Here is a 67,957-nt window from a genome sequence, read left to right as displayed (position 1 = left end):
GCACCGGATCCTGCTGCTGCTGCTGCCTACAACTCACTCATCGCCCCACTTCAGCCTGGACCCCACTGGGCAGGGCCAGCTCCATACCCCTTGTCAGCCTGAAGCAGCTCCAGAAGATGAGATCTCCGTCCCTTTGTCCCTAATGAATCTGGGTCTGTAATGCTTGAGATGGGATGTATATATTGGAGTGAAAAATCTTCAAACTGATGAAAAAGAGAGGGGACTGAATGGGACTGATTGGATGAAGTATTTCTCAGTGTTGAGTCACATGGTCCCTGTTCCCAGAACTGGGACCTTGGGCAGATCATTTGATCTCTGGAGGAATGAACTTTGAACCTGGAGATATAGGAAGTTGCCTTCCTTATTTTAGGCAGCCAACATTGATGACCATTGGTCAAGGATGGTTATGTCTTTTTAGTCTATCCAATGAGAAGGTTTGAGTCTTTTGCTTTTAAACCCTGAACAAGCCAGAAGCTGGCTAGCTTCCAGGAACACATGGCTCCCAAGTGTTTCTGACCTCTTCCTGCAGGGATTAAATAATTGCTTCCTCTTTGTACCTGATGATGTCTCTGATTAGTTAATTGGGAAGGGGGTCTTGCACCCCACCTGTCCCACACACTAATATGTCTTTTTTTTTACATTAAATCAGAATTCTGACTTTAGAACTTTGATTCATTCAACAATCATTTTTTCCTTTATTCTAGTTTATTGATTTGTTTTAGCTTTATTTTACATTTACAGATTATCTCAATTCCCTGTAAGATCTCTTATAACAAAGTTTTAAAAATTAAGCAAAATTAGCAATACAATGGCCTCATCTTAAAGTGATTGCAAGTAATTCATATCTATAACATCCTCTATCTTCCTGTTTTTACTTTTTTAATTAACAGAAATCTATTTTCTCTTCTTCCCACTCTCTACCCCATTAAAAAAGAGAAGGAAAGAACAAATTCTTTGTAATAGATATATTTAATCAAGCAAAACAAAATATATGAGGGGCAGCTATGTGGTACAGGAAGACCTGAGTTCAAATCTAGTCTCAGATACTTAACACTTCCTAGCTGTATGACTCTGGGCAAGTCACTTAACCCAATTGCCTCGGGGGTGGGGGGGAGGGGGAGATATATATATATATTTAGTATGTGTGTGTCATTCTGTATCCTCAATCTGTCATCTCTTTTTCAGAATGTAGATAGTATTATTCTTTGTCAGTCCTATGAAATTATGGATGGTCATTGGATTCATTCAACAATCATTTAAAAAGTACCTGCTACAAGCCAGGCGCTTGCCAGGGAGTGGAAATACAAACACAAAAATGAAACAGTCCTGCTCTCAAGGAATTTGGATGGACATTTCGACTTGGATGTCCTAGTGGATTTCAAATTCAACATGTCCCAAACAGGAGTCATCATCTTTCCTTCTACGTTCCTCTGTTCCTGTTAAGGATAACACTACTATTTATCCTTCCAGTAAAATCTATCAGCATTTGTTAAACAAGAAGCATTTTCCTGGTCTCCCTTAATGCTATTTCCTTCACATTAAATTGTGTACTGCTAGAGAGAAGGAACTATTTATGCCTTTCTTTGAATCTTTCCTGCTTATCACAGTGCTTGGCAAATAGTAGGAGGGATTTTAGCTAAGACTTGAAGAATTCCAGGATGTGAAAGTAAGGGAGGGGGAAACATTTCAGGCTTAGGAGAGAATGAAAATGTCAGGAGTCAAGTGATGGAATGGTATATGTGTGAAGAATAGCAAAGAGGCTGGTGGTATTGGATTGTAGAGTCATTGGAGGGGAGTAAGTGGTGAAACTAGAAGGGTAAGAGGGAAACCAGACCCCAGAGAGTGAGGGTAAAGGAAGAGAAAGTGCTGATTGTAAAATACTTCTTCCAGGAGCTTAGCCATGAAGGGAAAGAGATAGCAGGAAAGATAGGATCAAGTGGGAAGGGAATGGGTGGCACTTAGGATAGGGATGTTTATCGACATTAGAGAAGAAAAAGCCAGCATACAAGGAAAGATTGCAGATTCCTGAGAGAGAGAGATGATAGAGGGGGCAATTTACCAGTGAAGGTAGGAATAGAATCATTTGTGCAAATAAAAGGATATGCATTAAGCAACTGGAAATTGAGTGGGTATCCATCAATGGGGAGTGGCTGAATGAGTTATGGTACATGAATGTAATGAAGTATTATTGTTCTGTAAGAAATGATGAGCAGGCTTATTTCAGAAAAGCCTGGAAAGATTTACATGAATTGATGCTAAGTAAAGTGAGCAGAAGCAAACATTGTATATAGTAACAAGATGATTACATGATGATCAATTATGATAAACTTGGCTCTTTTCAACAATGAGGTGATTTCCAGTAGACTTATACTGGAACATGCCATTCCCATTCAAAGGGAATTATGGAGACTGAATGTGGATCAAAGCATAGTATTTTCACCTTTTTTGTTGTTTGTGTGCTAGGGTTTTTTTTTTCCTTTCTCAGGTTTTTTTTTCCCCATCTTGATCTGATTTTGTGTGTATGTGTGTGCAGTATGACAAATATGGAAATATGTTTAGAAGAACTGAACATGTTTAATCTATATCAAATTACTTGCTGTCTTAGGGAGAAAGAAAGGGTAGAAAGGAAGAAAAACTTGGAACACAAGATTTTGCAAAAGTAAATGATAAAAACTACTTATACATATTAAAAAATAAAATTCTATTAATTTTTTTAATTTAAAAAAGGTTTGCATTAGAAAGGAAAAATGTCTGTGTAGGGGAAGTGAAGGGATAGAGAGAAGAGAGGGAGAAAAATTTAGAACATAAGGTTTTGCAAGGGTGAATGTTAAAAACTACCTTTACAAATATTTTGAAAATAAAAAGCTATTATTAAAAAAAGAAATAAAGGAGAAGTATCACCTTTAACTGAAAAACCTGGTAGTAGCAGAAGAAATCTACATTATAGTGAGAGGAAAAGGATGGGAAAAAAAGAAGCTCTCTGTATAAGGCTTCCATTTTTTTCACTGATATATGAGGCAAAGTTCTCAGCTGAAAGAGTTGAAGGAGGAATGTTTGGAGTTTGGAGGAAGGGTGGAAAGATTTTTTTAAAAGCTCTTTTGGTCAGTGGCTGCTAGGGAATCAATTAAAAGGATCATGTAAAAAGATGGACTTGCCACTTGGGAGCCATGTTGAGACTGAGTAATATATTTCTAACCAGTCAATAAGGTTTGGTAATTTTCTCCAGCTTCATTCAGCACTAAGTGAAGAGAAGTTAAGGCAACAGATGGTGTGAATAATACAAAGTTGGGATTTGGCAGACAGAGATCAGTGATAAAAAGGCAAGGTACTCAAGAAAAGAGGATAGTCTACAATTGAACTGGTTCACTGAGGGATTTAGATTAAGGATGGGAGAGAAGTGTAAACTGATGGCCTGGGAAAGAACTGAGGAAAGAGCATTGGAATTCAGACAAGATTGAAGAAAAGAGTTGTCATAAAAGAGAAGGAATATTATGAATTATAAAATATTATGAGCAGATAAAGAAATTTCAAAGTTTAAAAATGTAGAAGTTATCACCAGTGGGAAAGGACAAAATTAAGGTCATGACCATTTCTGTGTAGCTGAAGTGGGATGGAGGACTAAGTTATGAGAAATGTTATGAGAACTTGAGAAGTTAGTGGATTTGTATATATTGTCAATTCAAATGAGGGCAACAGGTAAGGAAGGAAAAAAGATCCTGAATTAGGCATTGAGGAAGAAGGACAAGAGTCTTGGAAATTATTAGATAGCATCTACCAAAATCTTGATTGGGTGATAATTATAGATTGAATGAACTTCAACAAAGAGAGGGTATATTGGAGAGGACCTGAAAGTGGCAATGAAAAGAAATATTCCAACTCTCTCATCCTCACTTTCCCAGCCCTTATAACAAGCAAGGCAAGTAAGAGGGAGAATAGGCATGAATGAAAGTGCAAGCTGTGATGGAAAGGGTAGCTCCAGGTGCCATATCATCAGAAGGGAACTTGGAAAGAGTAAGAAGACAAAAAGAGTAAGAAAGGAAAAGTTTTTGGATGAAAGTTTATTCCTCATGAGCCGTTCATTCCAGAGAACATAATGGAAAGAGTAGGTTAGAACCTGAGTGGGATGTTGTAAGGAGAGGGTGTCAGATTGAGGAGAATGGAAACTAGGGAGTGGTCAGTGAGGGATAGAAAATATGTTCAAGGGTAAATTTTAACAATCTGCTCTATGGGGTAAAATGTATATAGGACATACTTTTAAGTTTAATTTGCATCAACTTTTTCTCTCTCCATTTCTTAAGTCTAGGAATCAACAAAACAAATCAAGCCTTTTTTTGGTAATCCTATTTCCAAGATCTCAAATAATTTCAGAATAAATATTCACAGAAAAAATTTATAAGTGTGTTCTTCCCAGTAAGAAAGAACACCACTGTCATAACTTCAGAGTTATTCATAACTCTTCTCTCTCCTTCATATCCCACATCCACTCTGTTGCTGTGCCTTGGCTATTCTACCGCCACAAAATACCTCTTATACCTAATCTCTTCTTTCACATCCATGGCCACCTCCATAGTTCAGAGTCACATCATTTCTCACTTGGATTCCTATAATCCCCTTCCATGTAGTCTCTTTGACTCTAATCTCTCTTTATCCAAAATCCTTCACCTAGCTCACAAAATAATATTTCTAAGGCTAACGTCCAACCATATCACTCCCCTGCACAAAACACTTCAATGGCTCCTTATTGCCACTCTGATTAAATAAGAATTCCCCGTTTGAAATTTAACTACTTCTATACCCTAAATCCAACTTCTCCTGCTTTTTAAATCCTTCACATTTTATTGGACTGCTAACTAGTCTCTAATGTCCATCCACAAATGTCTGGAAATCGCTTTCTCCTTATCACCAGTTTTTAAGGCTGAGGAAAGATTTCTGACATACTCCACTTCTCCTTCTAAGTTTTTTATTGGTAAGTCATTTTCCAGTCTGATTCTCCATACCCCATTTGAAATTTTCTTAGCAGAGATACTAGAATGGTTTGCCATTTCCTTCACCAGTTCATTTTACAAATGAGGAATTGAGACAAAAAGAATTAAGGGACTTGACAAGGATCATACAGCTAGTAAGTATCTGAGGCCAGATTTAAATTCATAAAAATGAGATTTCCTGACAGCCACTGCACCACCTACCTACCCTTCCTTCTAAGAAGCAATCATGAATTTGTATTAACAATTAAGATACCATTTGCTTTTTTCCACTTCTGCAGAGTTCAATGATTTTTCAAAGCTCACCAAAAGCAGTTCAGTAATGACATCTGCCAGCTTTTGGCACTGTAATATATCTCTAGCTCATTTAATCTTGATAACCACAATATATCCAGGGCACCTATTTTCTATCTTATTATCTATCTTTTCATTTATATTTGGTTTCAGTTCCCTTTTTTTTCCTTTCTATCCTTCCCAGGTCAAAGATCACTCTCCCTAGTAAACAAAACAAAAGCAAAAAAGCATTGAACTCTTCTCCCTTTCTTCTATTACCAATACATCCTCCACTCTAAGCAACCATCTTATTCTTTCTTTGATCTCCTTACTCCCGACATAGTTAAATTTTTTTTTCTGCTATTTAGTGTGTTTATAAAAATGAAAAGATCATATCAATGTAAGGTATGGTTTTTTACTTCAATTTTTAAAATAGTGGATGAGTAATTCTAAGCTACAGCAATGACCTTTGAAAATGAAGCATGAATGTATATAGAAAAGGTCTTAACAAAGAACTATTACCATCTGCTTTGCTCTTATACCCAAAGAACCATGGAACATTTCCATGTGACTTGCAGCTGAAACCTTCCATGTGTATTTTTTTTCTTTCTCCTTCTCCCCCATTAGAATGAGAGCTCCTTGAGAACAGGCACTGTCTTGCTTTTATATTGTATCTATAATGCTTTCACATAGTAAACATTTAAGGAATGCTTCATTCATTGAATAGGCTATAGGTGAACAACCTATGGAACTAATCGATGAGATTTAATTCACATTTCTAGGGCCTTCCATGAAGATCAGTGTATTCCCACCTCTGGTGTTATCCCCACCTCTCAATTCTTCAATCTCCCTTCAATCAACTATCTTTCAGGCTTAGTTATCTATGGGCACCTAGAAGGCAAAGTGAATAAAGTGCCATGCCTGGAGTCAGGAAGACTAATTTCCCTGAATTCAAATCTGGCTTCAGACATTTACCAATTGTGTGATCCTGAACAAGTCATTTAACTCCATTTTTCTCAGTTTCCTCATCTGTAAAATGAGTTAGAGAAGGAAATGACAAATCACTCCAATATATCTGCCAAGAAAACCCCAAATAGAGTCACAAAGAGTGTGATAAGACTGAAAAATAACTCAGCAACAATTATCCCAGGTAATACTTTTTTGACAAAGGTTCTATGTACTTTCTTCATGTTCTCAAATAACAGATGATTAATCCCATCCCCTCCCTCCAAAAGGAATTAACTGATCATTAAAGTATTAGTTGATAGTGGCTTAAAATATAATCTTTCCCAGGATTAGACAAACACTTAGATGGAGCTATGATTTTCACAGTGTAGGAAATCCACCCTTCACCAGATCAGATTACAATCCAACTCTCTTTTCTAGTTCATGCAATTCTACCTTTGTTCTTTTGTAATTCTTCCAGGAACAAAGCTATAAAAGTAAAGTAACAAAGAAAGAAAAGATTCCTAGCTACAAGGCCCACCAAAAGGATGATAGAAAGGAGCAGGAGGGAGGATTCTTCCTCCACTTCCATCACCTATTCCCAATTGCCTGTTTATTCCCATTATTCCCATGATTTTAGGAAACCATTCCCCAGGTAGTGTCCCTGAAAAGGCCTCTGCTAATAAGAGGTTTAACTAGACTATCTCGCATTAGAGTGGCTTGTAAGGAAAAGAGCCCAGAGACCACACACACACACACAACTGGAATCAGAAGGACCTGAGTTGTAATTCTATTTCACTAACTAGCTATGTGACTCTAAGTTCTTCCTTGTTGAGTCACACAACTCTTTCCCTTTCCTTTTCTGTAAAATGGGGTTGTTAAAAAACAGCATCAATATCATAGGATTATTGTGAACATCAATTGAAATAATATTTGTGAAAGAATTTGTAAACCTTAAAGCACTATACAAATATTAATTGTTATTATAATTATTATTATGTAAGAGAGCAAATATTTATCATATGATCACAGATTCCTTAGCTCTAATGTAAAGCATATGTACAGGCAAAGTATGTATATGTAGTCAATAAGTCAGTCAAAAAGCATTTATTAATTATTTATTTATTATGCACTATAGTGCTGGTGTGCAATTAACTATATAACAAGTTATCCTATAACTATAATCCTCCTAGAATGAATTTTTTCCCTAGCATAGCCATTGAGGGTTCATTTGGATGTCAAAAAGCCCAGCTTGCTGAAAATGTAAGGGTTATAATGCACGGGCATGATTTTTTTTTTTTAAACAGAAATGATTCCTGTGTTTAACAGAAACTTTAAGAAAAGTCTAATTTAACATGAAAAATTATTGAATTTTCAATCCCTGCTAACAAAGGAATTTTCTTTGCAAAATCTTAGCTTGAGAAATTAAGAAATAATTGCCTATACTGGACATTTTGGGTACCTATCTGTTGAAATTCTATAGCTAAGCATCCCTCACCTCCCATCCCATCCCCCCAACCCCCTGCCACCCACATACAACAGGCTAGGTTATTTCACTTTATCCCCCTTCACTTTATGAAAGTCTCACAAATTCACTGCGGCAGACATATCATACAATAAAACTGTTCCATCTGAGCTTGGGAGGAGGCTGAAGCTTCCCCTGCTCAAGCAAATGTTTTCAATAATAGAATTCATAAAAAGACAGATGGGAGTAGAAAATGTTGCAATGAAGAATCTGGAATGAGATGAGATCACAGCATCGGCCTGTCTTTTGTGGACCTGGACAATGATCACAGAGGCAGATTGGATTAGGGAAACCTCTTGACTGGAAGTTCAGAGCAGTCGCCAGATAAAGGACACGCTTCAGGGAGAGACGGCTGAAATAAAATGCATCAGATTTACAGCTGCAGCGATGAAAATTTAGAAGTTTTCACCACTGTGATTTCATCCAAAGGTGAGTAAAAAAGCTATGCTCCCCAAGAGACCTTATACATTCTTGTCTTTTCTTAAATACAATGGAAAGAATAGAAAATAAGGTGCTAGACTGTTGTTTTATTCTCAGGTCAGTAATATCTGATTGTTGGTTTTTGTGTGTGTGTGTGTGTTTTTTTTTTTCTGGAGGAAACATTCAGGTGTACGGATTCCTGACTGAGAAACAATTCATTAGAAAACCGTTGAGGATTGTTCAGTGTTCTTTGCTCCATTTCATTCAGCCCCTGCAACCCCAAGGTTTTCATTGTTTTAGGAAATAAGAAATAAGTTGAAAATTCCAGGATAACCCTATTGAATCTTCTATTTTTCCCTCCACGAGCTAAGGAGTTAATGAAACAAGAACCAGCTGATTTAGAAATACAATTTCACAACAATATCCAGGGGAAACACAGGGGGAAGTGCCCCAGTCAATGGGCTATATTTCAAAAGAAAAGGTCAAGTAATCTACTGACCTAAATTCTGCCTATACTTAAGAACCCCAAAGTTGCCCATATCAAAAACCGCCAGGGAGGGTGGATAGGGATGGTCAAATTGCCAAATGTCTGGATCTTTGGGCTAAATCAGAGGGCTTTGCTTGTGTTCAGTGTCTAGAGGAAGAATTTGTGAGACCTCTCAGCTGACACAGAGAAATCATCTTATTACTGGACAATTCCTTTACCTCCTTTAAGGAATAGTCCCCCTTTCCCCTCACCCCCTTCATCCTCTATTCTCTTCCTAATCCTATCTGTATTGGAGTGCAAGCCAGTTACTCAAGCGTAGCTCCGGGTTTCATTGTTAGTTCCAAGGCACTGTGGTTTTAAATGAAGTGAGCTTTCTGCTTGCTGGTGTGACTTCCCATCCAGACAATTCTTTCTTCCATCCTTGTAAACAGTTGACTTTACCATTGCTTGTGGGAGAGAAAGTCGCCTGAAAATGCTGGGACTCCTAGAGAACGTTAACTTTATTTTACAATTAAGTTTTAATGTCTTAAAACTGCACTAAATCTTTTGGGACACCCAGTATATTGCTAAGTAAAGGAAAGGGGAATTATAAGATTCCATTCTCATAAGGGTGAGGTCACTCCAGAGAAGGATGGCCAGTCATGCCAATGGAAGTCGACTGCCATTTCCAGTTATGACTTGAAGACCTATTCTGCAATTCTTACTTTAGACTGAATTCTACTTGAATAAAATCTCTTCATCTAAAAAGATCCTTTTATATTAAAAAGAAATAAACATTATTAACTAAGAATGAGTACTCCTGATAGATTTACACATCATTTTCTTCCTATTTTCCTAAACATATGACTCTGAATCAGGAGTTCTTAGTCAAATTTTCAATCAGGGACCCCTTCTCAGAGTCATGTTTTTAAATGCAAAAAATGCAACAAAGGCAACCAATTATATTGAAATGCAGTTGTCAAAAAATTTTTTTAATTCACCTTAACCCAGGTTAAGAATATCTATTCAATGTGTTATAATGCAAAGAACTCAAAAGTTCTCTTTGTTCTGACACTTACTAGCTTTAAGACTATCACTTGATCTGTCTGAGTCCCAATATACACTTATCTACAAGAGTGTAATGTGCAGAATGACTTACAGACTTGCAGTGGAAAGAGTTCTGATGCTGGGAGCAGAGTTTGTGGGTCTGAATTCAGTTTTATTCCTTCTTAGCCAAGTGACCTTGTGAAGGTCACAACCTTCCTGGACTTCATTTTCCTCCTCAGTACGATGAGGGAGTCATATTATATGACCTCTGGAGTTTCTCCCAGCTCTAATCCTAAAAATATGCCTCATAAGACTGTGGTGGAGACTATATGAAATAAAGCATATAAGGTGCTTTGTCAATCTTAACACACAACACAGATGTCAGCCTTTCAGGTTTCTATGGAGGAAATGCTTTGTAAATGGATAAGATCTATGTAAATGTGAGTCATTTTTATTCTGAGGCAATTCAACTGCAGGGAAAGGACATTCTCCAGAAAAGAAAAATTGGACACTTAAACCCAATAGCAAGTTGAATTTAAAGTGGTCCTATGCCCACTTGTTTGATTTAATCTGTTAATTCTACCTTACCTTGCCTTCATCTGAATTAGAGATATCTTATTTTTTCAGCAAGAGGAAGTTTTCTGTATTATCTCTGCAGAAGGGGACTTAAAATTGTAATTTTAATTACTATAGATCCTAGGAAGGAATTCCAGCTTTGTTTTTTAGCAAAAGTTTTTGCCTCCTTAGTAAAGCCTCTTCTCAATTAGTCCATTTGAAATTGTGGGGGCATACCGACAAAAAATTCTTCCTGCACTTAAGGAGTTAACCACCTAGTTGGACCAATACAACCAACACCTATGAAATATGTACTAAACAATAGCTAGCATTTATATAGTGCTTGGGTGGCACAGTGCTTCAGGCTCTGGGCCTGAAATCAAGAAGACTCATCTTCCTGAGTGGCCTCAGCCACTTACTGTGGGACCCTAGGCAAATCACTTAACTCTGTTTGCCTCAGTTTCCTCATCTGTAAAATGAGTTGGAGAAGGAAATGGTAAAACACTCCAGTATCTTTGCCAAGAAAATAAAAGATGGAGTCATAAAGAGTTGGACCCAACCGAAAGGACTGAATAGTGTTTTCAGATCTTTTTAAGTATTTCACACATGCTATTTCATGTTATACCCACAATAACTCTACAAAGTAGGTGCTATTATTATCCTCATTTCACAGATGAGGAGACTAAGGTCCAAAGAGGTTTAATGTCAACAAATGTAAGATCAGTAGTTATCAGAAACAAAATTTGAACTTAGGTCTTCCTGATTCTGAATCCCAACACTCTGCCCATTTCACCAAAATCTAAAACTTATAGGTAAAGGACAAGAGAAGATAGAACTTGCTTAATCTTTCAGTTTCCAAATGTATAAGGTGAAGTAGTTAGACTTCTGGAGAATTCTGAGCTGCAGTTGGATAGACTACCCACAAGGATCCCTTACAGTTCTAAATTTGTGGTCCTATTGACCCCAGGAGGCTATCTGGAAAGGGTGAGGGCTAAACTAATCCTTGAAAGACAAATAGGATTTAGATAAACAGAGAAGATAGAATTAGGAAATGTCTTTCTAATTTGGAAGAGAAGAACCAGAAGCAAGAGTGAAAATGTCCCATTTCTGAAACTATGGAGGCTAGTCTAAACAGAGTGAAAGATTATTGTTCATCCTTGGTTCTGAAAGCAGACCATAGATGTCAAGAAGGGGATGCCTTGACTTGCAAGTGAATTGGATTTTAAGGGAGGCGGAGTTGTGCAAAATCATCAGCCTCACTCTCCCTTCCAGAGTCATCTGGCTCCACTGGCAAGATCTAAGTCAGGATGACTGACTATGGTCCTAGATGCAGTGGGGCATTTTGGCCTTTTTAAGCTAAGATCTTTAACAGGACTCAGTTTGTCTGAGGCAATGCCCATTCAGTCAGAACTTACAATGCCCATTTAGTCAGAACTTACTTCATGAGAATTGAGGCAAAATTTGACCTAATTTACTACCTTCATTAAAAAAAAAAAAAAAAATCAATCTGGGAGGATAAAACTCTCCTTTCTGGCCAGAACAGAAACAATTGCTATTTACATTCACTCTGTGACATCAAAACCCAAACAATGAGTAAGTAGGGCCTGTGCTGGATCTTATTATTGCTTAATTGGTTATTGGTTATTATTGGTTAATCAGTGAAAGTCAGAGTGGTTTGGGTTTAAAGGCTTAGCCAAGTACCTTCATTTGAATTCCAACGGGCTTTATCAAAGCCAGAGTCCAGGAAGCCTATTTACCAAGTAGGAAGAATTTAGATTTCTCTCTTTTGAGGGAAGAAATGCTACCCTTAGAGTCCACTACATAGGTAACACAGATGTTCTGCGTCAGAAATAGAAATTAATATGTTGGTAGCTGCTGGAAGCTACTACATGACTGTTTGTATAAGGTGTAAAACATTCCTTTTGCCTTAGAGTTATAGAAGCTATGTGCCCTGGATTCTCCTGAACAATCCCCGTTTAAAAAAACACAAAAATTCTATTTCATTGTCCCAACAAACTATTGATGAAATGACCCCAAAAGTTTTAATATTTCAGTGAACAGTAACTGATAGCTATTCTCAGCAACACAATGATCCAAGATAATCCCAAAGGGCTCCTGATGAAAAATGCTATCTGCTTCCAGATATTGTTTGAATACAGACTGAAATATGCTATTTTTCATTCTTTTTATTTTGAGTTTTCTTGCACAAAATGACTAATATGGAAATATTTTACATGACTGTATAACCTATCTCAGATTACTTATGGTCTCAGGAAGGGATCCAATTTAGAACTCTAAGTTTCACCAAAAAAAAAAAAAAAAATTGGTTTTAATATGTAATTGGGGAAATATAAAATATTATTAAAAATAAAATAAATAGTAACTGAATTCATTATTTCATCAGAATTTTTAAAAACTCATAAAATATGAAAAATCACAGGCTGAAAAAACATTTCAATACCTTCACAAAAAACATATTCATATTAGCCCTTATTAAATATGCCTATAGTAAAATGTGTTGAAAAGAGTATTGGATTTGAGTCTGAAGACCTAAATTTAAATCTGGGTTCTGTCCTGCCTCTATGACCTTGAGCAATTAACTTCACTGGAGCATAAGGTCATGGATTTAGCATGAGAGAGGACCTTAGAATATTGAATCCAACCCCCTCATTTTACAGGTCACAAAACTAAGGTCTAAAAAAAGTAAATGACTTCTTCAGGCTTATCCAGCTAGTTAAGTGACTATTGAAGGAGTATTTGAATTCAGGTCTTCCTAATTCTCACTGGGTGGCAAAGTGAATAGAATGACAAGAGTCAGACATTTCTAAGTTCAAATTTGGCCTCAGATACTAGCTGTGTGATCCTGGGCAAGTCACTTACCTTTTTGCCTCCGTTTCCTCATCTGTAAAATGAGCTGGAGAAGGAAATAGTAAACCGCTCCAGTATTTTTGCCAAGAGCTTCAAATGGGATCACAAAGAATTGTGCACAACGGAAATGACTCAATAACAAAACTTCCTAATTCTCAAGTCAAATATATGATTCACTATGATGTCTCTGAGACTCAGCTCCTTCCCTTTATTATAACGTGTAGATGAGGAAGGAATTTGGAATTAGCTGCTTTTTAAGGTCTCTTATGTTTACATAAGAGCATAGCTTTGATGGCCAGGTTGGATGGCACTGGTGATGAGGGACCTCATTGTCTTTAACAGTAAAGACCTGGAGCCTGACATGCTCTGACTGTACCTGTAGGAAAATCAACTTTGGAAATAAGGCAAAATTGACTATGTGTCCCAATTTGGAATTCAGAAAATATGGTTATGGTTCCCTTTGCAAATATAAAGCTGCTTATCAGCTGGGTGATTAAGTTAGGGCTGAACAAGGCAATCATTCAATATTGTACTTTTAAGTACGACCTATCCATAGAGGCTCAATTGGGGCCCAGAAGGCCTTGATACCCCTAGCAAGTCACTTAATCTCTCTCTTCTTCAGAAACCTGCCTTAAACCCCTTTCTTTCACCCAGTAGAGGTGGCTAGAAAAACCAATGTCATGTTGCTTTTAAGGGCTTTGAATTCCTGCCTAGGTCAGTATAGTTTGCTAAAGATAACGAAACTGTGGATAATTCCTGATTCCCAACTTTCTGGGGTCATCAGTTACTCTTGTTAAATCCAGAGTAATAGACTGATGAAAGAAATTTTCATAAAGTTTGACACTGTGCAAAAGGCTCCCATAAGGAATCTTGAAAAGGAAAAAAAAAAAAAAAAAAAAACCCTGTATATTCAAAGCAAACAAAAAGAAACAGAGACAGATAAACAGAGAGACAGAGAGAAGGGGGAGGGAGAGAGAGAAAGGAGGGAGAAAAAGAGAGGGAAGGAGGAAAGATTTCTGGATCTAGCTCAGATGATTTAGGTTTGCATTCAAATTTTGTTACAGATAAACTGCTCAATTTGCTTAAACTTTCTGGGTTTCCTCTTCTATCAAATGAAGGATCCCACCCACTTATCAATATAATTTAGGGCCTTCATAAAGGGACCCTTAATGTATAAATTCCTTCCTCTCTCTCTTAGCCTATTTATTGAATTATCGGGCAAAGTGCAGGTAACATAACCAGGAAAATGTTAAAAGACATCTCACAGCAGGGTGATTTCATCAAATGGAATAAAAGAGTCCAGCTGATCAATAAATCATCAATAGCCCCATTGCACCAATCTATGACTCCTTTGATCCCCAAAATGAACAATTATGTTAGTTTTCCTAAGATATTTGTGTTTTTGTCAAAACTATGCCTGGATGGCCTGGCAGATACAACAAAATTTATACAGAAGGGGAACAGTTCTATTCACCATAATGAAATATTTTGATAAAAAAAGTTCAAGAGATTCCCAGAATCAGCAAAATTGAATTTTTCCTCAGAGCATTTAATTGTCATTACTCCAAAGTGCCAGGTCAAGACTGTGATTGTTTTTGTTGATTTTTATTCTATTGCAATTTCTCTCCATTTACATTTTCCAAAAACCAGTCCTGTATTCTGTCCTAACCTAACTATACTATATTATGTAGTCATGACACCAATTAAATGTGTTTTTTCCAACCAATGCAGTGTTTGTTGTATGCTTGCCAAAAGATTATTTTATGGTGAACTCACACAGTTCTCACCTTTCTTTGTCTCTCTGTCTCTCTCTGTCTCTATCTATCTCTGTCTCACCTGAGCAAGTGCTCAACTGTTGTTCAAAAAAAGAGATACAAAGACACTCTCGAGGTTTCACTTAAGAACTTTAAAAATGATTGTATAACATGGGAGACACAGACACAGGATCACCCAATGTGGTGTAGCCTCCTCAGAAAAGATGCTGTGCTCTATAAACAAAGCAGAATTGAATTGGCTCAGAAGAAATGCCAGAGGTGAAAAGTTAGACAATCCACCCCAAATGTTCAGAGGGACTATTTGTATCCGACCTGTGACAGAACATTCTGAGCTCATATTGGTCTGATAAGCCACAGTCAGACACACTAATTCAATTCTAACCTAGTGATATCATTTTGGTCCTTTTCAAAAACAAAGGACAACAACTATTGTTCTACACTCATGGTCTACATCATTGCCAACAAAATGAAAACCTTTTTTTTTCATCTTCAACCTTTCCTCAATGTACCAACATATCACAATGCTTTTCCTTTTCTTCACTTTTCTATTACACAGTTTCTTTCCCTACCTCCAGTTCCAACACCAGGAATTCAAAAAAAGAGAATCCAAGGGGGTAGGGAGGCAAAGTGTTCAAAATCAGTAGATTCTATAATTCTGAGTTCTCTCTAATGAGTTTTCTTTAATTCACTTTTCAGTGTCCAGTCCAGCCAGAAGAAAAGTCAAAATCTCACAACATCTTTTGACCAAAAGCGTAAGACATTTTTTTTCTATTCTCTTGTACTTGATTTTTCTCCATTAAAAAAAAAAAAAATTTCTTGTGTATCTTGGAGATGCGATTGGGTTTTAATTTACTGAAGGATTCTTAGTTGCACAACAAAAGATCAAATTTTCTTGACATTTCTTGAAAAACTAAAGGCCACACGTTAGAAGAATTATATTCCTGGCATTCAGGAATCCACAAGGGAAGTAAGTGATAAAAATCACAAATGATGAGGGGGAAAGGTTGAATTGTGGGTGATATGCTATCTGAGGAAATGTTACAAAAGACCTTTCCCTTTCATTAAAGTGTCAAACTTTATGAAAGACCCTTTCATCAGTCTATTACTCTGGATTTAACAAGAGTAACTGATGACCACAGAAAGTTGGGAATCAGGAATTATCCACAGCATCGTAATCTTTATCAAACTATTCCTTTCTCTATTTCTGTGTCTTTCTCTGCAAAGTCATGCCTATTTGCTTTACAAAGACAATAAGGATGATTGTAAATAGCTTTTTAGTAAAGCACTAGCAAAACTAAGAAAGAATGACTGAAAAGTTATGATATTTTGTGCATCAATATTAGCTTAAATAAATATAATTTAACAAAGCAAATTTAATTAGGTATATTGATATTTATTGTTGTTTTTAATAAATCATTTTTTAAAAATATAAAGCATCAAATCAAAACTTCTAAACTAACTAAAAATTTAACTAAAATAACTAAAAAAGTTTAGAATAGACAATCACTGAATGTGAATAAGATTTATAAACTTTTACTTCCTTAAAATATTTGCTTTTAAAAAAATAATATAAAGGATGTCCCATAAGTCTTAGTGTAGTTTTAAGCTCTTAAAACTGCACTAAAAATTTGGGATAGCTGTATAATTAAAATTCACTATTTCCTATACATATTGCTGTTATCATGTTGTCTACTCTGTTAGACTGTGAGCTCTTTGAAATAAAGAACTGTCTTGAGTCTCATTTTTATCTCTAGTTTTTAGCATAGTGCCTGACATGTGGTAAATAGCTAATAAATACTTAGTATTTTTTTCTTCCAGAGGCAATTAGGGCTAAATGACTTGCCCAGAGTCACACAATTAGGAAGTGTTAAGTGTCTGAGGCCAAATTTGAATTCAGGTCTTCCTGACTTCAGGGCTGTTGCTCTATCCATTGTACCACCTAGCTGCCCCATAAATATTTAGTATTAACAAAGAAAAGTATATCCTGATATTTAATCATTCCTGGCCTTGCAGGTAGTTTTCTCCATCTCTAACTTCATTTCCTAAATTCAGATTCTTAGAGCCAAAAGAAAAATGGCTTAGGAGTCAAATCCAAAGATTTGGTTTCAGCCTGATCTCTATCTACACACACACACACACACACACACACACACACACACACACACACACACATTCAGTTTCTTCATTTATGAGATGGAGGATATTAATACTTCTTGAGTACCTATCCTACTATATTAGTGAATAGGAAGTGCTTTATAATTAAAAGCTATTATCAGAATTGTTAGCAGTCACATAAGTTAGAGGTAATTTCTATGTTTAAAAAAGATGTTGTTGATCTTGCTCCAATATAAGATCTAATCCTTAAATTTTCATTTTGATCTCTGAATCAGATATTTGAAAAGAACTTAGGTGTTTCAATTGAGTAAAATCTAATATTATTAAGTATGAGGATCCTTTTTTAACATTAAAAAAATTTTCAGCATCCTATATAATAGAAAGCAATAGATATTATTAATATTCATTAACTAGACACAAGCAATTTCTATTAAATTAGAATCAGTGTCAAATTAAATTGTATTTTATTCATCATAACTATATCTATATTCATTTGAAAAATAAAATAATACCACATATGCGAGGCTCAATATTTAAAATAGATGTTTATTTATTACATTTAGTTATTTCATGCCACCACACATCCTACTTCAATGATTCAGTGTGACATGGAAGTGACTCTTGGTTCTTGAAGCTATACCAGCAGATTTTACTATGCTGAAAAGATTTCAAATATGGTAAAGTACAGACTATGTAATTCTGAGAGTAAACCTAGCTAAGTACAAAGAGTCTCATCATCAGTGAGCTAGTATGATAATGTAAGAGACAAATAGAAATACATTACAGCACTCTGGGGCCATATGCAGTGGCAATGGCTCTTATAATAGAAACTTAGTCATTGGTGCATTAAATGTAAGATCTTGCCCAGTGACTAAAGAATGGCCATTCTAGTGGAGAAACTAAATAACAATTTTGACATTCTATAAATGAAATTAGTAGACAAAAGGAAATAGCATTTAAATGAAAGGATGGTTCATTCTCCTTGAAAAGAGAAATAAAAGGGTTAGTAGAGTGGGGTTTATTGTACATAAAAGGCAACAAGAAGTTTCATATCACAGGATATTTGGTTAGCTATATTGCAGTTTTCAAGAAAAATATTTGTAAAAGGACTATCATGAATATAATTGCAGCTCATGCCCCAATATATGTTGTAAAGGATGAAAAGATATAAAAGTTAGGAATGACCTGATAAGATCCAGCACATTAAGTTAACATATGCTTTAATACTCAGGAACTTCAATGCAACAGCAAGAATAGAAGAAAATATTTTTAAATACATTGGAATACATAGTTCAGAGCTAAAAGAAAAATTAGAATTGAATAAGGTTTCTTGAGGACAAGGACTGTTTTTGCTTCTTATTTGTATCTCAAGTGCTAATCACAGAATCCAAAATAGTAAGCACTTAATAAATGTTTGTTGATTAATTGACAAAATAAATGAATATATTCTTCAAAAAGAAACCTAGAAAATATGGAAATAGCATTGAATAAGATACAAAAAATAAAAATAATTATGTTCCAATAAATGGGAAATAACTGCTCACTGGTGTGGGGATCAATCCTAAGTCATCTGCATAAATAAGACATCATTTCATTAGAAGAAAGATTAAAAAAATACTAAATTAAAAAAAATATGGGAAGATATGGTTTATGACTAAGACAACTCCAACTTAGGAAGTTATTATTCTAACTGTTGACAATGGAAAATGGGAAATGAGTAAAAAAAAATAGATGTCAACACTGGTGTATCACCATTTCCTAAGGAAATTTAACTCATATAAATCAATCACTACAACAGGGAGACCAAAAGTCCCTAAAAACTCCCTTATTCATCAAAAATTTCATCTTGCCAGAAGAAAAATATAACTAATCCAACACTAGTTTAAAATATAAAGACAGTAAATTGTGATTAGATAACAGAATTTCAGAGAGCATAAATGTGGAAGTAGTACAACTTAATGTGGGGACCGTGGTTTTGCTTTTCTTTGTTTTCTTAGTGCTTACAATAGTCCCTGACACATAGTAAGCACTTGATAAATGCTTTTTGGCTGAATGAAAAAAAAGGAATAGGCAAGTTTTCTCAACCGGCATCCTATAACAAGGCATACCTTTACAATTGAAGGACTGGCTGAAAAGTGTAGAAATTACAAGATAACATTGTTTTTTGACTATATAATTATATTCACTCAATCAGTAGAGCAAAATGACACTTTAAAATTTCTCCTCTAAAAAGGTGTCTCTCATGAATATGTTAACATAATATAGGATTCCTTGAATGGTATAACAATAGAGACAACATTATCTTGTGACTCTAGGATTGTTAATATTAAATAAGGCAAAAAAAATGTAGGCTTGCCAAAAGTACTTGCTATGATCATGGTGAACATATAGTATTGGATCTAGATGGTGAAATCCTTCAATTGTTCGTGTTTGAAGAGCACTTCAGAGCTTTCTAAATGAGATTTAAACAAATGGTTGTAGAATTCCTTGGTGATATAAGTTGAATGAACAATCCATAGAATCTGTGAGTCTACCTGTCTTGGTCAAATACTATGTATAGACAATGGATTGAGCTTGCAATTAAAAAGGAGAACAGTGCACAAGATCACTTTGGGGAAAGTATGCAGTGCTTTTAATGACCCAAGTCTACTCCTTGAAATAAAGACTCATCATTTTTAAACATCAATATTCTGATGATACAATACTGTAAGTCTTCAAAGCATGGTGTGGTCTGGATTTTAAAATAAAGCTCTGGTTCACTCAAAGGACATTGCAGAGGTACCTGGTTTGTGTGAAATGGCTATAATATATTACCAAGGAATTGTTGCTGTTGTTATTACTGTTTGTCCTTCATTCTGGAAAAGGACCATGACCTGAAGGAAAGGATACCATGACAGGCAAGTGAATTGTATTTAAATAAGGTAGGGCTGTGCAAAGTCACCAGCTTCACTTTCTACTCCATCATCTGGGTCCATGGACGAGTTATAGATCAGGATGATTGGAGATGGACCTGAAATAATTGTGTAGGAAAACCAATGAAAAAAACATCACAGAAATTTATGACTAGAAAAAGAGATGGTTGACCATGCTTTCATTGCTATCTCTGCAATGCCCTGATATAAAAGCCTTCCAATTATTGGATGGACCCTCACTGTGGTTGATTTAGAGGATATAGAGTAGATTAACTCAGTACCAAAAAATGTAGTTAAATTATGGTCGCACCATACAAAGAATATCTTTAATTACAATCCATCTGTGGCATTTAAAAAGCTCATAATTTCTGGGTAATTTAATCATTTTATTAATTTGAAAAAAGAGTGTGTTTGAGGGTATCAATCATCTCTGATTCGTTCACAATTAGAGAGAAGTGGACTCTACAAAGAAACAAAGTCCTCCAATGAAGGACTGGAGTGACATCATGTCACTTTTAACCAGAGAAACTACTCCTATCCTCCAACCACTCCCACCCTTGAATCTAGACAAAGAATCTACATTCCAGACACTAGCCTGAGTTAGTTGGGTGGAGTAGCAATATCCAGAATGAGGAGAACATTAATCTTGTCTTGAACCAACCCTGTCTGTGAGAGATTAGACAAGATAAAAAACTGGAGTCTCCCTAATTTAATTATTGACTATTAATATGAAAGAGAAATAATCATTTCTCTTATTCAATTTAATGATATCTCATGTGCATAAAAATTACAAATAGATACATTATTCTGGAAAATATAAATTCCTTTTGGGTGGGGACTGTTATTAATTTTACCTGTATCACTAAGACAATGACACATAGTAAGAGCTTTTAAAAAACTTGTTGAATTGAATTGATTTGTAATAAAATTGCAAATGAAGTCCAAAGAATGACAAACACTAATTTATTCTATTCTCTTGCCCTCAGACAAGAGCCATTTGAAACAATGACACCCTATCCCTATTTTAAAGACTTCCTGAGAGATTCCAAAACTACTGTCACTAATATTCCATGTTGTCCAACTCCTACTCAGAAAACCACTCTTATGTCTACTCTAAAACCTTCAAGCTTCAATGTAGCCAGATGTCTGTCTCTTTTATATGACAGGCTTTCTTATCAGATTTTTTTTCTTGGCTCAGAATTCTCTTTTCACATTTTTCCATCCTTTTCTTCATAGCTCTCCCACTCAGGATTCTGAGACTAATGATTGCAGTCACACTTTCTTATGATCTTAATTCACAAGAACCCCACATTTTGTACTCTGCATATCCTCCTAATACACTTGCTTTCTAGGTCTGCCTGTTATTATTTTTTTTTTAATTGAACTCCTGAACCAACAACCAAATTGAATCTGAGGAACCAAAGATCCCTCCTATAAAAATCCAAGCTGTCTGATTACATTATACACTGATGTTTTGGTATTTGTCAAAAGTCTTTAGCCTCTATTCCCCAATGTTCAGGAAGGAGACTGTTAATTCAAGGAACATGAATATTAAAGAACTGAGCCATCATCTTCCAGACTTCTTTTAGTTAGGAATCTCTGGCCCCTCACCTCCTCCCTACTCCTACTGCTAAGAAAAATCAGGGTGGCTGTTGTCAGGTTTGAAGCCTGAAGGCCAACAGCAGGAACAAGATGTACTGTTGAAACTAGAACATAAACCAGCCTTTCAGGAGCAAAGAGCCACACAATCAAACCTTTCAGCTGTCCATTTCCTGGAGTGGGTTTAATGTACTCTACCGTGGGGACCCCATGGAATAGCCCCAAGATATTGTACAATTTTGAGAATCAGAGCACTATAGCTAAGTTAAGGTGTTTGGGTCAGGAGAGAAAAAAGAACAGGGGGTGAGAACAAAGTGATATAATTTACCTTCTTCCTCTCCCTGAAATAACAGACAGAAAATATTTAATCTTTCTAAATATCTGCCTTTCATTTAGTATCTCTAGATACACAGGTTTCATTTTGCACAAGGAGGCAAAAGAGCAAATAACCTGGAGAGCAACCAGACTTACTCCCAGGCCTGGCAAACCTCAAGTATGCCATTGCATGGCTGAGTACTTCACATTCATGCAAATGACTTAGTAAGATAGTGACCAGTTTCTCTCTACTTGTTCTAGCCCACCATAACTGGGAGGAAAAAAAATTTTCTTTTTTTTTCGCATATTGAATATTAGATTTGGCTCCTATATCACTTGAGAACTGCATCAAAAGGAATACTGAGGAAGCCAAAAGATTATTTGAAAAGAAGAAAAATCCAGAAATTTTGAGTAACAGCCATAAATATATTACTTCACAAACATGGGCACAGCTTTCAAGCCATTACTATGGATGACATTAACAGGCAGATCCCAGAACTGAGGAGTCAGAAAAACTGGAGTTTGAAAACTGCATGAGACACTTATTGGCTCTGTGACTTTTAAGAACTTTTAATATTCTTCAGCCTCACTTTGCTCATCTGTAAAATGGGGATAATAAAATAATAGCCCCTACTTTTCAGGATTTGTGTGAGGATCAAATGAAAGGATATATGTAAAGTACTTTGCAAACCTTAAAGTGGTACATAATTGTTAGTTAGAGTGTGGTAATTCCTCTTAACTCCAAGCCTAGTGTTATTTTAATTACATGACTATATTGGAGTTAAATGAAGCTAGCTCACAATTCACCAAGGATTTTACTAGATTTTTTTTTTATCTTATTTAAGTCTCAAAATAATCTATGATTAAGATAGTTAAAGTATTTTGCCAAATGAAATAAAATGATCTAAGAAATTAAGCAATTTATTTAAAGTCAAACTAGTAAGCAACAGAGCTGGGACTGTCTTAAATCTTTTCATCTGCAAAATGGGTATTTTATTCTCTTCATTATCTCCACAGAATGTTGAGAAAATAAACTTAGACTACCTACTAAAAATTAGTTTTAAAAATACTAACATAATTCTCTGAGTAAAAGTTATTGAGTTTCTCTTTACTACTTACCTGTTTATGAGGGAGTACCTGTTCCTTTGGCACATAGTTAAGCTAAAAGAAGTTAATTGACTTTCTTGAAAATTTTGCCCTGAATGTCCAGCACCTATTATATCTCTCTTTGCACCTTGGCTTTAAGACTGCCTTTAATCATCCCAAGAGTTCTAACATACTGGGCCAGATCTAAGAGAGCAAAGTTGTATGATCCGAGATAAGTCCCTTAAGCATGACTAATGGGAAAGATGAAGAGTTGAGAGGAAAGGGGCTATGCAGAGCTCCAAGCTGGGAATGCTGTGTGCAGGACCACCCACTGCAAAGGCTTGCAGCCACAAAATGAGCAATTTATCTCCAAGAGTGGATTAGTGGTGCCACTCAACCTGGATTAAGGTCTGACATTTCCCTGGTTCACTGCAGAATCTATGAACATTGGACTTTCTATTACATCCAGGAAAGAAAAACTACTTTCTTCTAATGCAAATAGTAAAATCCAAATGTTCTAAATGGTTGGAATTGAGTCAGAAATCTAAATTGGGCCATGGCATGGTTCATTTCCTGACCTAGATAAACCAAACTAGCTATAAATCAACTCCCTAAACAATGACATATTGATGGTAAAATTGACCAGAGATCACAAATGCAGAAATAGATTCTGTTCCCCAAAAGGTTTTTGCAATTGTCAATGCTGAAAAATTACCCATGCATATATCTTGTAAATAAAAAGCTATTAAAAAAAAAAAAGAATTTCAGCTGGGAAAAAAAAATAGATTCTGTTCCCTCTTACTTTATGAATGGGATATGAATGTGGACCTCAGATTTGGAAATGCAAACACAGATGAGATATGAAAAATAAAAAGTACCTGCTGTATGACTTGTCTCCAGAAGAAACTAACTATAAACTATGTTCTAACATGACTAAGATTCAGTTCATCATAAGACTAAGTTAAACTTTGTCTTGCTTCCATAATAAGCAGATTCACATCTGAATAATTCTCTAAAATGATTCATAGGAGTGAAGAAGGTAATTGTGGCCACAAGGTCACTTTGGAGCCTCCTTTCTCTTTTTTCTTTTTTTTTTTTTAATTTTGTTATTTTTAATTTATGTAATAAAACAAGCATTTCAATAACAGCATAGAAAATTTGCACATGAAACTGAAAATCTATTATGCACAACTTGCTATTCCTTTTAAATATGTAACAAAGTTATCATGTAAATTTTTTTATTCTTCCCTCTTATACTAGAGGCGGTTACTATTAGATACAAATATGTATCTATGTAAAATCATTCTATACATATTTTTATGTATCAGTTCTTTCTCTGGATGCAGATAGCATCTTCCTTCACATGTCCTTTGCAGTTAATTTAGTATTTATAAGAATCAAAAAGATTTAATAGAGCCTCCTTTCCATACTTATAGTATGAATACTGTCAAGATATTTCAACCAAAAACATGAAAAGGAGAAACAAATATGTAAATATTATTCCTAAATGAATAAATAATTCATGTTGGGATAATGATCCTATGCTGTTCTGTTTTGATCTTCTTATCATGAGTATGATGTTCTATTATAAGCACCACATATTGGGATGCACATTAGGTTTCTAGAACATATCTGCTAGAAGAATCACAGCACTGAATAGTTTGAAGGGACTCACCAACCCATATATGAAAGGAAGTCCCACCATAACATCCCTAACCTCTGCTTACGACCTCCCAGGAAGAGAGATCCATCACCTCTTGAGACAAACCATTCTACTTTTTGACATTGATGATTGTTAGTAAGTTTTTCCTAAAAAAAACACAATCCAAATTAGCCTCCTTAGATCTTCCAACCATTATTTCTACTTCTGACCTCTGGAACCAAAGAGAACAAGTTTCCTTATGTCTCCACAAAATAGCCCTTCAAAGATATGAACAAACATTAGACTCCCTCTGAATCGCTTCTTTTACCAAGGTAAACATGCCCAACTGATTTTCATATGTCACTAATTTGTCAAGGCTCTTTGCCCTCCTTTTGACACTATTCAGCGTTCTGTTATTGTATTGCTTAACATGTAGCTTTCTAAACTATTACTGTAAGCTACATATATTCCTTAGCTATATTAGCTTTTTTTGGTTTCCACATTACATTGACAACTCCTTTTGAGCTTGCACCCACTAAAATCCCCAGATCTTTTTCAGAACAACTTTTATCTATTAATACCTTCCCTACATTATAATTATGGAGTTAATTTTTTTGGTACCAAAGTATAAGAATTTCCATTTATCCCTATCGAATTCCATTGTATTAGATGCAGCCCAATACTCTTGACTTTCAAGAGTCTTTTGAATTCTGTCTGTCATCAACAATTAACTATCCCTTCAGCTCTGTGCTAGTTGCAAATCTGATGAGCATACTATTTGTGCTGTTATCCAATCCATTGATAAAAATATTAAATGGCATAGGACCAAATATGGTTTCTTGAGGTACTCCACCCAAAACCTCTTGCCACAGACACTGAGGTTTTAATAACTACTCTTTGACCCAGTTATTCAACCAGTTTTGAATACATCTGATTGGGTTATTTGCCTAATTCCTATATCTCCATTTTCTTTGCAAGAATAGTATGAGATATTTTATCAAACTTTTTGCTAAAATCTAGGTAAACTATTCCCACAGCATTCCCCTTATCTATTAGTTTAGTAATCCTCATCCCTCTCCCCCCCTAGCCAATGTAATAAGAACAATCTGGCATGACCTGTCCTTACTGATTCCCATGTAGCCTCTTTGTAATCACTCAGCTTTCCTTTTCTAGATGTATTCCAACCACCTTTTTAATGATCCTTTCAAGAATTTTTCCCCAGAACTGAAATCAAATTAGGCCTATAGCTTGCAAACACTTTCCTTTTCCCTCTTTTGAAATCAGGATGACATTTGCCCTTCTACAGTTCTGTAGTAGCCTGGTAAATAAAGTGCATGGTTTGGAATCAGAAAGGCTCATCTTCCTGAGCTGAAATATGGCCTCAGATACTGCCTGGTCAAGTTAGTTAAGCAGTTTGCCTCAGTTTCCTCATCTGTAAAATGAGCTGGAAAAAGAAATAGCAAACCACTTCAGTACCTTTACCAAGAAAATACCAAATAGGGACATGAAGGATTGAACATGACTGAACAACTGAACATCAAGAACAAATTCTGTAGTTTCTTGTTTTCCAAGATATGTCGTATGCTACCAACAATTACTCACATCTGCTATACCTATCAAAAATGGAAGATGTGGTTCATCTAGGCCATATGACTAGAATACATTAAAGTCACCTAATATTTTCTTATAATCTCCTTACTTATCTTGTGAATCACTTTTCTGTTAGTGATTTTCTCTCCTCTCATTTCCAGAGTAAAGGACTTTCTTCTTTTCAGAAAAAAACAGAAACAAAATAAAAGAACATTAATGAGAACCCTTATGGACTCAAATTCCTGACATATGAGGGTTATTCAAAGCATGTGTAGATATTTAAGACAGAGAAGAAATTTCAGAAGGGATTGAGAGTTTCTATGAAATAGTTTAATATTTTAAAATGAGAGGGACTTTTTATTCTCAGAGTTCAAAATTAATTAATGAGTAAAATTTTCAGAAAGGCTGGTATTGATATAATAAATGAAAAAAAAAATCCAAAATGGGAATAGAAAGAAGGTAGTGAGTTCCCTGTCACTAGACATCTTCAAGCAGAAGCTAGATGGTCAATTGTCATGGACATATTTAAAAATATCTGTATGTAAGGGTTTGCCTAGAAGATTATTGAGATTTTTTCCAACTCTAAGATAATGTGACTAATTTTAATCAACATTAAGGCAAAGGAAAGTTTTCTCCAATTCTTTTTAAAGGATTGAATTTCTAGTCATTTTAAAGTCTCCTAGATTTAACCAGAAGAGGCAGGTAGGTGGCTTAATAGGTAGAGCAGTGGACCTAAAGTCAGGAAGATTTTAGTGCAAATTTAGCCTCAGCTACTTCCTGTGACTTTGTGCAAATATTATGTGACTTTAGGCAAATGTTTTAATCTCTGCCTTAATCCACTGGAGGAGGAAATTGCAAAAACAACAACAACAACAATAACAAAAACCACTGGACACAAAACATTAGATACAACTGAACAACAAAAAGCTTTAACCAGATTCAGGAAAAAGACAACATTTCTAATTAATTCGAAGAGATGACCATAACTCTTTAGAGTGAAAAGTATGAACAAGTCAGTTCTTTTTCTTCCCTGTAGGTGGTAGCAGTGACTGATTATCACATTCATGGGCCTCTAGAGCTTCTGCCCCACAGGAATGATCGACTTCAGGTCCTTTGCAGAGAAAGTGAAGAAAGGAGGTTTGGCCGCCTCCAGAATGGGCAACATGGACAGCCCCTGTCCAAAACCATGACCAGACATGGTAAGTAAGCCCTGTTACCCTTCAGGGAATATGTAACTAGGTGACACTATCTTCATATTCCATGATATCCACATAGCTGTTAAGTTCTGACCAGTGATAATTGGGAGTCTAACCTATATTATCCCAGCAATTCAAATATTGGCACAGTTTAGGAAATCTGTTTCATTTTCAGCAATGTAGGTAGCTAATTCCCCAGGATCCTCAATCTGACAGATTCAAGCCTTGCCATATGTGGAAAAGGGAGAAGAGAGAAAGAGGATATATACTTGCATGAAGATTTTTCAAGTCAATATAGTCTTTCTTACTTTCCTTTCAAAGGATGAGTCATCTATAAGTGAATCCAAATATTCAATTCTCTCATCATGAAGAGAGTCCAGGTTGATCCAGATATAAGTGAGATGGAGTTTTATAGACATCCAGATCTAAGCATCCTTTTTTCTTTCTTTTTTTTACTGAACTAAAAGAAATGGCTCCTGAATTTTCATTATAATCCAGCATAAAATTAAGGGGGTCTACTGTCCTTCCTGAATCAAGAAAGACTTTCTTGGATTCCTAAAAATGGCAACTGATTTCATTTAGTAACATTTCATCTGCCCCAACAAAACCATCTGGTGTGGAGTGTAATAGAAAGAACAGTAGATGTATAAGCAAAAGACCAAGGTTTGAATCCTAGTTTTTCTATTTATAGGCTATGCAACCTTTTGTCCTTTGGATATCAGTTTCTTAATCTGGAAGAGCAAGTATGAATGAACCATTAGAAGCCTTTTATTCTGTAATCTTGTGACCTACTTTACCAAAATGTCATGAAGAATAAGCAGGATCATATATGGGAAGCACTAGGAGTTTGATGCAAAAGGGATACAACATTCAACAAACTTTTATTAGATCCCTACAATGGACAAGACACTGTGTCAGGCTCTGGGAATTTTTTGTTGTTGAGTCATTCTTTAGTCATATCCAAGTTTTTGTGACCCCTTTTGGGGTTTCTTGGCAAAGACTTTGGAATGAATTGCCATTTCCTTCTCCAGCTCAATTTCCAGATAAGGAAATTGAGGCAAATAGGGTCAAGTGGCTTGCCTAGGGTCACAAAATTACTGTGGCTGAGGCCATATTTTAATCCAGGAAGATGATTCTTCCTGACTTCAAGCTTGGCACTCAATCTATGTGTTGTCCCAGCTCTAAAAATTAAAGATAAGAAAGAAAGAAAGAGAAATAAAGAAACAAAGAAAGAAGTTCTTGACTTTAGGAGTTTAATAAGCACTCATCAACAAAAGGTAACTTTGTCAATTCATTCAATTTAAATGCATTTTAAAATTCTATCCCCATCTGGTCTAACATTTGTTTTAACTTGAGTAAAAAAAAAAAAAAACCCAGAAAATATCCAGAGCTATCATTAATTTATCTTAAGTTGTCATATATCTCTTTTCCATTGAATAGCTCTATCATCATATTCCAAAAGGCAGAGGTGGTATTGAGTATTAGAAATCATATTGGAATATACTAATACAGTAGTTCTCAAAATTTTTGTCATAGGACTCCTCTACACTCTAAAAAATTACTGAAGATTCCTCCCAAAATAGCTTTTGTTTATTGTGTGAGTGATATCTATAATTGTTTAGAATATTAGAAATTAAAATGTCTTAGTTTTATTATAAAAATTAATTTTGACTTCATAGATCTCCTAAAGGGATCTCAGTCCCTGGACCATACTTTGAGAATCACTGTTCAAGGACATAATCATGCCTCAAAATTTTCTCAGCAAATAATCTGTTTTTGAAAGAGAATGCATCCTTTTTTAAAAATAGTATGCTCTTTGATCTTGGAAGGCTTGGAAAGTCAGGAAGTAGGGGACACCTATAAGATGAGGATTCATCTAACATACGTGCAGGATTTTACTATTCCTCCTCCAAAGAAATAACTCTGACAGAAGAAAGCATTCTTCTCATTCAAAGAAAGAGTCCACAGGGACCCTGTGATCATTGATCCATTGATGTCTTGGTAGCGAAGTGCCCCATTGCTAGATATCAGGAATCAACTGGATGATTACTTGTCAGGATGTTATTGACATGCTTTGATCATGGATTCAATTAGTCTATCTTCAGGGAGTAATTATGAGGGAAGCACTTTGCAAAGCTCAAAGTACTATATAAAAATATGTTGCTATTGTTATTATTACAATTTTAGGCAAGATCTGAGATCCCTTACAACTCTTTATTTCTGTGACATTATGATAAATTTCCAAGGTTAGTAAGACTGAACTCTCTGACAGGCAATTTCCACTTCTCTAAAGCAAATCAGGTAAATTCCCATGATGCTAGATCCCTAGATCTAAACTATAGGGATATAGAAGTGATTCTTTTTTTCCCTTTCCCCATCAAAAATGTGTTAAGAGAGATTATCTCACTTCACATCCAAAAAAATTTCCACTTGCCTTTCTGGAGATTCTCACTCTGCATTCTGATTTCAGCAACTAGCACAAAGTCCTTACCTATCTTTGTATTGAATATTGGCTACTAGAACCATACACAGAAATAGAGGGAGGCAAGACACGTGGTACCACTGAACGATAATGCTATTTCTGTTCTGCTCTGCAGTGGGAATTTCTGAACCCAAACCATTAATTTTGTGTGGGAATCGAGCATATGGAAAATCTCTGGTAAGTAAGATAAATTAAGCTACCTATATTTGCTGGGTTATGCCTATGCCATGAACAGACACACTGATATCTTTAGCTTTGGACCTGAGAATGATAGAAAAGCATCTCACTATTGAAAGCCTCTGTACTTTTAAAACCACATTGATTTTTGCCCACTATAAGGCCTCTTTGGTCGAGAGATAATTACATATCACTAACAATTCTCTTTTTTTATATTACATATTTTTTAAATTAAAGCTTTTTATTTACAAAATATATGGATGGGTAATTTTTCAACACTGACCCTTGCAAAACCTTTTGTTCCAAATTTTTCCTTCCTTCCTCTCACTCCCTTCCCTAACTGGCAGGTAGTCTAATACAAGTTAAATATGTCAAAATATATGTTAAATACAATATATGTATACATATAAATTGCTGCACAAGAAAAATCAGATAAAGAAGGAAGAAAAAAACTGAGAAAGAAAACAAAATGAAAGCAAATAACAGGGAGAATGAGAATGCTATGTTGTGGTCCACATTCAATTTCCATGTTCTCTCTCTGGTATAGATGACTCTCTTCATCACTGAACAAGTGACACTGGTTTGAATCATCTCATCATTGAAGAGAGACACATCCATCAGAATTGATCATTGTATAGTCTTCTTGTTGCCATGTATAATGATCTCCTGGTTCTGCTCATTTAACTTAGCATCAGTTCATTTAAATCTTTCCAAGCCTCTCTGAAATCATCCTGCTGATCGTTTCTTATAGAACAACAATATTCCATAATTATTCATATATCATAATTTATTCATCTAATCTCCAACTGATGGGCATTCACCGAGTTTCAGTTTTTTGCCACTATGAAAAGGACTGACACAAACATTTTTGCACATGTGGATCCTTTCTCTCCTTTAAGATCTCTTTGGAATATAATCCCAATAGAAACATTGCTGGATCAAAGGGTATGCAGAGTTTGATAATTTTTTGAGCATAGTTCCTAACTGCTCTCCAGAATGGTTGGATCCGTCCACAGTTCCACCAACAATGTATCAGTGTTCCACTTTTCCCACATCTTCTCCAGCATTGGTCATTATCGTTTCCTGTCATCTTAGCCAATCTGACAGATATGTAGTGGTACCTCAGAGTTGTCTTAATTTGCATTTCTCCGATCAATAGTGATTTGGAGCACCTTTTCATATGACTACAAATAGTTTCAATTTCTTCATCTGAAAATTGTCTGTTCATTTCCTTTGACCATTTATCAATTGGAGAATGGCTTGACCTATTATAAATTTGAGTGAATTCTTTATATGTTTTAGAAATGAGGCCTTTATCAGAACCTTTGAATGTAAAAATGTTTTACCAGTTTATTGCTTCCCTTCCAATCTTGTCTGAATTAGTTTTGTTTGTACAAAAACTTTTTAACTTAATATAATCAGAATTATCTATTTTGTGATCAATAATGATCTCTAGTTCTTTGTTGGTCACAAATTCCTTCCTCCTCCACAGATCTGAGAGATAAACTATCCTATGTTTTTCTAATGTATTTATAATATCATTCTTTATGTCTTATGCCTAGATCATGAACCCATTTTGACCTTATTTTGGTATACTGTGTTAGGTATGGGTCAATGTCTAATTTCTGCCATACTAGTTTCCAATTTTCCCAATAATTTTTGTCAAATAGCGAATTCTTATCCCAAAAGCTGGAGTCTTTGGGTATATCAAATACTAGATTGCTATAGTCATTGACTATTTTGTTCTATGAACCTAACCTATTCCACTGATCAACTTCTCTATTTCTTAGCCAGTACCAAATGGTTTTGATGACTGCTGCTTTATAAAACAGTTTTAGATCTGGTACAGCTAGGCCACCTTCATTTGCTTTTCTTTTCATTAATTCTTTTGAAATTCTTGACCTTTTGTTCTTCCAAATGAATTTTGTTGTTATTTTTTCTAAGTCTGCAAAATAGTTTCTTGGGAGTTTGATTGGTATAGCACTAAATAAATAGATTAGTTTAGATAGTACTGTCATGAACAATTCTTTTTTAAAATAATTCAGTTCTAATGCAATTGGTCTAATGCAATAGGGAATGTTGCCAAGTTGGTCTCAAATAGACACAGAAGATGTTTTTGTTCCCTCTTTTGTTACTAACTCACACTAGGTGGCCTGGAATGGGAAAGAGGGGAGGTCCTTTAATTTGCCAAATCAATCAACAAGCATCTATCCAATGTCTACTATAAGTCATTCAATAAATCATTTTGAGAATAGCTAATTAATTCTAAGTTATATCTGAGGGAACGATAAGATTCTCATAAGAAAACAAAATAGCACTTAGCCTACTCACTTAGGATAAGTATTCTTTTAAAATTTTTCTATCAAGGACTCCCTTGACATTTGAATGAATTTTACATCCCCTCTTTTATCATTTAGACATTAATCTCTTTTATGCAGTCATATTGCCTTGGAGCCTCCATTTGGCATTAAAAATCCTCCATAATCTTTTCTACTTTTCCAATATTCTTACACCTTACTCCCTAACACATACTCTTTGGCACTGGCTTCTTGTGTGCTTCATGAATATGACACTCTATCTCTAGACTTCAAGCATTTTCTCTAGCTGTCTCCTGTACCTGGAATACTAATTCTGTTTTCTAATTTCTAATTTTCCTGGCATCCCTTAAGTCCCAACTAAAATCTCATCTTCTATAGGAAGCTTTTCCCAACCCTCTTAATTCTTGTGTCTTTTACCTCTTTTAATTATTTCCTATTTATCCTATTTATAGCTTGGTTTGTATATATTTGCTTGCAAGTTGTCTCCTTTATTAAAACGTAAGCTTCTTGAGGGCCTAACCTATTATTTCATCTAATCCTCAACAATTGTCTATCAAGTAGATTGAGTGTCATCACCCCAAGTGGACAAGTGAAGAGACTAGATTAAAAAGAGATTATGCAATTTGCCTAAATTCATATGACATATGAGTTAATTCTGGGCTTGCTTTTTGAAAATCAAGGGAAAACAGGACAGCAAACAAATAATCAGGATGCCTAAAGACTTAGACCTAAAAAATTTTCCTCAGAAGGGTTTTATCAGCATCTGAAGCCAGGTGGATGGGTGTTGGGGGTAGGGAAGGAAGACAGAAAATAGAAATCAAAGATGGTGGCCTTAGAAAGAAAGAAGTGGAATGATTGCAAATGCCAATATATGCTCTATCCCTGTAAACTATATGACCACCACGTCAGCATGAAGATATAGTGGATGAAGTGTCTGGTCTAGAATCAGGAAGACTTTATTTCAAATCAAACCAGATGTTTCAGATAGATATGTGGCCTTGGTCAAGCAACAACCTCTGTTTGTCTCAGTTTTCTCAACTACCAAATGGGAACAATAGGATCTTCCTCCCAAGGTTATGAGAATCAAATGAGATAATGTTTGTAAAGCACTATTCACAATGCCTGGTACATATTGAATGCTATACAAATATTTGTCATTGTTAATGTAAAGAAAACTGATCTTGGAATCAGAAGATCTGAATTTGAATTTCAACCTTGATATTTATTTTGCTATATGGCCCCAAGTAAGTTAAGCTCTTTCTGCCTTTGTTTTGTCATCTGCAAAATGGATTTGGCAGCCAGGTAGTTTTATTGGTAGAGTGCTGGGACTGGAATCAGAAAAAAACTTATCTTTCTAAGTTCAAATCTGTGACCCTGGACAAATCATAACCCTATTTGCCTCAGTTTCCCCATCTATAAAATGCACTGGAGAAGGCAATGACAAACTACTTCAGTATCTTTGTCAAGAAAACCCAAAATGAGGTCACAAGACAACGATAACAAAAATGGAGATAATAGTACTTGCACTCCTTCCATCACAAGGTTTTCCGAAACAAGTCTTATGCAAATGCTTAGGTACACATAAATATGAGCTGTTATTGCTTCAAAAACTGGAGTCAGAGAAGCTGATATAATAGTCCAGACAAGAGGTGGCAAAGGCCTTGCTTGACCTGATGATAATCGTTGTGGGATGGACGATGAAGGGACCTGATGATAAATTCAAATAAAGGGGATGAAAAAGAAAGAAAAATAAAAAATAACTCCAAGTGGCAAATTCTTGTTTCGTTCCAGGCTAGCAGTTTCACTAAATGGTCACTTGTCCTTTTTGGCTTTTCCTCTGAACTTTTAAAAATTCAATTTACAAAGGTTCTCTTTAAATAAGTTCAACCAATACTACCAGAAACATAGCATATGCTGATACTTTTCTTTCATCCTTCTGCATGGCACAGATATCCCAGACCTCACTGCCCAGGATCACCATGAAACAACCTCCTGTGAATGAAGTAATAGCAACAGAAGAAAATGACCAAACTCTGACAAAGGAGTAAGTTCTTTATGTTTTTGAGGCTTTCTGGCAAATACCTATCTGGAAGGAGGATGAGGAGTAGCAGGTGGCCTACGTCAGAGGTCATCCAGTTACTCAAAAACCTGATCCATCATAAATCCCCTCCAAAGAAGGTACCCTTCAAGGAAGGCAATTCTAGGTTCTAGAATTGCCTCAATTTTCCAGGATTAATCTGAATTATTTTTTGATGGAAATAAGTACATTAACTTGGGTGATATTTCTCCATTTCAATATATCAATTTGTTTTTATTTTTTATTGATTTTTTTAAAACCAGTCACCAAACACATATTAAGCATTTTCTAGGTGCCAAGTCCTGAAGTAAGGAATTTGATGCAAAAATAAAAAATAAAAAAATGGTTTCTGTCTTCAAGGAACTCAAGATTCTAAGAGAGAGAGAGAGAGAGACAACACAAATACCTATGCAAATAAATACAGACTACATCCCTTTGGAACCCCCAAAACATTGGTATCAAAATTATCTTGTGAATTAAGCCAAAGGTTCCTTGTAATGGGTAAAGAAACAAAATGTATAAATAAATATTCATCTACAAAATACTTTTTAAAATTCCTTTGCCCTACTCTATCTCCAGCTTTTTAAAATAAATATTATTAATTAATTTTTCCCCTCACCCCTGCTGTTAGCAGTTGATCCCTCTACAAATAAGCATGCCTGTAATATAGTATAAAATATGATATACACATAGTATCTAGCAATAGAAATTAAACTTGGAAGCTAGGATTGATCCATTGTTAATCTTTCTATTTCTAGTGCCTACCTTAGTGCCTTACATTATCAGGCAATTGTTGTTTATCACACTTTATTACTTATTATATTATTATTACATATATATGTATATAAAATTGTTTCTTCCAAAACAGAACCAATTAAAGGGTTAGTAGCCTAGAATAAAGGCATGAGAGTACTCTTGCATCCCTTTTTTTGCTTTTGCATTTGTAACATTCATTCATCCTCAATAAAATACCAATGAATTACAGTGATTCTCCTTCAGGGATATGTAAAGAAATAGTAGACAATAATTATAAAAACATTTAGAAATATGATTCATCAAGTTGACAAATACTTATTAAGTGCCTACTATGCCAAGCACTGCTTGGTGCACTAAATTGCTAAATACAAAACACTGCTAAATATAAAGTCTCAAACAACTATTGCCCTCAAGGACCTTATAATCTAATGGAAGAGACAATATATAAACAACTATAAAAATAAATTGGAGATACCTAAAAGAGGAAAGGTACTAGTATTAAGAGAGACAGGGAAATGCTTTTTAAAATGATATTTTAGCTGAGACTTGAAGGAAACCAGGGAAGTCAGGAGACAGTGATTGGGGAAAAAAAGCATTCCAGAATTGGAAGAGGGATGCCAGTGTCATTGGACCATAGAGGGGGTGGAGGGGAAAAAGATGTAAGAAGACTGAAAAGGTAAAATAGGGTATAGAGGAATCTAAAAGTCAGATAGAAGATTTTATTTTTACCCTAGAAATGATAAGGAAATGCTGAAGTCTATTGAGTGGCTTAATAATCTGGTCAGCCCTGCATTTTAAGAAGATCATTTTGATAGATAAGTAGTTGTTGTTGTTCAGCTGGAGTTTTTTTGACCCCATTTGAAGTTGCAGAAAGTGCTGCTTCATTCAGTCATTTTCAGTCATATCCAATTTTTGTAATCTCATTTGGGGTTTTCTTGCAAAGACACTGGAGTGGTTTGCCATTTCCTTCTCCAGCTCATTTTATAGATGGGTATCTGGAGCAAACAGGGTTAAATTACTTGTCCTGGGTCACAAAGCTACTAAGTGTCTAAGGCTGGGTTTGAAGTTTATCATTCCAGACTCTAGACCTGACACTTTATTCACTTTGCTATCTAGCTGCCCTGGATGAGTGGAGGATAAATCTAATTGTAGAAGAGAGAAGTCAAAGAGAACAACCTTAGAAAGCTTAGACATAAGCTACTAGGGTGGATACAGGTGAATACAAGTATTCCCTGGATTTTTCACTCTCTTACCAAGGGTAGAAGATGCTAAACAGAAGTCTTTAATTCAAATCAAGTTCATTCAAGTTAAAACACTAAAATGTGCTTGGTAAATACTATGATGACTACCAAGAAAAGTAGAAAAGAAGTCTACATCACTCCCATTTACACCCTCTACATTCCAGCCAAATTGAACAACCAGCTATCATTTTGAGCAACAATTCATCTCCATTGTCTGTTGCATTCACACATACACTGTCTTCTCACTTCCATCTCCCAGAAACCTCATCTTCCATCAAGAATCAACATGAGGGCTACCTTGTTGGTTAATCTTTCCCCTTAACCCCTATTAGTATTTTCTGCCTCTACAAATTAGTTATTTTAAATTTAATATATAATATGCACATAGTATCTAGTAACAGAAATTAAACTTGGAAGGTAGTACTGATCTGTTATTAATCTTTCTGTTCCTAGTGCCTAGCATAGTGCCTTACATTATTAGGCAGTCAATGTCGGGCAAACTGAATTATATCAATGAAGGAGGGTCTACCTGAAAGGAGTTTTTAATCTAATTAAGGAAACAAGGGAAACAAAGCTGTAACCAGGAATCTAAGACTGGATAGGATTAAATATCAAAATAAGTCAGAAAATAAATACTATATTAGAGTTTAAAAAAAAAAAAAAAGTGAGATCAGTGTGAACCAATACTATTTGACTAACTAGAAGGATTTTTAAGAAAGAAAGACTTAAACATTTTAGCCAGACTTTAGCCAACACCTGGGGGTGAAGCCAAAAGAATCACAATAGCTGGGTCCCCAGTATTATGTTAAGAGACTTTCTCCAAGGTGAGGTGCTGAGTAGCATATTGCTTTGCATGCCAATAATCATGATTGATTTTTACTGGGAGATAAGCTGATAACTGGAAATCACTGCATTTGAAAATGGTCTAAACCACAAGTTCTAATACACATATATTTCAATTAGTACCTCAACATCAAGCAATGAAAACAGATAAAAATATTAGAATTTTTTTTGTCCCTATGGCCTCGCCAGGCAACTTTTAAAAATCCTCAACTCTCAGTCTGAGCTGATGTAGATTAGGAAGAAAATGAGTCCTTCCTCATCCTGTAAAGGCCATTTTCATTTTTCTCAAGCCCTGACAACTTCAGTCTAATGTGAACAGAACAGAAGTAGGACTTGAGACCCTGAATCACTTGACCTATCCCATTCGGTTTCATTCAAAAGGCATTTAGTAAACATCTAACATTTTCAGTTAGGTGTAGAATGGATAGAGTACTCATTTGGAAGCAAGAAGACTCATCTTCCTGAGTTCAAATCTAGCCTCAGATCCTGTAATGCCGGAGAAACTGAGACAAGATAGAGATTAGAGAGTATTTAATATTTTATTTGAAAGGGAGAGATTTACTGGGACCAAATGGATCCATGGTTTGGTCCCAGGGCTGAATGAGACTATTGTCTCCAAGAATCCAGTTTTCAATGATATATATGCACATGGCTCAGACACAGGGGGTAGACCAAGGCAGGGACAGAGTCAGGGTGCTGAGAGTGGGAATGGGACTCTAATAGGGTGGGGTGAGCCTCCAGAGATGGGGATGACATAATGGGGGGAGGCACCCCAGAGATGGGGAGAGGCATCTGATAAAAGGTATCTGATATTCTGATATTTGGGAGGGAAGAGGCATTCTGATATTCTAAAATATAACATCTTTTATCCTTATCAAATATTCTGATTAAGAGGGAGGGGTGGTTTTGGAGGATTGAGCAGAACAATTATAAACCGAGGCAGAACAATTAGGGAAACTGAGGCAAGACAATTTAAGGAAACTGAGAATAATAAAAAAGAACTGTGGCATAACAATACTTATTAGCTCTATAACCCTACTAACCTCAGTTTCCTCATCTTAAAAAATGAGCTGAAGAAGGAAAAGGTAAAACATTCTAGTACTTTCACCAAGAAAATACAAAATCATTTCAGGAAGAGTCAAACATTACTGACCAACAAAACCATTTGTGAGCCACTTTAGGCACCAGGGAACTTCAAGTACTCCCACAGTCTGCTGGGGAAATAAACATGATACAAGGTAATGTCTTGTGAATAGAGGTTGTTTCATTCTTTATATTTGCTTTCTCAAACAGTTCCTGGTACATGGTAGATACATAAAAATATTGGCTGACTGATTATTGATTGAAGGTAGATAAGATAAGGCAAAGGCGTTTCAAGGAAAATTTGGCCCTAGGAAGGTCATTATCAACTGGAGATAAGGCATGAAGCCTGGAAGAAAGTGAGTATTTAAACAGGCTGAGTAAGTTGGGAATGCATTCAGTCCATCAAATCAATAAACACTTCTGCCAGGAGGGCTGCAGTGGCTAGATAGTCTCTTAGCCCCTCCTAACTCTAAATCTGTGATCTGATAAATTAACATTAAAATTGTCTGCATCTCCGGAGTTTAGCTGTCATTTAAAGTTGTCTTCGAGGACAATTTCCAGTAGTCTGGCCACTGGACCCAGATGGCTCTGGAGGGGAAAATGAGGCAGGGAGCTGGCACAGTCTTCCTTCACTTAAATCCAATTCATTTGCATATCATGACATCCTGGATGTCATGGTCCTTTTCACAACAACAACAAGAATAAAAGTTATTTTAATTAATTAAAAATTAATAATAATTTATATAGTTACAGTTATGGGGGAGGGAGGGTTGGTGATAAAGAGATTCTCATAAAGTCTTCACCAATAGGGGCACAATATTTTACTCTTGGATACCCTTCAAGCTACTTAAAAAAACAAATTTTGATGGGGGGAAAAAAGACAAGCACTTTTGTCAGACAGTGCTAACATATTAAAAAAAAAAAAAAAAGATTTGGAAGTTTAAAAAAAGGCAATGGCCTCTGCCCTCCAGGATCTTCCAATGAAATGAAAAACAGTAAACCTGCATACATACTCTGATGCACTAGATGAGGAGGGAGGGAATGACCAGAATTGAAATCAGATTGTAGAGGATTCTAAATGTATGCTAAAATTGACCATAGGAGGGACTGAAGGTTTTTTCTTTCTGAAAGATTGCTCCTTCAGTATTGCTCCAGGGAATAATGTAGCCACCCGGCTTCCTTCTGGCATCAACCTGAAAAAGGGAGAATATGAAGATAGGAGTAGAAGAGCTTTTTCTCCTCCTTCTCAGGAAAGGGACAGCCCAGATGCAAAAGGAAAGAGAGTCAATATCATTGCTATAAGACAGCGAGTAGACATTTTTTCTGTTCCCTCTCCCTCTTTCTTTAGACCTAGAAGACTGGCCAGGAAGATGCCTGAAGATGATCCAGCCTTTTCCCAGGGAGCAGAAGCCTCCGTACCACTGACAGGCAGAACTAGCTGTGGCACTCCCAATATCCTTCGGAAAATGTGGATGAAGCACAAAAAGAAATCAGAATACTTGGGAGCCACAAATTGCGCCTTTGAGGCAGACTGAAAGGTGATCTTTCCTCCTGGAGCTGCTGAGTTCTCCAAATTTGGGATTGCTTTTGCAATGGCAATGGTCCTTTCCAGCTCCAAATACTAAGATCCCCAATAATACAATAATTCAAGGTATTGAGTCACACCCTCCTCTCCTAGTGGATAATTCAAAACATACCATTATTCCTCCCTTTTCACAAATATGCCTCCCTTGAGATAGAGGAACAGAATTTACCCCAAAGACAAGATATTTCTTCTTAGAAGCAGTCACAAATTAAAAAAAAAAATTGACTTGATGTGTATTCTATCCATGTGTTTTCTAGCACAATTTTCATGCAAACTCCTTTCTGTTTTCAAAGACCTTCATAGGAGGTCTTCTCTTCTCTAGTCTATCATCTATACAATAAGAGGGTTGGGTTAGATCAAGAGTCCTTAGTCTGAGGTCTTTGACCTTTTTAAAATAAATACATATATTTTGATAAATATATTTCAACATTTTCAGTTTCCTTTGTAATTCTATGTATTTTATTTTATGAGCAGCTAGGTGGTATAATGCCTACTATGGTCAAATCATCTTGACCTGCCTCAGTTTCCTTATCTGTAAAATGAGCAGGACAAGGAAATGGCAAACTAATCCAGTATCTTCACCAAGAAAACCCCAAATGGGGTCACAAAAAATCAAGACAACTAAAAATGACTCAACAACAATAATATTCAGAGGTATCCATTGCTTTTATGAGCTACCAAAAGGAACCTTGACACAAAATAAGTAATGATAAAATAACCCCAGGATTAGATGATTGAGTTCTAAGGTCCTTAACTTCTCTCTGCTCTGTTAAAACTGCTCCTGACTCTGATGTCATTATAAGAGATGGATGTTGAGTCACCAGTGAAGCACAATGGTCCTTTCTATGCCTCTTACCACATTCACTTGTTTATTGAATTCTTTTTAATGAGTATTCATAACTGGTATGATAAAGTACCAAAAGATATTCCTTTATTAATTCCAATATCAGCTTCAGTCTGCCATCAAGATATTTCTGTCAGGACTTTGGAATCATGGTATGTGTGAATCCTTAATTCTTTTATGTGTAAGACATTCTGGAAGAATGACTAAGAAATATGTGCTATTCCAAAGTATCACAGTCTAGTAGAAAAAAAAATCTTATATTTATATAGAGCTTTTAACTTTCCAAAGTGTTTTCATATACATTATTTCATTTCATCCACTCCTAATTCTTTAGGCAGGAAGGATGAGTCTTAATATCCCTGTTTTACAGATGGGAAAACTGAGGCATAAAGTTTATTTAAATGACTTACTTGTCCACAATCGAACAGCAATTCAGTCACCTATCAATCAGCAATTTACTCATCTAATGGAACTTGAAACCAGTCCCCAATATTCTTTTCTTGATATCATGCTATCATGTCTTTGTCTAAGCTCTATAACCTAATTGTATATATGACCTTGGTCCTGTCATTGGCTGTGCGTGTGTGTGTGTGTGTGTGTGTGTGTGTGTGTGTGTGTGTGTCTATGTGTACATGCACCTCTTTTCCCTTCCTGCAAAATGGGGAAAATAATACCTGCTCCCTTAATATTTCAGAGTATGCTGCAAGAATAAATAAGGTCATTTTTGCGAACACTTCTTCAGTGTAAGTTATTATATTGTAAGTTCCCTTTTGGAAACAAGTAAAAACTTGGAGTAAAATAAAGTGATTAAAAAGGACCCAATCAAAGATTTCTAACTTAAGCAAATAAACTGATATGTCTTTAATGATCACGCTAAAATATGGTTTCTTAAACTTAGGTCCATGAATTTGTTTCTCTTTTTAAAAATATTTTGATAACTATTTTTCAATTTCCCTGGTGATTTCATAATCCTATATATTTTATGTCATGTATTTAAAACATTATACTGGAGTCCATAAGCTTCACCAGACTACCAAAGGGGTCCATGGCACAAAAAAAGCCCAAGAAGCTCTAAACTGTATTCTCCAGATTTTAGAAGAATACATAACCTTTCTTTTTGATCCCAATTCCTTTTCTTTCTCCTTTGGGGCAATACTCCTGAGTTACACTATTAACTACAGATTAGTGTAATATATATAAGACCCTATTCCCAGCAGCCAGGAAAACTTCTTTAAACTATATATCAAACTCCTCTGCCTCCCAAAAATACTGAAATATTTTTTAAATGCTTTCTGTTATGTGTTTATTTAAAACACACAAACATATATGTTATATTATATGTATACATGTGTGTGTATTTACATGCACATATAATTCTTCATGTTTAAAACTTATCTTTGACCAAAGAAAACAAATCACTTTTGAATGGGTAAAAAAGATTACTAATAATTCAGTTGGTTTTTCTTTATGAGAGAAAATTGGAAGAATTATTATTTTTCTAAAAAAAATTTTTTGCTTTAAGCTTAAGATGACCTCTGCTTTTCTTATAATTCCTACTTGGGCAGCTTGTTCTGGTAAGATTGTCATTACAATTTCATGCCCTCCCTATTATATGAAATCCTTCTGGGATCATAGATTTACAACTGGAAAGTTGGAGAATCATGAATAGAAAACAGCATTTTCTAGTTAGTCCTATACTCCAAGAACTAAGTGACTCAAACTTCACACTTTCTTCACCTATATGATAGGCTATCAACTCTGACCCACATCTCAGAAAATTTTTGTACAAAAAAACTAATTAAACACTGTGAAATTTAGTGGTAAGAAAATTAGAGATATAAAATTGGGTGGCATTAACTTATTTCCAGGAAATGCTCCTTCCTTTTTCCTTTAGCAATTTCTTTGAGGGGAGTTTTCACAACTGAATGGGGAAGAAAGGAACAAAACTTTAAATATGGCCAGTGAAAAGAGCATTGAATTTGGAATCAGAGGATTTGAGGTTGGATTCCAGTCCAACCATTTAAATTATCTAGGTGACCATGAAAAAGCTACTTAACATCTGTAGGCCTCACTTTCCTCATCTATAAAATAAGGGGGCTGGATCTAAGATTCTTTAAGTTCCCTTCCAGCTCTATGTCTATGAACTTTTGAAAGAATCAGTCTCATGGAAATTGGGATATAGTTAGTGCACATGAGGTAAATGATTATGGTTTTGTAATTAGATTTTTCTTTACTCTTTGGAAATCTTATGGTCACCATTACTTTTTATTTATTTATTTATTTTTTGCTGAGGCAATTGGGGTTAAGTGACTTGCCTAAGGTCACACAGCTAGAAAGTGTTAAGTGTCTGAGGCCAGATTTGAACTCAGGTTCTCCTGACTTCAAGGCTGGTGCTCTATCCATTGTGTCATCTAGCTGCCCCTTCGTCACTGTTTTTTTTTTTATCCCCGATATTTACTAAATACTCTCAGGTTGCACAATTTGCCACCGAGTGCTTTGAATTAGAAAGTTTAGAACACAAGAAGACCTGGGTGCTTGGAATATGGACAAAAACAGAACAATCCCTGCCCTCAGAGGAACTTTCATTCTACTGATATCCATGTCCTGGTTACAACATGGGATTTGAGTTCATTTCTTAAGGCCCATGCTACTAAAAAGAACAACCCCCAATTCCCCCAAATCTTAAATTCTCAGATTAATCACAAATTTAAGAGTATAATGATCTAACCCAACCCATCAAGGTATGAGGAGACCACACTTCCATATCTTATGATAACCTATCCAATCGAATTGTTGATAACCTGCCTATATAGCCCAAATACAGTTCTTATGCTTAGGACTCAAGTGTTGTAATGACTCCTTTGGTTCTAAATAAAGGCATATTTAATTTATCTAGGATTTGGGTGCTAAAAGGTTGGAGTGAGACTAAGGAATTGTACCCAATCTACCAATTAATAGTTTAAGATGTTATTTATTTTTGTTTTAATTTATTTAATTTATAACAATTTTCAGTACTTGTACATGGGGAATTATGCAAAATGTAACTTATTTAATATTTATTTATGTAATGTCAATAGAATGCTCTTCTCATGTGGTACATATTTTGCCTCATTCATTCAAATAAAAGTAGTAGATATGCTTTGTATGTGACAAGAATAAAAGCAATAGGAAATGCAGGGGAGTGTGTGATTCTTTCTGGATGAGTAACAAATTTCTTTTGTATCATCCCACAGAAGGAAAAGAAATGTGAATCTGCTGTGTACTGCACCTTTCCCTAAGTTAGAATGAATCAAAGGATTCAAAACATTCTTTCCATTGTCTGGTTTTAATATTACAAACTCTGCCCAGGAAGTACTTCAGTCCTGGCAAAACACAACAGCCTTCTTCTTCTTTTGGATTTGTGCTGCATCTCTAAACCCCTCAGTCAGTAGGAAAAGTCTCAGAACACATTGACCATTCAAATGCCTGGCTAGTTCTCCCTGACAGGATGAGTGATGCCAGCTGATTTTCATTTCACACTCAATCCCATTTGAAACTTCCTGTGTGAATAATGCCCCAGCCACTTGCTGAAGACAAGGCCAACTTCCAGGTTGGTTGGTCTGGGTGGTGTCTCCATTCAGAATGACCAAAGCTGGTGTTTTCTCATGCCAGAGGAATCAGAATTTCCAGGACTTGTAGGGAAAGGAAATAGTCTCTGTTAGGACCAAGTCCAATAAAATACCTCAGTTCTTACATGAGGGCTCTTTGAAGCAAATCTTCATTTCTTACCCAGCCCACAAAAATCCCTATAGAATTACAGATGGATAGGGGATAGGAAAAGCTGTCTCAGATGAAAGGACAAGTTTAAAATAATGTGACAAGATGTTTGTGTTTTCAGCTTTCTTTGGGGCATGAAGGGAAAGACAGGAAACAATAAGCACAGAGAAGAGCCATGGCTTCTCCTAAGAGCTATAATTTTCTTCAATTCAATATTCAAATGGAATACTGAACTCAGATAAATTCAATCTAAAATTTTAAGAATTTCAACTTATTGGGACTTTACAAGTAGATTGAAGGAGAGAATTCATTCTAAAGACCAGTCATTAGTCCTGAGAATCTCATTTTTTGGCACTTTGGATTTGGAACAAGTCCAGATTCATTTATTCATTCTATGAACATCACAAGACAGGATTTGTTACAGAAAGGATCTTTTGAGATCATTAAGTTCAAATTCATTATTTTTATAGATGAAGAAACAGGTCCATGGAAGATTTCAAGGTAACAGGGGGAATAAGTCTCAAAGCCAAGGGTCAAATCCAGATCTTCATCAAACACCTATTACCTACAAGCTTTTGATTCAGATATTGGAAATATAAAGTGGAAAAATGGTCCTTAGGGACCAAGGCCTAAAACAGGAAGTTTAAGAAAAATAAAGAATATGCTATTGACAGAAGATGAAAGAAGCTGACTTGTTCTGTGTCATGGGCTATAGCTTTTAACAATGAGCTGGGGGCTTTAGCAAACTGATACCAGATTACTCAGAAGAATCTCATTTAGTCCAGGGACTGTTAAAGGCAACTATTTCTCAGTCAAGTGACCCTCACTTTTCTCAGGGGAATTGCCAGGCCATGATACTCAATATCCCTATCTCTAATAGAAAAGGGAAACTTTCATTGGGTCTTCTTCAGAAAGAGAATAGATAAAAGGATGAACAGAAATATCAATAGCCAAAAGCTGCCTTCAGTAGAGAACAAGATTCAAAATTGTTGCCACCGTTTGCTCGCACTCCAAGCTGTATGACTCAATGCCTCCGTATGTTTTGGCTCTACATGTCCTATGAGCTTCCCTGCTTCTCCCTCCCTTTCTTCCTTCCTCCTTTACAGCTCTTCTCTCTTCCTTTACTTTAGGCAGGGTATATGTAGGCAAAAGAAAGACAGAACTTTCATTCACTTTCTAACACACTAATAAAGTGCTTTGGAAAAACATCACTTTCAGACTGGCAGGAATAAGGGAAAGTTTCACAGAGGAGGTGGCCCTTAAGATGAGCCTTGAAAAAAGAAAAATTTTGAAAGGTGAAGATGATGACAAAAACCATAACTGGGCATTGCAGTAGTTGGGAAATTTAGTTGGGAAACTGGTTAGGGAAGTGGAGATCCCCAAGTTCCCTGAAACCAACATATACAGACAAGACTGCTGATTCCAAGCATCCTGTGTGACATGTATCCTCAGATCAGATATGTGTATGTGTATGTGTATATATATATATGTATGTATATGTATATGTATATATGTATATATGGTCTCCCCTGGGACTTTTTTTGTTTGTTTTTTATTTGTAATTCCAGTACTTAGCTCAGTGCCTAACTCATAGAAACTACTTAATGAATACTTGATTGATTGTTATGCCCAATCCCAAATCATTTCCAAAGCAATCACCTAATAGGTCCTTAATTTAATAACTGATCAAGACTTTCCTAGCTCATGATATGAGCTCCCTTTCTAGTTTGCCTTTAATGCTTCATACTTCAATGTTCCCTAGGAATTCTATTCTTCCAGTTCTATAGATCCTAAATACTTCAAGTACACAATTACAGATACATTTTCCTTCAAGAGGAGAAAGGAGGTTTTCCTTCCCTTGAGTTGACCATAATGTCATGACAAATGAAAAACACTTAATTCTGATATGTTTAATATCATTTTATATCTCATTTTAATATCTCTGGTAGCTCCAGAATATAGCCCCCCCCCCAAAAAAAAAAAAGAAGAAAAAGAAGAAGGAGGAAGAGGAGGAGGAAGAGGAAGAAGAGGAAGAAGAAGAAGAAGAGGAAGAGGAAGAAGAGGAAAAAGAAGAGGAAGAAGAAGAGGAGGAGGAGGAGAAGGAGGAAAAGGAGAAAGAAGAGAAGGAGGAGAAGGAGGAAGAGAAGAAAGAGGAGAAGAAGAAGACCATTATCCATAATGTTCCCATCTGGGCCTGTATTCTCCAGTCTTTTCAGGGCCTAACCTTTCCAGATAAGATTCACACTCTAGTTCTCTCTTAATTTCTTCCCTACCGTCAACATTCTCTTGTCCAAGTTAAAATCATGCCATCTGTTTATCTGTAATTTATCCTTATCTCCAATTTGTATATCCTGCATATATCTTGTTTTAACTTAGTTATTTGTATATTATCTCCTCCACTAGATTATAAGCTCTATAAGAGTGTTGTTTATGATAATTAACCCCCAATGGGACAGCTAGATGCTGTAGAGCACCAGCCCTGAAGTCAGGAGGACCTGAGTTCAAATCTGATCTCAGACACTTAGCACTTCCTACCTGGGTGATCCTAGGCAAGTCACTTAACCACGATTGCCTCAGAGAAAAAAAAAAAAAAGATAACTCCCAAATCTGAAAGAACTGTATTAGGCCATTTGTTAGAGGATAGAAAACGGGAAAGAAGGTGTTGCTCTTTCTCATCTAGGCTCTGGAAGGTTTACATTATATAGAATTTAGTCAAGGATACCCCACAGATATAGTTAAGGAATTTTGCTTAACTTGAAAGCAAGGTAGATTGAGATGGATATAAGTAAATGTTAACATTCAATAAAATCTGTACTAAACCAAAACACAAGATTTTTTTGAACCCAGAACAAGAATTCAACAACATTGGGTGCAGACAATCTTTAATCACATAAGATTGGATTCAAACGGTATATAAAATTTCCAAATTATATAATAAATCATTTTCCCTATAAATACTCAGGATGCAACCTGACTTCAGTAATTCTCTAGAGATGCTAAAGATAGCTACAAGGAATTTGGAGTTTCCCCAGGTCTAAGAATCACCCAAAAGAGCCTGGGTTTAAGTACATTACTTGGCATGTTGTAGTAGGAATTAAATAAATGCTTGTTGTTCTTTGACTATCCCTCATTTTATCTGGGCTAATAATTTAATAAATTAAACTATGATAATCTATTAAATAGCTCCCAATAGATTTGATCTGTACCCTATGTAAGCTAATATTTTTATTTTAACATGGTCCTAGAGCATTTTAACCCGAAGCAGTTACTCTATTGGTGGGAATTTCTGGAATGTGTCAGACTAAAGGAAAAGATTTTTTGGGGCTGAGGAGCTTCCTGGATGTTTCTCATCACACATCATGTAAGCAGAAAACTATGCTACCTATGTAGTACCAGACCTGCTCAAAACAAAAGATGGAAGATTCAAGTCAATTTAATTAAATTAAACAAATGTTTATTAAGCACCTGCAATATTAAAGGCACTTTATTAGAAGAATATAGACTAAGAAACAAGTAGCTTTTGCTTTCAAAGTGCTTATAGTCTACAAAAATCATTCAGCCTATACAAGAATAAGTAAATATTGGATGACTTAATGAGGGAGAAAGAATTAACAATTAAGGAAGTCAGAAAATTTAAAAGAGGAAGCAACACCTGAGTTGAGCTTTGAAGGATACAAAGTATTCTAATGGTGGGTACATGTCTCTCTCCCAGTAGACCACAAGCTCCTTGAAGACAGGGACTGTTTCGTTTTTTTTGCATTAAAAAAAAAAAAAAAAAGCTTGTTGATAGACTGAAGAGGGACTCTATTCCAGACTTGGGGGAGCAGCTTCCATGTGTGAGATGAATTTCCAAAACAGCTAGTAGGCCAGAATGACTGGACTTGAGTGAATGAGAAAGAAATGACAAAGATACTAGAAAAATGTCAAATCTTTACCCTACATATACAGGGGATTAGAATAATCAGAGTTTGAAAGAAAACCCCTTCTTCGTAAGGGTCTAGGAGCGAGAGTTCCTAGGTTGGGAAAGGGATCCCAAAAATTTGGGGTCACAGAATGGTGTCCCAAGGTGTCTCAAAAGAATTTGCAAGCTTGAATCCATTTCCTTGTCAAGGGGCAAAGTTTATCGTGACACAAATTACTAAGTTCCAAGAGAAACAGAAGCAAGGAGACACATCTATCTAGCTTTCTATCATTGACATGCTAAATATAATTCTGTGGCCCAGAGTAGTCTCTGGAATTTGATTCTTGCTGACCAGATTGTCACTAACCATCCAGCAATGAATTGAGGAGTGGTCTATTCAGAATCAGAAAGATTTTCAGAACAATAGCATTCCTAGGTTGGGCGAGGTGGGGGGCAAAGCCAAAGGACTTTGGAATCAGATTGTCAGAACAGAAGCCCCCCAAAATCGCCGCTACATTTCCCTAGAAGCTATCCTCCTTCAAGAAGAATAACCCAGGAAAGAATAAAGGCAGGAAAAGGAGTGTGAGCTAGAGACTTGGGCATTGGCTGAAAATAGCTTTCCTGATTTGGGGGGAGAAGGTGATAAGAGGAGAAAGAGGGAAAGAGAAAACAGGGAAGAAGGAATGAGGAGATAGAAGACTGGAGCTAGCTCAGGTTTGTTTCCACATGGCTAACTTCCCCGCCCTCTGTGGGAATGTAGGACCCCAGTCCAAAAGAAGTTACAGATTGCGTTGGCCCGATGCCCTGAGTGCTGCCTTCCTGCCCAGGCCAGCCCAGGAAGTGAGTGGCAAGGAGGGGACCCCTCCCTTCCATCGAGTGGGGAATTCAAAAGTCGCTAACCTCTTCAGGATCCCGCCCGCTCTGGGCCAGTTGCTGTGGTTGGCTGCCAGCCGGGCAGCTCCCTACCAGCAGAATTAGCTGTCAGATAAAACCTGCCGAGCTTGTTGGCATGCGGGGCCACATTGCCTCGCACAACCCCCAGCTCCACACTTTTTCTTGGCCTTCTTCAGCCCATTCCTTCCCAGAGCCCCAGGCCCTCGCCGCTCAGCCAAGTACAAGCAGAGAAGGGCAAATCAACCCTCCTCTCCCCCATGACATTTCCCTTCTGCCCCTCCCCTCCTCAGCCCTGGCCACCCCCCTGCCCTGAAGGCTGGGAGAGAGAAGGACACAGAACCCTTCTGTCGTCAGCTTCAGCCTCTCCCCCTTCCCTTGCTTTGGCAATCAGTGCCTGGTCATCAGGCGTTTATTAAACACTTACCATATGACAGGCAGGGGACGTAGAGAATGGGAAAACACTCTCTTTCCTGGTTAAACAAGGCAGGTAGCGGGGGAGTGGGGAGGTAGGGGGTGAGGGTGGGGGGGAATAGTTTGAGAGCAAACAAGCGCACAACAGAGTGGAAGCGATCCTACATGAACTGAATCTTGGAGTAAACTTGCCTTTCTGGTTGTAACTAAGCAGACATTTCACAAACACACTCCTGTAAGCATCCTTGCCTCTCACACAGGCCAAGGAAAGCAAGGTAATAATTCAGAGAACACTGACCTCACCACAAGAGCAGCTGTCTTAGACACGCATTCGCAGCCCTTCCCACCTCCAAATAACTGGGGATGCGGGTTTCAACTTTTAAAACCTCAGGGAAACAGTTGGTTGAGGAGCAAAAAGCAGGTTGCAAAGCTGCCCTGGAAGCTGGGGATAGGAGTGGGGGCTGGAGAAGGCCAAGCCTGCCCCCATTCATGTTACTGTTCCTGTATTTACAAATCAGCATAAAACAGACCTGCAGCCCCAAGCAAGCATTTTCAGACCCCAGGGTTCTGTCCCACAAGTCACTGAACAAAGAAAATCTAACCAAAACAAAACCAAAGTCATTCGTCTTCTTGACTCTAGGAGGATCTGGCCAGCCCCTTCTCTTCTGTGTCTTTGCCAGGATGCAGCTGGAAACCTCAAAGTTATTGTTTATGCTTCCAGAATGGATCTCTTTTCATTTTCCCCATCTGTTTTCTTTTTCTTTCTTTCTTTCTTTCTTTCTTTCTTTCTTTCTTTCTTTCTTTCTTTCTTTTCTTTCTTTCTTTCTTTCTTTCTTTCTTCCTTCCTTCCTTCCTTCCTTCCTTCCTTCTTTCTTCTTTCTTTCTTCTTTCTTTCTTTCTTTCTTTCTTTCTTTCTTTCTTTCTTTCTTTCTTCCTTCCTTCCTTCCTTCTTTCCTTCCTTCCTCCTTCCCTCCCTCCCTCCTTCTTTCTTTTCTGCTCCCTCCTTCTTTCCTTCCTCCCTCCCTTCCTCCCTCTTTCTTTCTTTTTCTTTCTTTCAGTCCTGCCATGCCAGAATGCTTTAGTTATTATTTATTCTTACAGAAAATGCTAAAATGTCCAACTTTCTTTCTTTCTTTCTTCTTCTTTCTTTCTTTCTTTCTTTCTTTCTTCCTTCCTTCCTTCCTTCCTTCCTCCCTCCCTCCCTCTTTCTTTCTTTTTCTTTCTTCCTTCCTTCCTTCCTCCTTTCTTCCCTCCCTCCTTCTTTCCTCCCTCTTTCCTTCTTTCCTTCCTTCCTTCCTCCCTCCCTTCCTCCCTCTTTCTTTCTTTCTTTCTTTTTCCTTCTTTCTTTCTTTCTTTCTTTCTTTCTTTCTTTCTTTCTTTCTTTCTTCCTTCCTTCCTTCCTTCCTTCCTTCCTTCCTTCCTTCCTTCCTTCCTCCCTCTCTTCCTCTTTCTTTCTCTTTCTTTCTTTCTTTCTTTCTTTTTCTTCCTTCTTTCCTTCCTTTCATCCTTACTTTCTTTCTCTCTCTCCCTCTCTCTCTCCCTTCTCTTTTTTCTCTCCTCTCTTTTTTTCTTCTCCTCTTCTTCTTTCCTGTTTTTCCCTTTCCTCTGCTCTGTCTTCCCTTCCCCTCCTTCTTCTCCTCTCCTCTCCTCTTTTCTTCTCTTCTTTCTTTCTCTCTTCTCTCTAATCCCAGTCCTGCCATGCCAGAATGCTTTAGTTATTATTTATTCTTACAGAAAATGCTAAAATGTCCAACTTGTGTGAAATGTGGCTTGCTTTGGAGCACCAGGGGCAGGGTAGCTAGTTTCCAGATCATGAATTGATCATCACATCACATCACAAATAAGTATCTTGTGGCAATAAGGACAAAGTCAAGTCATCTATTTTCTTCAAAAGGCCATGCAATTTGGAATGCCTTCTCTAGAGAAAGATTGGGGATGTTCTGAGTACTTTTACTCTTGGGGTAATTCTTCATTCTCTGGTCACAAAGTAAGGTGGATGAAAAGTTTGGTTTTCCCCCCTCCCTTTTCCAAAGACTTTTTTTCTAAGATAGTTCTTCATTCCAGTGACCAAAATAAATGTTTTCCTTGCCTATCTTGCAGAGTGTTTTGCAAATTCCCTCTGGCCAGATTGATGGCTGCCTTTCTCTAAGGAAAGAGGAATTACAGTGTAATTTGGGACTTGAACTGTGAGCAATTAAGGGCAAAGTAGAGGTTGAAGCTGATAGAGGTCTGCTCTGGTCATGAAACCAAGCCCTTTTACTCTTAGGCCAGTTTTGAGGTCACCTGTTTAGAACTTGTGTAATTAATTAGGATCTTTCACAAATGTAGCTGCTGTCAAATCTTTTGATGCCCAGGATAAGTCTAAGAACAGTCAGGGAAAATTGTAGGTCAGTGCCCTGTTTTGCCTTTATACAGACTTGTATAACAGAACCATTTTGAAACCTGAATATGAGAAAGTTGTGATAAATTCTACACGTTTCTTAGAATTTAGAAATCCCTGCAATCCTAAGCCTAAGGAACCAAAGCACAAAATAGATCTATGAGTTCTTTTCTGCATCTATTCTCTTTCAACAGCATATATTACAACTCATTCATGCCTGACCAATCTGTGAAATTTTCAAAAATAACACAACAATAATACAGTGTTTATACAGTACTTACTAAGTACCAGCTTTGTGCTATGTATTTTACAATTATTATCTTATTTTCTCCTCACAACAACCCTGCAAAATTGGTGCTATTATTATATTCATTTTATATGTAAGGAAACTGAGGCCAAAAGATCTCTATAAAGTCACCACACTGGATTTAAAAACAACACATTGGTGTTTTGGTTTTGTTTTCCAATTCTCTTGACATTTTGGTTACCAGTGAAATATATGAGGAAATCCCCTAGTTATCTTTCTGCTGTCACAATATGACCAGTCCCCTTATTTTGCTTATACATTTCTTCATGATACTCTTTATTCCTCCTAATTCTTTATTTGTAATGTGTAACAAATTATTCACATAAACTATGTGCCTTTCTAGTCAGCCAATAAACATTTATCAAGTATTTATTATTTTCTAGGCACTGCACTAAGCATGTGCTCTCATGGAATTCACAGTGTAATGAGAGAGACAATATAGAAACCACTACATACAAACAAAATATATGCAGTGACTAGACAAAATAAATACATACACAGATATACTGAAAGTAATCAGTAGAGACAAGGAACTATCATTAAGGAGTATCAGAAAAGGATTTTAAAATATTGTTTTATTTTTTTCCCCAGTTGCAAATTAAGAAAATTTTTAACATTCATTTTTACAGGATTTTGAGTTCCAAATTTTTCTTTTTCCCTCCCTCCCTTCCTCCTCTCCTTTTTCTTCTCCTCTCCTCCCATCTTCCTGATATGGTAGATAGTTTGCTATAGATTATACATGTGTTATTATGTAAAACATTTTTATATTAGTCACAGTTGCAAAAGATGAAACAAATCAAAAGGAAAAAAATTAGAGAGAATAAAGTGAGTGAAAAAAATACTTCAATCTGAATTCAGCGTCCATCCATTTTTTATCTGGATGAGTATAGCATTTTCCTTTGTGAGTTCTTTTACTTGTTTTGGGTCATTATGTTGCCGAGAAAAACTGAGTCAATCATAGGTGATCATCATACAATGTTGCTGATACTGTGTATGATGTTCTCCTGGTTCTGTTCTTTTTACTTTGTTTCAGTTCATACAAGAATTTCCAGATTTTCCTGAAATCTGCCTATTTATCATTTTTAGTACACAATAATATTTCATTACATTCACATGCCATAGCTTATTCAGTTACCAATTGATGGTAACTCCCCCATCTCCCCCAATTTCCAATATTTTGCCAAAAAAGAACATGTAAGTTCTTTTCCCTTTTTTATACCCTTTTTGGTTTATAGACTTAGTAATGGTATTATTAAGTCAAAGGGTATTTACATTTGGTAGCCCTTTGATTATAGTTCCAAATTACTCTCCAAAATAGTTGGAGCAGTTCAAAATTCTACCAACAGTAATGGTTTTAATTAATGTCCCAATTTTCCCACATCCTCTCCATTTATTATTTATACTTTTTGTCATAATGGCCAATATGATGTAAGGTGGTATCTCAGAGTTTTTTTAAATTTGCATTTTTCAAATTAATAGTGATTTGGAGCACTTCTTTATATGTCTATAGACAGCCTTTATTTTTTCATCTGAAAATTATCTATTCATATCCTTTGATCATTTATCAATTGGGGAATGACTTTTATTTTTATAAATTTGATTCATTCTCTATCTACTCAAGAAATGAGGCCTTTATTAGAGACACTTACTGTAAAGATTCTTTTCCAGTTTTCAGCTTCAGAAAAAGCTTTTTAATAGAAAATAGGAAGAGCAGCCTATTTAGGAGTTTATTTCTGTGAAATGGGAGGTCATTTAAAAGATCAGGGACTTCTTCATTTGCAGTTCATCCTTAATTCAAAGAAACCTAGATAAAACAAATAGACAAGATCTTGCCATGTATGATTTGTGTGAGATACAGCCATAAGGATAGCTTGATTAAGCAGTGAAGAATGGGAGGAAGAGTGATGTGTAATGAGATTGAAATGGGAGTTTGGGGCCAGGTTATGAAGAACTATAAAAACCAAAAAGAAGTTTTAGGGAATCCCTATTTTGTCTGAATCACTGGGCTAAGGAAAAGGTACAATTATCACAGAATATAGCAGCTATCAAACAGAAAACATCCTCATTCTGAAGACAGCATCATCAATAAATACTTAGATTTTTATGATGATGATGATGATTCAGAAGATAACATATATGAGATTTAATGTAATCGAATCTGATAATGGACAGCTGGGTGGTATAGTGGAGTCAAGAGGACCTGAGTTCAAATCTGTACTCAGATACTTAGTAGCTGTGTGAGCTAGTTATTTTATCCTGGGCAAGTCATTTATCCCTGTTTGTCTCAGTTTCTTCATCTGTAAAATTAACTGGAAAAGGAAATGGCAAGCCACTCTAGTATCTTTACCAATAAAATCCCTCCAAAAAGAGGGTTGTAAAGAGTCAGACATGAGTGAAAAATGCAAAATCTGATAAAATGGCAGGTGCTATATTTAAGTATTAATTTCTTTCCAATGTTAAGGATCCTATCCTATTTAGGTCTTTTATCTGGCAGCAAAGGGAGGAAGGGCAGACTGTCAGAAATTCTTTTTTTCTGGGATAGGTTATTGGAAAAAAAAAATTTTTGTTTGGTTCTTTCCTCTTTGATTATGGAAGAAAAAAATATTTTGAAAAACCTGTCAACAAGAAAGCCAGGTGTGCAGCTGTCTCAAGGTCAATTTATAATGGGAAAAACCAAATGTCGTAATTCACACATTTGGTGCCTATATGGGCAGGCAATAACAATTCTTCTCTTCATATTCCCATAACTAGTAGTAGCAGACTTCAGAGCTTTATTCTAGGAATCCAGAGACTTTTAACTTGTTTCACAGTAATAGAATGTGAACGCTAGAAGGAGCCTTGGCAATGATCTAATTTGACCTCATTTTACAATGACGAAACTAAGGGCAGAATGAAGATGTTTTTGCTCAAAGCCAGGAGATGACAAAGGAACATTTTCTCAAGATATCAGCAAAGTATGCAACCATAGGATTTAGTAGAAGCAAAAAAACTAAAAAACAAAACCAAAATTCTGAACAAGATCTTAGATTTTTTTTTTTTTAAACACCAAGACAACATATGGGAAAGTTTGTTGTTATTTAAAATTTTTTAAAAGCAAAAAAAAAGTAGAATAAAGGAGAACTTCTATGATAAATGGAACAATAAATTTTGACTAACTTTTAAAATTGACAAAGTTCTCACGTTGAGTAGTTATATTTTCTTTTTACTTGACAAAAATGTAGGAAAACTTTATGGCTTTCCCAAGACAGATAAAGGTATTATTAAAATATGAATGAACTTCCTAGAATTCCTAATATGTATAGAAACTATTTGATCCTCTTTTCCTCTTTACACCAAAGATACAGCAGTACATTGGGTTGCTCTGTTCAATGGGGGATTTGATAACATTCATCTTAGATACATAACACTTTTTAATAATGTAATAAATAGTATCCTAGACTTCAAATGAGAAGACCAAAAATCTAGCTCTGGTACTTGTAATTACCTTCATTAAATCTCTAATTGTTAATTAGCCTTTTGGCAAGTTTTCAAAAAAAGAAACTTCTTCCAATTGTACCATAAGAGACTTCATAATATCAAGAAATTTATATCAGAATGACAGTTTCAAAAAACTCTTGATGAAGCATGCCATCTACTTTCTTATAGTAAGGTCCTAGACTCATGGTGCAAAGGCGTGGTCAGTTTGGGAATGTATTTTGCTTAATGATATGTGTTTGTGAGAGGTGATTTCATTTTAATTACTTTATCAATGGGGAAAGAAGGGGAGAGGGAGGGGAAAGAGGATGCAGATCTAAAACTAAAATAACATTTTAGTATAATTCTTTTAAATTATAGGTCAGACATAAGGAACAACTTGATTATAATAGGTTGTCCAAGTAGGTTATATAATTAATCAGCAAGCATTGATTAACCAACTGTAATGTTCCAGCTCCATAATGAGCACTGAGAGCACATTGACAAAATTTAAAACAATCCTGTCCTCAAGGAGCTTATATTCTATCAGGGATAAAAATATGTACTTACATATGCATATGCTAAGTATATACAAAATAATTACAAGGTAACAGGTTAAGAGGGACAGTCATAAAGTTTCTTCTCTGAAACTCTCTAAAGTAGAATATTTTTATTTCTGCCCCAAATGATGAAAAATTTATCCTATAGAATTTATACTAGATGGTCACTAAAATGCTTTCAAGCTCTTTAATTAATAGATATTATGAGATCACTCTCAGATATAAGCACATTCAATGACCATGTTACAGAATTAGTCGATGTAAAAGTGATCAGAGAGGATTAAGTTTTCCCTTAAAAATAAACAAACAAAAATTTGGAAAATAATGTGAAAACAAAGAAAGAAGGATCTGAAGATATTAAGGATCCTTATCAGCTTCAAGAAGGAATGCCTATGGACCTCAGGAATGAGTTGGTACCCAGAAAAGAGTTAGCACTGGAGAGGAGACCCCAAGAGAGAAGAATGAAATTGGCATTTGATCCAGTTGTGCTCAGTAGAGTTGAAAAAGTTGATTATTAGCAACCTTGCTAAAATTATTTCGTGTCTGAATGAGATTTGAATATTAGCTTTCCAATGGATTGTATCAGTAGAAATAAGTTAATAACTTTTGTTCTAATCATTCTTTATTTCATGCTATGCTTCTTTTGTGCTTGGCTTTCCCACACCTATTGTTTTTGTACATTGAGAGTCTTTTTTTAAACCTCCTTCTTTGGGAAAACCCTAGACTAGACCTAAAAGTAGAGTTGTCTTTGGAGCAGGAAGTCTCAATTAATGTGAGAAACAAAGAGGCTTCAATGAGCTAAGAACAAAAATACACTAATTCTTAGGAGAAGATTGAGATAGATGCTGCTGCTACAAATTCAAGTTAGTAACTGGAAAGGTTGAAGAGATTTACAAATCTGTCAACATGGAAAATGATTCATGATATTTGGCACTGTGTCAACCTGGTGTACTCAAGAGAGGGACAAAAAGAAACAAGGAAGAAATCAAGATATACAAACCAGAAGAGTCTTCTGTCTTCTCTTGCTTTTTGTAATAGTGTGGCTTTGTTTTGTTAAAGCAACAAATGAATTTTTCTTGTTTTCTATCATCTGGTTCTTGTTTGCCTTTAAAACATGTTAAAATAAATTTAATCATTACAAATTTAACAACCATATCAAACACATTCAAATTATATATTGAAAAAATTAAACAGATTGTACCCAAAAGTGCAATCTTCAATTATTTGTTTTTCTGTAAAAATAAAAAAAAATTCTTAATTTTAAATAAAATTATCCTCTTTATTTCTTTCTCCCTTTCTTAACTTCCTTTTTTACTTCTTTCTATGTTGGTTTCCAGATTGTGTTGTTATTGTTACTATTGTTATTTACATAGATGAAATTCTTGGAAGGAAAAATGCTTAAAATGCTTAATGTGCATTAACTGGTTTCCTCTCATCTAGGAAAAAAACAAAACAAAACAGTTTAACATAGTAGAGAGAGTTCTGAAGTAGGAATTTAAATTCTACCTGTGTTATTTAGTAGTCATGTGAGTAGTCATTATCTTACCATCCTGAGCCTCTGTTTCCTTATTTGTAAAGTAGTACACTTGCACTACTTAGCTCAGAGAATGGTATGAGGACAGTCTGATATAAATCTAGAATATTATGTGAATAGATCCTGAGAAGAGATAGAAAATACAGAATAAATATCTGTCAAGGAAACAAAATGGTAAATATTTACCATTGCTAGGTACCTAAATCTTTCAGAATTCCTGGGAGCTATATCAGCCAGAGGCATTATTGTGAAGTAGATGAAGTTTGTCTTCAGTATTATAGCTCTTTGCATTTCTGTGCCTTTAATGAATAATTTTTTAAAATATGAAATATTCTTATTTTAGAAAACCTTTCCCTGAATTAAAATAACAAATTGTATTAATGGACTTGTTTTCTTTATTATTACTAATTTAATCATCAACACAAACATTTCAAAGTATTAACAAGAAAGAATATTTTTTAAGAAATTAGGAACTATTAGGTATAGTTTAGATATTTTAAAGTATCTCTTTAATAAAGTAGTAACAAAATTTCCCTGTTTGTTCAATCTTCCAAATGACATCTTTTTCCAGTATATTTTTCAGTATTTTTGTTGATGTTCTTTCTTGCCATGAGAACAGAGATGTAAAAACAGAAGTTACTCGGAACAGTGGCTCTCTGACTAAATATCACCCAGTCATAAAAAAGAGAAGTAGATACTTGCTAAAGGTTTTCTTTTACTCTGATGGAGGAAATCAAGGATTTATTTTTGGTTTGTTGATCATCTAGACTTTTAAAAGTGATGGAGAAAAATGTTAATGGAAATGGAAATTAAATTTAAAAGTGTCGTACATACTTTTTAAAGAGCTAATTGTTAAGCATTTACTAGCATGCCCCTACATATCATCTTCAGAAGTCAACATAAGGCAAATTTGTATACAGAGCTAAACATAAGAGAAAAAAACAACTACATTGCTGAGGCAAAGAGATACAACATATTGGTTCTGGTCAAATGAGGCACCTAAAAATTGTCTACTCCCAGAAATGGATTACATGAAGGAACAAAGCCTAAAACTCAAGGAATAGCTATCAGAAAATCTAGTTCATCTCGAGGATTCCACTGCTTGTTAAAATAATTGTAATGAAGTGAAATGAGCAGAACCAGGAGATCATTATATACCTCAACAACGATTTTGAGGATGTATTCTATGGAAGTGGATCTCTTCAATAAAGAGAGCTAATTCAGTTTCAATTGATCAAAGATGGACAGAAGCAGCTACACCCAAAGAAAGAACACTGGGAAATGAACATAAACTGCTTGCATTTTTGTTTTTCTTCCCGGGTTATTTATACTTTCTGAATCCAATTCTCCCTGTGCAACAAGAGAACTGTTCGGTTCTGCAAACATATATTGTATCTAGGATATACTGTAACCTATTCAACATGTATAGGACTGCTTGCCATCTGGGGGAAGGGGTGGAGGGAGGGAGGGGAAAAATCGGAACAGAAGTGAGTGCAAGGGATAATGCTGTAAAAAATTACCCTGGCATAGGTTCTGTCAATAAAAAGTTATTTAAAAAAAAATAATTGTAATGAATTTTTTTTTAAAAAAGCATCATTATGATTAATCCAACACTGATATTTGTGACTATGAGGTCTTGAGTATAATTTTTAAAAATATATAATTCTATAGCACTCTTTACTCAATTTCAGCATGGATATTTGCAGTAATAACTATTCAACTCATGGCCCAAGACCATATTACAGATGAATAAACTCTATTAAAAGCATTTAAGACATGAGCCATTGGAAATAATGAAGAAGAAAATAAAATAGTAAAATAAGAAATATAATCTCTGCTATCCAAGGGGAATTATAAGATAATTATCCTTAAATTCTTCATATAATGGAAGGACATTGTCATGTCAGAAATTATTGTCCCAATAGTAGCTGGAAAGTTAGGTTACATATTTACATAATCAGTGCTGACATAGGTAGAGATATGGGAAATAGTTTGAAAGGCTTCAGAGACATTGAGATATAGGAAGGAGGAAGAACAGACAAGGACTTCTTCAGAATTCACAATGGCAGTGGAAGCACATGGAAATAGTACATCAAAGCAAGTATGTATTTCCATAAATAAAAAGTCCAAAAGCACAGATAGATCAATAATATAAACATAAATATACCTCTAGACCTAGTAAAAAGAATAATCCCTTTAGGTAAAAGTGAGCCAAACCTGGGAAAGAGCCATTTCTAAATCTGACAGGTAAAAGACATCCCTTTTCAGGAGTTACTTATCATGCATTTCTTACACATAATGACTCCATCTAATCTTTATATTAAGACTGTTCATAAGAGAAATTATTTAATTTAATTTAAATTAATTTTTAAATTTTATTAAATTTATTGAAATTATTAAATTTAATTAGTTTAAATAAATTTAATTTCAATAGAAATAGACAAAAACTATTAGGAACCAAATCTAGTGAACAAGAAAGAAGGATGAGCTGAATAGGATCCAAATCCACAGCCTTATTAGTGTGGTTGAGACAGGAGGCAGTATAGCAAATTAGGTCTGTGACTACATCAGTACATTAGCACACAGAAGAAGGAATTTAAGCCATCACCAAAGAAGGCAGAAACTTTGGGAAAGTTGGCTACATCAGAAAAATAGTCACTTCACCCATTGTGCATCTTGCCAACTGACTTGGCACTGAATTTTCCTACTTAAAATGCTGTTTCTGAATCCAGCTTTCTACTTGCTATTCAATTTTGGTTCTCCACAGAAACCCAGCCTAGATTTTGGTTTACATGTACCTGTATTTTGTTGATTCAAACTCCATCCCCTTTCCTAAGATTGCTTTTACTTTTTCCCTACCCACAAACTCTGGCAACTACCCAATATGAACACTGGCTAACAGCCCCTTTGTGCAAGGATATAGCAATATTATCTGACTTCCCTTATATAGTGCCTACAGATAGCAATGACAGAACCAGTGTCTGTACTGCAAGCATTCTAGCAAGAGCTTATAGAAGCCTCAGAATTATGGTGACAGTTGGAGCAAATAGAAAGGAGGAAATTAAGGAAATAATTTCATATTTGAACATATTTGTTGCTCTGTAGAATAAAAATTATTAGGCCACAGTTGGAATCATCTCACCTGGCCATTAGAATCTTTTGCTAAGTGGGAAAAGGATTTTCCAGAGCCTCAGAAAGCTAGGACTAGCTTTCATACAGGTTATCATTGTTCATGATCCTTCATTTTTTAAAATGTATTTGTTTATTTAAAACTGAAATACAAAAAAGAAAAAAGCTAGAAAAAGAAAAAATATGACATTGTCATATGTATAGCAGAACATAAAAAAGACAAAATATGAAACAGTACATTTTCATTTCAAAAAAGCATTTATAATAAATACTACATGTTGTATTCAGCACTATCCATCTTTTTTTGCTTCCTTATAGGTATTTTATGGTTCTCTGTTGTGCACTTTTTACTTTACTCTTTTTTTCCCCTTTTCCTCCCTGCCATCTTCCCCAAGCAGGTCACAGTTAAGCAAGGATATATTTATACACACATACTTACATACATATGCACATATACATAGATATCTATAATCATATAGATATATAGATATCTATGTCATGTTGGACTGAGATTGTCCTCCATCCTTCATTCTCAAAGAGGATCAATGAGATCATTGTGTTGAGGTAAAATACTAGATGATAGGTGATATATCATGCATGAATTGGATTTAAGTGAGGCAGAGTTGTACAGTCATCAGCTCATTCTCTCTTCCAGAGTCACAGAAATCCAATGATAAGACAAAAGTCAGAATGGCTAATGATGGCCAGGTTGCAGCATGACCTTAGTGTCTTTGATGCCCCACCAAGCTTCAAACACATTGGATAGATCCATGTGGAAAATTTTTGGTAGGACATAGACAAGAGCCATACAAGGCTCTTCCTCATTGGAGAGAATTCTCAAATTGATGAAATCACAGATCCACTTGAGCATTGAATATTGAGAGTACTAGATGACGTTTAAGATTCCTTCCAATGCTACATTTTTGTTATTCTCCTATTCCCCATCTTGGGATATATGACAAGTAACACTATTCTTAATTTTTAAAAACATTGCCTCTTTTTCTTGTGTAGCTATGAAGGTAAACACAAAATAGATGATCCAAAACATTTTTAAGTGGAGGACACAGCAAATAAGCATATAAACTTCCAAGATAACCACCATGAAGAAAATACTCCTAGTACATTTTTTTTCCAAAAATATAATTTTTATACTTTTTTTAATACTTTATAATACTTACAATTTATAATGAGAATAATTTAATTTCATCAAATAAATTCATCTGGTCTATTTTTTATGCCTCGAAGTTAGGGTTTAGGGATTTTGTTGTTATTTTTTCCTTCAATATTCATATTATCCACCACAGTGCCCACCTCTTTCTTCTTCTCCCAGCATAACATAATTTTGTAGCTTTTCTTTATTGAGAATGTAAGCAATTTGACATAATTTAAAGACTGTATTTCCTTGTTGCAGAGGAGCCAGGAAGTCCTGAGACTCTGATTTAATTATGATAAATAAGTCAAGTAAATAATTTCTATCACGGCTGAATACAGTAAAATCTCTCTATTATGAGATTAAGGGACAGCTAAGTGGTTCAATGGATAGGCCTAGAGTCAGTACCAGAATTCAAATTTGACCTCAGAAATAGTTGTTTGTTTACCTCACTTTCCTCATCTATAAAATGAGCTGGAGAAGGAAATGCAAAACGCTCTAGTATTTGCCAAAAAAGCCCCAAATGGGGTCACAAAGAATCGTGCACAACTGAAAATCCTTGAACAACAACAAATTATGAGATTAATTCAACCACAACAAAGTCTTTGCAAACCAGTTTTCATTCTTCTTTAATGCAGCTTTTCTTTCCAACTCTTCTCTTCTTTGACTGGGGAGTAACTTGCAGGTGTGTTGGAGAAAACAGCCTTCCTAGGAGGCAGACAGGGTTGCCAAGACACTAGCAGATCTGATTCTAGAGAATAAAACCTCATTCCTTTGAGGTGGCTGGAGGTTTATTATGCCTGAATCTATGTTTCACCTGTTTTGCAGCTGTTGTTTTTCAGCACATCAGCCAATGCAAATCTTATTCAAAGTGCTTCCTTGATTCATCAGTACTTACTCAGTAGACATTTGTTGAGCACTTACTATTTAACAGGTATTAGAGAGTGGAGGTACCTACCCCAAGGCAAGAGCAGATGCAGTTTGGAAGCAAGTTAGACCTGAGTTCAAATCCCATCTCAGACACTTACTAGCTGTGTAATTCTGGGAAAATCAATTAACCTCTGTTTGCCTCAGTTTTTTCACCTGTAACATGGGGATAATTATAACACATATATCCCAGGTTTGATTTAAGGTTCAAATAATATATTTGTAAAGCAATTTGCAGATCTTCAAGTGCATGTAAATGTTGTCTCAAACACTTATTATGTAATCCTGAGTATGTAAATGAACTTGCCTCAATTTCTATAATATGTGGGAGTTGGACTTTTTGGTCTCTAAAGTCATTGACTTTAAGGTGTTTATAATTCAGCAAGATAGGGAGACAGAAATGCCCCAAATTCAGAAATTAGAGATTATTGAATGTTTACAAGAGACAGAAAGAGGAAGTTAGATGGGAAGAAATGAGGCAAAGAAGTTGTTTTTTTCTATTCCATTGTAATGCACGAACAATTCCAATAAAGTTGTTCCTTCCCGGTTCACTTTTTTTGTTTGTTTTTGTTTTTGCTATGGCAATTGGGGTTAAGTGACTTGCCTAGGGTCACACAGCTAGGAAGTCTGAGGCTAGATTTAAACTCAGGTCCTCCTGACGTCAGGGCTGGTGCTCTATCCACTGCACAATCTAGCTGTCCCTGTTTCACAGTTTCCTTATGGCTGTTCTCTTCTCTGAACCCAATCACCCTTCTCAGCTATAGTTGTATTTTAATTGAAATCATCTGATAATTAGTAACAAAACCAGAGGTAAGCAAATAAATGAAAATTTAATTGGCCATTAATTTGGACACCTTCAAGGTAGAAAGCTGGGAAGGACAATTACAAATTGCAGGGTCAGGAATAAGGGTGGTGAGAGTATTCTCATTTTTTTGACTGGGATCAAGAATTAGGTTAGTATCTTCAATACTAAAGTTTTGTTGTATATGCAGCTGGGGTTCTTATGGAATATTATTAAATGAACTATATAGAAAATATAATATATGGAATATTATTATGGAAATGGATATATAGGGCCCAACCAAGGAAGTTATAGAAAGAGTAATCTAAAAATGTACTACTCTAGAAATGTCAAGCTTTATTGAGCATTGAGATAATAAAGCAGTCCCCTTTTAGCCACTAAGCAAGAAGAATAGATGAGTTAAGAGATCTTTTAAATGAAATGGGATTCTTCTCTGGTCTGCTGAGCATAGCAAGAGTCTCAAGGATCTCCCTAGACAGATAGAGACTGGGCTGGTGCCCTTCTTCCATACCTAGAAAAGGCAAATTCTGTGCACATGGAATAAAGCACAAATCAAGTCGATATTCACATATTAAGGGCCTATTCTGTGCCAGGTATTGTATTACTCATTAAGACATTTTTAAAAAGAGGCAAGACAAGTTCCTACTCATAAGGAGTCCACAGTTCAATAGGGGAGGTAACATACAAACAACCTCAAAGAAACAAGATATATAGAGCGTAAACTGGAGATAATTTCAGAGGGAAGACACAAGCATTAAATAAAGCTTCTTGCAGAAAATGGGATTTTTGCTGAAACTTGAATGAAATCAGGCAAGTCAGATGGCAAAAATAAAGAGGAAGAGAATTCTTTTTTTTGTTGTTGTTAAACATGGTAGAAGTATATGTTAAATCCAATATATGCACACATATTTATACAATTATCTTGTTGTACAAGAAAAATCAATTGAAACCAGAAAAAATGAGAAAGAAAATAAGATGCAAGCAAACAACAAAAAGAGTGAAAATGCTATGTTGTGATCCACACTCAGTCCCCATAGTCCTTTCTCTGGATGTAGAAGGCTCTCTTCATCACAAGTCACAGACCAGTGGAACTGGTCTGAATCATCTTATTGTTGAAGAGAGTCATGTTCATCAGAATTGATCATTGTATAATCTTGTTGCAGTGCATAATGATCTCCTGGTTCTTTTCATTTCACTCAGCATCAGTTCATGTAAGTCTCGCCAGTCCTCTCTGTATTCATCCTGCTGGTCATTCCTTACAGAACAATAATATTCCATAACATTTATATGCCATAACTTATTCAGCCATTCTCTAACTGATGGGCAATCACTCAGTTTCCAGCTCCTTGCCTACAAAAAGGGCTGCCACAAATATTTTTGCACATGTGGGTCCCTTTCCAAGAGGAAGAGAATTCAAAAACCGTAGCTGGCAGTCAGTCTCTTGTGTGAAGAACAGCAAGAAGGTGGATGTACCTGGATGGTAAAGTATGTGGAGGGAAGAAAGGAATGAAAAGAGTGAGAAGGTGGGAAAGAGCTAGGTTGTAAAAGTCAAACAGAGGATTTTATATTTGATCCTAGAGGGATCCCTTGAGAGAACCAAGGAGCTGATTGAATAGAGAGGTGACATGGTTCTTTGTGAGATATAGGAAAATTCATTTGACAGCTAAGAAAAGAGTGAATTGGAATGGGCAGAAACTTGAGGGAGACACCAATTATCAGGCTATGAAAATAGTTTATGTGTAAAGAAATGAGACACCAGGGTAATGGTAGAGTCTAAACAGAGAAAGAGGGTATATATGAGAACTACTGGTCATGAAGTAAATAAGACCCCAGCAAAAAGACCCCAGGTCCTTTGTAGTTAGATGGGCCATATGTAGTTAGAGGAGCAAATGGCAGAAGACTTTTATTGAATTTAAGTGAGAGAAGCATTGACAAAATTATCTTGTCCTTAAGTTTGCCCCTTTGTTGTTCTTAAGTGGGTCTTTGTTGTAATGGGCCCTTGTGGAAGTCCTTCCATGGACAAAATTATGATGACCTTTCAATTACTGTATATAATTAGAAGACCAAGTTATGATGTCAACCCCAAGGAAATTTATCTCCTGTAAAGGAATCTACTGATAACACCATTTCTTCATTAAGTTCTTGTGTTCATTAAGCCTAGTGTCTTTCCCCTTATTAATCTTGCGTTTCACTAGGGAACTTTGCTCACCATCTTTCCCCTTGTTAATGCCTTAACTCCTTTTTGGAACGTAGTCCACTGCCAATAATAAAATCCTTTCTTCTTGATTTGGAGATGGTCAAAACCTACAAATTCTTTGATACACCTGACAACACCAGGCTGGAGCCCCAACATATTTTTGGGGTCACCCTCTTGCATCATATTATTGGAAAGTTAGAAGAAGCTACAAGACTTGACAATAGATTGAATATATGGTATGAGAGAAGTGAGGATTTGAAGATGACAGGTTACAAGCCTGGGTAGATAGAAGAATATAAATGCCCTCAACAGAAATGAAAAAGTTAAAAAGAGGGAATGATCTGGGGAAAAAGATAATGAATTTTGTTTCAAACTTATTGAATGAGGCAGTTTGGTGGCATGGTAAAATAAGATTAATAATAGCACCTACCTCCTGAGGTTGTTGGGAGAGTAAAATTTAGTATAGAGCCTTAAGTCATATAAATGCAATTATGATGATATCTATGGGATATCAAGTTTGAGACATCCAAAACAGGGGTCCTCAAACTTTTTAAATAGGGGGCCAGTTTGTTGTCTCTCAGACTGTTGGAGGGCTGGACTATAGTAAAAACAAAAACTTTGTTTTGTGGGCCTTTAAATAAAGAAACTTCATAGCCCTTGATGAGGGGGATAAACATCCTCAGCTGCCGCATAGTTTGAGGACCCCTGCAAGCAGTTGAAGATGGAAAACTAAAATAAAGAGTGTAGGGTTGAATAAAGTCATCTGAAATTATAAGCAGAGAGAATATGATTGATTCCATGGGAGCTAATGAGATTACTAAGCATAATAGTATAAAGGGAGAGAGAAAGAAGACCTAGGAAAGAGACTTGAGAGATACCATAATTAGGGGGATCAAGTGATGGCATAGGGAGACTAGCCTAGATTTTGGGTCCTTGTGCCTTTGGGTTCTCTTTTCCTGAGTTTGGATAAACAGAAATTCTGAAAGGGACGTGCCCAATCCTGGAGCTAATATTGTGATTTTAAAAAGTTAAGAAATCCTGGGTCCTTTGATTGGAGCTACTAGCAAAAGAAGTAGTTTCTGCATCAGAAAGATGACCCCTGACAGAAGGAAGAGTTTAGCTGTTTCTCTCAGAAGTTCAAGCCTGCCTGCAAAGGGATTTTTGGGTAGTACATTAGCAAAATAAAATGGAAAATGCAGTCTCACAAACTGCATCATGTTTTGATGTTTCAAATAGCAACCTCCTAGGAAAGTGTATCAGTAATTATGTAGCTGCCTACTTGTTTAAGTTTTCTTTAACACACACGTGAAGGTCTTATATGTATTAAAATTTTATTTTGTGTGGAGGAAATAGTTATTCAATTCCCAATTTGCATTATACATTGAAAACCTTCTGACTTTTCCTTTTGGGGAAACTCTAGGTATGAGTCAAATCTTAAGTTAAAAATAATTTCCCTTGGGGAAGTAGGGTAGGATTATTAAAAGCCAAAGAATTTAAGAAAAAAATCTTGATTCTTTTCATTCAACTTAGTGGAGAGGAAGAAGATGTAGTATCTCAGCTGCCTGGGCTAGCAATGTTTTTATACATGCACACACACACACACACACATATACTCACACATGTACACATAGTTATACATAGACACATATAGTTTTATTCAAGTCCATGTAGCTATATATACACATACATGTGTGTTATGTTGTATCACATACATGTATTTGCATTCATGTATGTGCATGTACAATATTTATTTTATATAATATGGTATTTTATATATAAATATATAAGAACTATTTCATATATAGTTATATCACATTATATTATGTCTTATCACAATAT

General features: G+C 35.7%; 1 protein-coding gene across 1 annotated transcript; it reads left to right on the top strand.

Moving 5' to 3' along the window:
• Positions 1 to 7,783: 7,783 nt before the first annotated feature.
• VXN (vexin) lies at positions 7,784 to 41,321 on the top strand. The gene is made up of 6 exons (XM_051970100.1): positions 7,784 to 8,154; positions 15,553 to 15,608; positions 27,152 to 27,314; positions 29,909 to 29,970; positions 34,238 to 34,332; positions 39,637 to 41,321. The coding sequence occupies exons 1-6, from the start codon at positions 8,088 to 8,090 to the stop codon at positions 39,821 to 39,823; spliced, it is 630 nt and encodes a 209-aa protein (XP_051826060.1). The 5' UTR covers positions 7,784 to 8,087; the 3' UTR covers positions 39,824 to 41,321.
• Positions 41,322 to 67,957: the final 26,636 nt, after the last annotated feature.

This window comes from Antechinus flavipes, chromosome 1 (assembly GCF_016432865.1).
Source record: "Antechinus flavipes isolate AdamAnt ecotype Samford, QLD, Australia chromosome 1, AdamAnt_v2, whole genome shotgun sequence".
In the NCBI taxonomy this organism is placed as follows: Eukaryota; Metazoa; Chordata; class Mammalia; order Dasyuromorphia; family Dasyuridae; genus Antechinus; species Antechinus flavipes.
This window is presented reverse-complemented; position numbering and strand designations above follow the sequence as displayed.

Bases quoted from the DNA above. Each gene is read 5' to 3' on its own strand.
- VXN (XM_051970100.1), top strand. From the start codon at position 8,088: ATGCATCAGATTTACAGCTGCAGCGATGAAAATTTAGAAGTTTTCACC. The intron at 15,609-27,151 runs GTAAGACATTTT...TCTTCCCTGTAG, and splicing joins AACATCTTTTGACCAAAAGC to GTGGTAGCAGTGACTGATTA. The intron at 29,971-34,237 runs GTAAGTAAGATA...TGCATGGCACAG, and splicing joins GAGCATATGGAAAATCTCTG to ATATCCCAGACCTCACTGCC.